Source organism: Lactuca saligna, chromosome 8 (assembly GCF_052625555.1).
Source record: "Lactuca saligna cultivar CGN05327 chromosome 8, ASM5262555v1, whole genome shotgun sequence".
Taxonomy (NCBI): Eukaryota; Viridiplantae; Streptophyta; class Magnoliopsida; order Asterales; family Asteraceae; genus Lactuca; species Lactuca saligna.
Genome location: NC_136424.1, coordinates 161,614,494 through 161,686,582, shown reverse-complemented (window position 1 = coordinate 161,686,582; position 72,089 = coordinate 161,614,494). Strand labels below are relative to the sequence as shown.

Here is a 72,089-nt window from a genome sequence, read left to right as displayed (position 1 = left end):
CCAGCGTACCTTAGCGATAACGCGTTCTTTTTAAGCGCTTGAGTACGCGCAGCGTACCCCTATGGTACGCCCAGCATACTCACTTGCTAAACAAAAGTTCACTCAAGGGATAAACATGGCCAAATACAAAGAACAAGGATGAAAGAAGTATACCTAAATCTCGGGGTGTTACAAGAGCGGTGCTTAACCTGCAGGAAGGACAAGGCCGAGCACCAGAGGCCACACGACATGATGCAGCCGCTAGATATTCCCATGTGGAAATGGGAAGATATTACCATGGATTTCATCACCAAACATCCCAGGACCGCGCGGGGAATGGATTCCATATGGGTCATCATTGATCGATTGACCAAGAGTGTCCATTTCAAACCGATCCAGGGGAGTATATCGGACGAGAAGCTGGCTGACATCTACATTCGAGAGGTGGTGGCTCGGCATGGAGTGCCAGTCTCCGTGATTTCCGACAGAGATGTGCGGTTCACTTCCAGATTTTGGAAGAAATTCCACGACGATTTGGGTTTACATCTACACTTTAGCACCGCTTTTCTCCAGCAGACTGATGGACAAAGCGAGCGGACCATCCAGACTCTGGAGGATATGATGTGGGCATGTGTGCTAGACTTTGGTGGTAGTTGGGATACCTATCTCCCATTAGTTGAGTTCTCCTACAACAACAACTACCACGCGAGTATCGATCGTCCTCCCTTTGAGATGTTATACGAGAGGAAGTGTAGGACCCTGATATGTTGGGGTGAAGTGGGCCAAAGGGTCATGGGGAGCACTGAAGTGGTGCTCAAGACGATAGAAAGGATTCAGAAGGTCAGGAGCAAGCTTCAGACTTCTCCGAGTCAGTAGAAAAGTTATGTCGACAAGAGCCGCTCGGACCTGGAGTTCCAGGTTGGGGATATGGTCCTCCTGAAGGTGTCTCCATGGAAGTGCATCATCCGATTCAGGAAACGGGGCAAGCTGGGCCCCAGTTATATTGGACCCTTCAGGGTTATAGCCCAGGTGGGCAAGGTGGCGTATAGGCTGGATCTGCCAGCGGAACTCAGTCAGATCCATAGCACTTTCCATGTCTCCCAGCTGCGGAAGTGCTTGGTGGATGACTAGGCAGTGGTACCTCTGGAAAATATTCAGGTGGATGATAGTCTGAACTACATTGAGCGGCTCGTGGTGATCCTCGACTGGAAGTCGAAGGATCTGAGGAACAAGAGGTTCATGTTGGTGAAGGTGCAATGGCAGCACCGAAAGGGTTCAGAATGGATGTGGGAGCCGGAGGACGAGATGATGGAGCACTACCCAGAGCTTTTTTAGGATCGAGCAGCAGACTTCGAGGACGAAGTCTAAAATAAGTGGGGGAAGATTTGTAGCACCCGGTTCCCGGTACGTATTTTCATTCAAGTAATTATAACATTTTGGCTTAGGACTCGGCAAGTTGAAGGTCCAACTCGTCGAGTACAATCGACTTTGGACACGGTAGTTTAGTGACCTACTCGACGACTCAGCAAACCGACTCAACGAGTAGGTGTTGTTTGGACAAAACCCTAAATCTGAGGGATTGCACCCTATTTAAACGTCTTAATGCAACCTCCATCGTCCCTTATGCTCCCAGAACACCTCATACTGAAACCCTAATCGTTTTGTGAAGATCTAAGGCCCTTTTTGGTGATTTCAGTAGTTTATGATTAGAAGAAAGAAGTAAAAGCTTGAGAAGCCAAGAGGAAACCAGGAGATTTCGAGTTTGTGCAACATCTATAGTTCCTTAGAGGTATAAAGCTTATACCTTGTTCATTCATGTTCTATATCACTTTTTGGAGTGAATTAGGGCTTTTAGGAACCATTTTTGGTGACCAATCATGAGTGCAAGCATGGTTGGGGGTTAAGATTCCAGATCCAAGGTCCTTAGGGGACTACATGGCCTAAAGTGGCCAACTTTGTAGCCTTTGAGAGCCACATGCACCTTTAGACCTTGTTTTTAGGTCCATTAAGCTTATACTCCCATGCATGCACGTAAAGTTCATAACTTTACGTGCTAGATCGATCTTAGAAGCCTAGATCTGTCTTTTGAATGACTGTTGTACATCTGAAATCGAGATATAACACTTGGATAGCGCCGACTCGTCGAGTTGTTCTTGGAACTCGGCGAGTCTAGGGCTTGAGTCCCCTGTCTGTTGAGGTTCAAAGGAACCCAGTTGAGTGTTAGAAGGGTCTTGGAAGGGTCCAGGGGAGTTACTCAACATATTAGACTTAGCATTAGACCTGGGAATCATAGGACTCGGCGAGTGTATAAACAGTCTCAGCGAGTCCAAGGCAATCTCCCAACCCTTTGAAGATGGACTCGACGTGTTGTTCGTACAACTTGGCGAGTCGGATGAAGGTTCATTCGATGATATATTATAGAGGAGAACTCGTCGAGTCTTTGCTAAACTCGACGGGTGGAGTCGGGAGGGGGTCAGATGAAAGAATAGGGAGTCGGCGAGTTGGCGGCCCAACTCGGCAAGTCAGGTCAATTGGAAGTTGACTTTGACCAGGATTTGACTTTGGCTAAGGGTTAAAATAGTCATTTTACCCTAAGATTAGTTATCAGCTTCTGAAAAGTGTCTTTATGGGAATTATAGTCGGAGAATCGTCGGAGCAGCAGACAGAGACTTCTCACTCGGATTGACGACATTCATTCATACTAGGTGAGTTACCTTCTGGTAGCGGTGGGTCTATTGCCACAATGTCGGTCCACCAGTAGAAGTTGTATGTTAGGTGATTGTCTTTGTGATATTCATCTAGGTTTGCTACTACCTGATATGTTATATGTTGGCACGATATGTTATATGCGATAGTGGTAGTAGGAGGGGAATAGTCCCCAAGTTGGTTGTTAGGACCGAAGGGTAGGTCAACACCCCAAAACGGCTTGACACGGGTAGGTCAGCACTCTAGAATGGCTTGACACGGGTAGGTCGGCGCCCCATAATGGTCATACTGGGTAGGACGGCACCCCATAATGGTCGTACCGGGTGGGTCGGGTACCTCATAGGTAGTATGTATGCTATGTAATTGTATGGTATGTGGTACAATGGGGGAACTCACTAAGCTTTGTGCTTATAGTTTTCAATTTTGTTTCAGGTACCTCTTTAGCGAAGGGGAAGGAGTCGGCGTTGTAGCTGCACATCATACACACACATTGGATTTCCGCATTACGAGATTTCTTGGGATTGTACTCTGACAATGTTACTACTTTTATGATATGATTTTCTGACACGAGATTATGGTTACAAAAGATATGAATTAATGATGTTTCCTGTTAAATGTTTTCCAAACCATTATATTAAAAATTTAAATTTTTGGACTTGAAATTTGATTCGTTACATTTGGACTTCCAATTTAACGGTTGGTGTTGTGTGGTTGTTCTTTGGCTTTCGATCAATTGATTTATTACTCTCTTTATCTACTAATCAATACAATAACACTAGTATAAAAATGACCTACAGTCACACTTTTGAAAAACAGTTTGTCACACTTTTTATTAAAAGTGTGGCTATATGTCACTAAAACATTTAGAGTCTATTTTTGGATACATTTAAATTAGTTTGTGTGGTCATTGTATTGATAATCAAAACTTTAACCACACTTAATTATGCTAAATTTGACAATTACTAGCCACAATCGAAGAATGTGGCCATCTGTCACCATCAGTAACAATTACTGATTAACATTATGATACTTTTTTATATGAGACAATAGATGAATATATGGTGACATGAAGCAATGATATATGTTTCTGTATTATGGTGCCTTTTTAGACATGAAATCCTATGTAGCTAGCAGGGGATACGCATGGCCAGATTAAATATTCGTGTATCCATAGGGTGGTGGTTACTACTGACTTAGTAAAAGCAAGAAAACAAGTTACTTTTAGTGGTTTATGGTTACGTGCCTTTTAATATGTGCGTCAAAATATGATGAATTGGCTTTGAATAGAAGCAAATATTATGAGTGTATGTAACATTTGGTTATGGTTACAATTATTATGTGTGTCTACATGTAAATCTAGGTATAGAAGAAATATAATGTCTGACAAGTACAATTATAGTATGGTCATTGAAGGTGTGTCCATGATTATATAATGGACTTTCTTTTTTGAACTAGTTTATGTCTAAAGTTAAAGAATACACTTCATAAAACAAAAGTATGTTGCTGTAAGTATTTACTAGTGACTTATTAATATATTTTGTGCTTCATTTTTTTAATTTTTTTAGGAGAGACATGTTGGAATCCTAAGTCGAGTAGGACTTGGAGACCAACCTAGTTTTTAGGAAATCATAAACAAGTCGGTTTCTAGTTTCTTAATTGTAATCTAATTACAAGTCGGTAGTTAGGATTATATATACATTGTTTTAGGTCGAGCTATCATCATTGGAAAAACATTGTAAACGCCGTGAGTTTTGAGTGATATTCTCACAATAATCAAAGAGCTATTTTGATTAATATAACCGTGTTTACATATCCTGATCTTTAATTGGTATTAGAGCTCAGAAACAAGAAGCTGTGAGATCGATTTTACTAGTTGACGAGTCAGGTCAACATGGTTGATGCAGGGGAAGACGAAGGACCTACTCAGGTGAGGACCAAGGAGGTCGGAGCAACCTCCGTTGTCTATCCGATGCTCACACCAACAAATTACATTGTATGGGCCCTGCGTATGAAGGCGGTGCTTAGAATTCATAAGGCTTGGACAGTGGTCGATCCAGGAACAGAGAAGAACAAGGAAAAAGATTACCTTGCTATGGGGTTGCTTTATCAGGCAATTCCAGAAAGCTTGGTAATGCAAATTGTCAATGTCGATTCTTCAAAGGTTCTGTGGGAATCGATCAAGGCTCGTATGTAAGGGTTGATAGGGTGAAGGAGGCCCGTCTTCAAACCCTACGTGTCGAGTTCGATCGACTCAGGATGAACGATTCAGAAACAATCGATAGTTTCGCCGGAAAACTGTCCGGAATCTCGTCACAATCGGTAGCACTAGGTGAAACGATTGAAGAATCAAAGATGGTGAAGAAATTTCTCAAGTCGTTGCCAAGAAAATACATCCACATCGTGGCCTCCCTTGAGCAAGTTCTTGATCTAAAGACGATGGGTTTCAAGAGTGTGGTTGGATGATTGAAGGCCTACGAGGAAAGAGTAAGGGAAGAAGACATCAGTGAGGCAGATCAGTCGAGGGTGCTATTTGTGAAATCGATGACTGAAGGAGGTGGCTCGTCGGCAGGTGGGGGTAACTCGTCGGGAACGAAGGGAAAATGGAAAGGATCAAATGGGTCATCTGGGTTAAGTCAAGCTAATGGGTCATACGGGTTAAGTCAAGCTAATGGGCCACACGAGTTGAACAAAACCAAGTCAGCCCAAGAACAAAAACCTAATAACAATTCAAATTTATCTCAACCCAATTCCAACAATTGCAAAGAATGTAATTGTTGTTGTGACAAGAATCGGAAAAATAGGGAAAAAGACTGATCTAAAGTGATTTGTTTTCGGTGTGACAAACCGGGTCACTTTGCGTCTGAATGTCCGAAACGACTCCAAAAATTACGAGAAGGTGATTTTTCAGAGCGTGACGACAGCGACAAGTTCGTGTTCTAAAAACTGGATCGGAGTTGAAGAATTCTCTAGAAGAACTTAGATATTCGGGTGATTGTTGGAATCCTAGATCGAGTAGGACTGGGAGACCAACCTAGTTTTTAGGAAATCATAAACAAGTCGATTTCTAGTTTCTTAATTGTAATCTAATTACAAGCCGGTAGTTAGGATTATATATACATTGTTTTAGGTCAAGCTATGATCATTGGAAAAACATTGTAACCACCGTGAGTTTTGAGTGATATTCTCACAATAATCAAAGAGCTATTTTGATTATATAACCGTGTTTACATATTCTGATCTTTAAGACAGACCCCTGTATTTTATGACTAAATATTAGTCTCGGATACATTGTTATTCAATCCTAACCTTTTAGGTTTTAGTGACACTTTTTTATGTTACAATAGCATTTTTTTATGCCACTATATAATTGAAAAACCAAAAATATATTTTATTTTTATTGTTTTTAGCAACACGTTAACCATAAACCATTTAAATTCAAAAACTAGGTCCATTTTTTTATAAACTTAAATGGATTATAAAAGAATAAAAATCAATTAAGATAATCAATTCAAAACACAAAAGCATTACTTATATTAAAACTAACCTTGTCTTTAACAATATTTACAATATTCTTAAAAACAAAAAAAAAAAAAAAAAAAAAAAAAAAAATTCTCAAAAGGCTTAATGAGAACATTGTGCTGGTAATTACTCAAAACACTAAACTATCAAACTAATTACTAGTTTGGGATGAAACACGAAAGTTGACTTGAGGATTTTCCTTGCATTGCTCTTGTTTATCCAACTTACAGACAATTGCCAATAATATAACAATAATATAAAAATATGTAAGATTATCACTAATAATCACGACACATTAAAGAACAATGAAAAAAAATATAATTCTGCACAATTTTCAAACTAATAATACAAAAAATTAATGTAAAATATATAAAATATTGAAGTAGATAGATATATTACCTTCCAAAATGATAACGAGATCTCCATGTTTGCTCAAACTTAGAGTTCCTCTTTCAAACCTACAACATAATCAACTAATGATAAACATGTGTAATAACACTAAGCAACCCTACATAAAAGCAACATTCCTTACTTTATTGCAATAAACTCGTGATAAAGGAGCAAATAGTATATAGTATCTAAATGAATCAATCAATTATAGCATCCGTGCATTTAAAAATAAAATAAGCACAATGGTCAAAGAAACAGCTTGTGAAACCTTAGAATGAAAATACTTATCAAAATACTATGAAATAAAACGAGAATGCTCATGTTCCTATTCAAGGAAATTGAAGTATTGTTCATTTGAGAGATTTTTTAACCCTTAGACAATAAGAGAAATTTATGGAGTAAAAAGTTCTTCTACAATTCTAATTCCATCCATTATGGAAAGTGGTTATCATTATAGTAAAATTAAGTGGACAAATTTCCCATATACAGTCAAGTTGACATGCAACATTGGTGATAAGGTGTCCTGGTCAAAATGCTTCACCCCATATCACTATTTCACCCTTAATTATTGTTTCTTGTTATTAAAATTGAATAGATTAAATTACATATGAAAATCAAAAAGAATTTACATATGGATGTGCTACGGGCACAATGATTAAGTTGAACCAGTTTCTCCTCTGCATTCATTACCAAGGACTCCATAATAGAAGAATATCGAGATACCAAGCGTTACAAACAAGTGTTCATAAAATTTTGGTGTGATGACTGGAAATTTCAACAAAGGAAACATTTTTGATCGTGTTAACAAACCCCAAAAATATAAATTTCTTCATGTGACTACTACAGTAAAAAAATCAATATAATACATAACGACAGAGACAAAGCGAAACTTACAGTTACATGGAGGCGAGATGGATTAGTGAGGGTTTCCAGTAAGGTGAAGCTTTGGTGGAGCAGTGGTGCGGCGTTAGACTTGTGGCGGTGCAGAGAATTATGGGCAGGTTGCAGAGGACTCAGAAATGCAACATAGAAGACGCGGAGCATCCAGTGAGATTTGGTTTGACCGGAACTGAGATCGATTGGTGGGTGGGGATAGAAATTTTAGGGGAAATTTGAAATCTAAAATGAAGCCAAAATTTTTGGGGAGCGGTGTATGTTGGAAATATTTCCAACACAATAAAAATAAGAAGAAATTGCAAAAATGTAAGGTATGTATTTTTTTGGGGTTTTAGTTCAACCCTTGATTTTTTTGGATTGGTGGTCCTTTTGAGATAGTTTCGTTGCGTTTTTAGTCCCTCGGTAAACTGAAATGACTGTAATGCCCTTATGATATTTTTTATATTTTTTCTATTTAATTTAAATGAAAAAAGAAAATAAATAATTAAATTAGACTCACGTATCTCTCTCTCTCTCTCTCTCTCTCTCTCTCTCTCTCTATATATATATATATATATATATATATATATATATATATATATATATATATATATATATATATATATATATATATACAAACACATACACACGATCCCACACCCTTTCTTCCCCAGTCGGACCATTCACCTTCATCACTCATTGCTTCATCTTACACCTGCGTCTTCTTCTCTCGCACATCTGTTTGAGTTCACCCCTAATCTTCACTTCTCATCTCATCCACCCCTCTCTGCCCCTCTTTAATCTCTTCCTCCCTCTCACAACAATCTGCATATTTGGAAGAATTCTTAGCTCATCATCGCTTTAGGAAGGATTCACACACACTTTTTGAAATCGATCGAGAAGTTGAAGACATACCAGGATACAAAATAGATTTCAAATATGTCAAGATTCAACCGCTTTAAACCCAGTAAACCGTAATGGATCGATTAATAGGTGTGTGTGTGTGTGTATTTTCAGTTGCAGCTCTCAAGGATCCGATTTAAGGGTGGTGGTTGGTGGTTTGGGAAAGGGGTGAATGAAGGTGTTCGATTGTGGGTGATTAAGGTGACTCAGTAGATGGTTTATCAAGAGGATTAAGGGTAGTGTTAAGTTTCAAGGTTGATAATTGATGATGATTCTTGAAATTGATTGAGATGGTAGGGATGTTGGTATGCTGAACCCGATTTTGAAAATTGTTGAATGGGTATCACGTTATTTTTTTTATCAATTATAGTTCGCTTTACAATTTGTAAATTGACTCTACCATATTTGATGTCGATTCATTCTTGTTTCTGTTATAATCTCGAAGGTGACTCTTGAATGATTGAGATTTGTGAAATTTTCTTTTGATAATGGATGGAGGTGATGATAGTGAGACTGAATTTCTCAGGCTGTGGCGGTGGGTAGATGGTGGTTGATATGATAAGAAAACGGAGTGGTGCAAGTTATTATGGAGAGGGGGAGATGATGATGGGTGATTCATAAAGAAGACAATGAACATGCCCTCATTTCTTCTGTTGGTAAATCATGTAGAGAGAGAGAGCCTTCTTAATTTATTAATTATTAAAATAAATAAAGTAGTATTAAATTTAAAAATAAATGAAAGAAAAATGAAAATTAAAATATCCCAAGGGTATTATAGTCATTTCAATTTTCGGAGGGACTATTTTCACATACAAAATAATCCAAAAAAGTCATGGTTTGGTCTAAAACCTCAAAAAAATGCATACCACAAGGATCATTTTTGCATTTTTGTCTAAAAATAAATGTCAAAATTTTCATTTTTATAGTTCTAATTATTATTTTAATTATATATATATATATATATATATATATATATATATATATATATATATATATATATATATATATATATATATAAGAGGAAAAAAACGACGTTCAGTGCTCGAAAAAATGAAAATAAGAAAAACTCCTAGTAGCAGGAACTCTTGTGTGTTCGAGATGTTTCGTGTTTTTAAGCAAAAATAGCATAGTGCAGGGAAGACTCAAACTTTTGTGATATAAATATGTTATTGAAAAATAACGAAAATATACTATTTTTCGCATATAATCTATAAACTAAAAAGCCATATTTCTAATAATTGCGACTAATAATTAAAAACATTATTAGAAGGTGTAAGTCTAGGTGTGGATGGATATAGGGATATATGTGGGAGTATGGTGAGGTAGGTATATGTATAGCTGGGTCATAATGGATATAAGGGATGTTGGCAGGGATAGGATTATGGGGGTGATATGGGTGGATATGGGGATTTGGGATAGGGTAAGTTGGGGTAGGTGTTGGTGTAGGTTTGTAGTTAGGGGTTTCTGGTTATGGTTTTAGGGGTGGAACTTAGCATTTAGGGCTGGATGTTAGGTGTAGGTGTAGGTTGGGTTACTTAGGTGGGTATGGGAAGATGATGTAGGGGTATGTGTATGTGTGGGCTAACGGCTAAGTGCTTAAGGCTTATGTATTTTGATGAATGACTTAAGGATTAAGGAATATGACATAGGGCGTATCTTAGGACACATGTTTGATGGCTTATGGATTAGGCATAAGGGTTTGGGGCTTTAGTTTATGGTTTAGGGCTTAAATCTTATGACTTATGGCTTAGTGATTATAGCTTATTTCATAAGCCATAAGCCATAAGCCATAAGCCAAAAGTTATAACTGTTAAGCACTAAACTATAAGACACAAGACATAAGCCTTAAACCCCAAGCCATTAGACATAAGCAATAAGACTTAAACCATAATCCATAAGCCTTATTTATCATGGTTTAAGGCTTACGTCAATTTTTTAAGACCTAAGCAAGAATCCCCAAACCTTAAGTCTTAAGAGCAAAGCCTTAAGGAATATGACATAAGTTATAATCCATAAACCCTAAGCCTTAAGCTTTAAGCCATAATATCTTATCCATAATCCCTAATCCCTAAGTGATTAGCCAAAAGCTATAAGAGTTAAGCCTCTAGCCTTAACCCCAAGCCATAGGTTATGTGGCATAATCCATAAGTCATAAGCCTTAAGCCCTAATCCATAAACCCTAAGACCTAATGTATAAACCTTAAGTTGTAAAGCTTATGGTTAATGCCTTATGGCTTATGTCTTAAGGCTTATAGCTCAGGGCTCATGACATAAGGCATGTGGCCTATGGCTTGGGGTTTATTTATTATGGTTTAGGGCTTATACTTAGGTTTTTTTGGCTTATGGGATATTGTTTAGATTCTAGGGATTAAGGATTGAGGCATCGGGATTACAATTTAAAGATGATGGCTTACGTCTTACAATTTAGGGATTAAGGCTGATGTGTGTAAAATGCACTTGTTTTATCCCTACTTTCTATTAATAAATTTAGCACACAAAGGCAGTGAACCTGTCTTTTAGTGGTATAGATTAGTAAGTAAGGTGTCGAACTCAGGGAACGGAAAATTAAACTAATAACTAATTTTAACTAAAACAATTAATAAAAGTAAATGGGGTTTCTTCTAGTTTTGCAAGACTAGAAACTTAGGCACACTAAATTAACTAAATAACTAAAGCAAACAACTAGTTCACCAAATTTGATAAAGATGTTTCTATTTAGGTTCAACCAATTCACTCCTATGGTTATTTGTATTTATGATAGATTAATTGTTATTGGCTACCAATTATAATGGTTAGGTTAATGATTTGGATTAAATAAGATTTGTAGTGGTCAATTAAGTTACTAATTCAATTAACCTCTTGTTTGATGGTTTCTCAAACAAGCTCACACATTAATCTTCCTATTGTCTTATTAATCTTAGTTTCATAATCATTACTCCTAAGCATATGGTTTAGTGTTCACATAGACATATGAGGTTAACAACTAAGAGATGTTCATGCAGCCTAATTGTCTTCCAATTAACAGAAAATAGTAGTGATTAATGCATAAGGTTCGTTAACAAACTTAATTTAATATATCACCAATAAACAATCAAGCAAAAACTAATAATTAAACCATATGAGTTCCTTGGTATTCCCTAAACAGAAACAAAAACGTATTTAGTTCATAGTTGCAGTAGAAACAAACACAAAAACAAGTTTAACTAGATCAAACATATTCAATTCCTAAATCTAAGTGGTAGGATTAACCTAGTTGCTTGAATTCTTCAAAAGATTGAAGCTTAGGGTTCCTCAGCGTCTTCTAGGGCTCTTAATCGCATCTTGACCTTCAAAAATCGCCAGGAATGTTGCCCTATTGGATAAAGACTCGGTTTTTATAGATATCTCAAAACAGGGTGTACTCGGCGAGTAGCAGGACCAACTCGCCGAGTAGGTGCATAGTTATCCGTCTTGAATCAGGAATCGTAGCTATCTTCTGGAATATCCTCGTGTACTCGCCGAGTAGAGTCGTGTACTCGCCGAGTAGATGGTCTTTTGTCCCTTATTTTCATTCTTTGGTCTTCAACTGCTTTCCCTTGCTCCCTTTTACTCCCAAGCATGTCTTCTGGACTGAAAACAAAATTCAAACCATTTTAAGTACCTTTTGTCCACATTATTCACATAATTAATTAAAAATGATTAAAAATATGTACTAAATAATTAACTAATTATGCACATATCAAAATACCTCACACTTGACTTTTGCTTGCCCACAAGCAAAACTAAATTTTAAGCATATTAGAATCACATATAATAACTCCAATCTAACTCAACCATTATTCCAAGACCGCAACGCATGCATTTGTGTCTAAAATTTTTCCTAAGGACCCCCCATACTCCAAATAGTCACAATCCTCATAAACATTCGCCCACTCACCCCGAACTACGCTCATTTTATGCAACCCTCTGAATCCATCCTCAGAAAACCTCTTACCCTCAAGGTATTTTTAATTGAGCAACCCAAGCATAGATAATCTAGAATTACAACTTTTCGATACCACTATGGAGCTCTTTTGAATTCTTCACTTCCTTGATGATTTGATCTTTGATCTCTTTGAATTCACCACCTTGTATTGATTGATTTTTGGTATCTTCAACTTTTTGGATTTCTTGGAATTTTGATCTTTAGATCTTCACTTTATTTGCTCCAAAATTCTTACAACTTTCCTTGTAATTCTCTCTTTTTTTTACATGTATTCCTCACTTTTTCCACTCAAATCCCTACATGCTTAAGCAGGGGCGCTCAATCTCAACCTTTATTGGCTAACGATAACAATTTTCTTGGATACATTTCAGGTTTAGGCTGCTAAACGTATTGCATCCCTCAGGCTGAGCAAGGTTGGGTTTTTGTCTCATGATTTCACTGAAATAAGGAAACCACAAATGCACTAGAACGTGTATAGGCTCAACTAAACATTTGGGTTTTCATGCAATTATCAACATAATTCTAACATGGAATCCTAATTGCTTTTACCAAAATTTTCTAAATTAAATCCCTAAGTCATATTTTTGGTATGCAACAATTTTTAAAATTAGCCTAAAATAAGATTCTAAATTTTCTAAAATGTGACTAACCCCCTACCCCACACTTATTTTATGCAATGCCCTCATTGTATGCTATGCAAAAATAAAAATGCAAATATAGAGAGAATTGGAACAAACTCCCCTAGGGTAGCAGTCGATAGGTTGACACTCTCTTCTTCAGCTCCTTCTTTGCTCGACTTTAGCCATGGAAACAGCTCATCCATGGCACGGGTGTCATGCGTCTCGTGTGGTTGACAGCTTGAAAATTCCATGGAACAAGGTCGTCAAAAAGTCTCCAGTAGCAATCCCTCACAAATAGTGTATGAATGTTGCAGTGAAAGTGCTCAAAGCAATTCTGGAAATCAAAAATTAGCATGCTCCTCGGCGAGTAGTATCGTGGACTCGGCGAGTAGACCTTGATACAAAATGATATCGTGTAACATCGCATGTACTCGCCGAGTAGAGTTTGTGCACTCGGCGAGTAGTGGGTGTTTTTCCAAAATTGATCTAATTGCTGCTTCTTTCGACTTTGGTGTTGAAATTGGAAATGTACACTGACCCTCACTCTAATTCCTTCAGCAAATAGTATATAGTATCTAAATGAATCAATCAATTATAGCTCCTCGGGGACTGCCGGCTCGTCTTCATGTGGAATAGTGAAGGAGTCGCCAAACTTCTCAACTATCCATGCCCTCCTATAAAGTGCAGTGTTGAATGGTGGAGGGTGGATAACCGTGAGTGCTTGAGCTTGTGGCAAATGCAAGACCCTAAATGACTTGGCCAGTTGGGTAATAAACATGCCTCCATTTATTTTTGAATTAATTTTCTCCTTGACCGCCCCTTCAGCAAGGAATTTTGCAATGCAGTAAGCAAGGTTGCAAAAAGCGTCAGGAGTGATGATGCTCCACAAGTAGAAGATGTCAAGGGTTGGGACTTTGTCCCCATCCTTCCTCATGTTTATTGTACTAGCCACAAACCGGTGAATGAGTCGGTGGATCGGAGAGCGAATGTGGCCTTCTTGCACGGTGGAAAGAATATAGACTCGGTTGGCGATTGTGTTCCACCATGTAGACGCCACCACCTCCTCTGGAAGTTCTTTGTGACAATTCTCCATGAAAGCTTCAAAGTAGTCCGTCATCACCATGTCTTGATCATAAACACCTAACCTCCATGAGAACTCAACCATGCTGCATTGTCGCAACTCCCCGCCCAAAGAAAAAGAGATTGTGTTAGGATTATAAAACTCACTACCACCTCGAAATGCGATGGTAGCAAAAAATTCCCAGCACAACTCAGCATAAACCGGCTCTTGGATCTTAAATAACTGCAACCACCCATCACAAGTGATGGTGGCATATCCCAAATTGCAATCCTTTACCAAGTACGGGGTGAGTTCCTCTTCCAACCCAACATTTCCCAACCACCCCCAATCCACTGCATTTGGAAGGTGAATTTCCTTCTACCTGAGTGCCTCCAGTCTGTTTAGGGCCCTTGTTTTTGATGACTTGGAAGTAATTTGTTGAAAAGAAAGCCATGGCATATCACCATGGCTTCCCCCACGCGAAGACTGGCCCCTTCTTGCCATGATACCTGCATCCAAACATCAAGAACACACAAACAAACAACAACCAGTAATTAAAAACAAAGAATTGGGTCTGCATTGTTACCTACTCGCCGAGTACACAACCTACTCGGCGAGTAGGATGAACACCAAGATAGATCGAGTGTCGGATCTGTGTAGACTGTCCAAAAGTCCAAATTTTTCATAGGGTTTTGTTGTAATTACTTATCTAACCATAGATCTTGAAGTAAATCCTCCTAACATTATCTAATTTGTGACTAAATCAAAACCCTATAGTTTGAGGAAAACCCCCCAAATCCGAAATCACTTAAAATCTGGACAAATCTATGATAAAAATCAAACCTTTCATGAGTTTAAAGTGTAAATATGTTACCTTTTTGCTTGAATAGTGAGGATTGAGTAGAAAATTGAAGAAAGTTGAAAGAAACTTGTGGAATGCTTGAGAAGCTGCTGCACGACGTGTAATGGGTTGGAGTGGTGAAAACCCTCTTTTTTACAGATTTATATTTCACCCTTTTTAAATTGGCTACTCGCCGAGTAGAAAGGGTCTACTCGCCGAGTAGAAATGCTTTTAAACATTATATTATCCTAACCGGGCATCTACTCGCCGAGTAGACGTGCCTACTCAGCGAGTAAATGTCACAGATTGAAAAAATTGTGTGAATTTAGAAAAATTAATGTATTAATTCATGTTTTTAAACCATCCACCCCACACTCTAAGCATGGCTTGTCCTCAAGCAGTTATGTGCATAAAAGTAGATGAAGAAAAATAAAAATAAAAACAATGAAAATAAAGAAAAGGAAAGAAACTGCAAACTTGAGACTTGGGTTGCCTCCCGAGAAGCGCTTTCTTTTATGGAGTCATTAGCTGGACTCCTCCCCTTCTACGTAGTTGCAATCCCTTCCAGCAGCATCTCTTCCATTCCTTCATTCCGGGGGACTCCTTCTTCATACTTTTTGACTCTATGACCATTGACTTTGAAGGGCGCACCATCTCTTGATAACAACTCTAAAGCACCATGTGGAAACACCGTCTTCACCAGAAAAGGACCATCCCACCTTGATTTGAGTTTTCCCGAGAAAAGCTTTAATCGTGAATTGAAAAGCAACACTTTTTGGCCTTCATGGATTTCTTTATCTTTGATCATTTTATCATGCCATTTCATGGTCTTCTCTTTATAAATCCATGAACTAGAGTATGCATCATTCCTTAGCTCTTCAAGGGCATTCATTTGCATCAACCGGTTACTCTTTAGTTCTTCCATGTCAAAGTTACACCTCATTAAAGCCCAAAACGCCTTATGCTCTAGCTCGACCGGTAAATGGCATTGCTTTCCATAAACTAACCTATATGGTGTAGTATCAATAGGTGTTTTGAAAGCTGTACGAAAGGCCCATAACGCATCATCTAGCTTATCCGACCATTCCTTGTGGTTGCTTCCCACCAATTTCTCTAAAATTCGCTTTAAGGCTCGATTTGTCACTTCGGTTTGTCCACTAGTTTGTGGATGGTATGAGGTGGAAAACTTATGGGTAACCCCATATTTCTTTAACACCTTTTCCAATTGATCATTGGCAAAATGTGTGCCTCGGTCACTTATTAGGGCCGTCGGAACGCCAAAACGTGAAAATAGATTCTTCAAGGATCGCACCACTGCCCGTCCGTCATTTGTTGGTAACGCTTGTGCCTCCGCCCATTTTGATATATAATCAACCGCTACTAGTATGTATTTGTTTCCTTTTGACATGAGAAATGGTCCCATGAAGTCAATTCCCCATACATCAAACACCTCGCACACTTGGATATTATGTTGTGGCATTTCATTTCGAGATGAAATGTTTCCCACTCTTTGACAAGCATCACATTCTTTGACAAATTGGGCTGCATCTTTAAAGATTGTAGGCCAATAAAACCCAATGTCAAAGATCTTCTTTGCAGTGTAGTGTGCTCCATGATGTCCTCCCGTGGGCCCGCTATGGCAATGCTCTAGTATTCTCCGGCTTTCCTTCCCGAATACACATCTTCGTATGATACCATCCGCACAGCTCCGGAAGAGGTATGGGTCATCCAAAAAGTAATATTTTAATTCAGCAAAGAATTTCTTCTTTTGTTGACTGCTATAGTCCTTCGGGATGTATTTTGTAGCTAAATAATTAGCTATGTCTGCGAACCATGACTCTTCTCCCACTGACACCATAATGTATTCGTCCGGAAAGTCGTCTCCATCTTTATCTTCTTGCAATTGCGGGTTCTCCAGCCTTGACAAGTGGTCAGCTGCTACATTCTCCATTCCCTTCTTGTCTCGTATCTCTATGTCGAATTCTTGAAGAAGTAACACCCATCGTATCAGTCTTGGCTTAGCATCCTACTTGGAAAACAAATACTTGATAGCCGAGTGGTCAGTAAAAACAGTAGTTTTAGATAAAACCAAGTAAGGGCGGAATTTGTCAAAAGCATATACCACAGCTAACAACTCTTTTTCAGTGGTGGTATAGTTTTCTTGGGCTGGGTTAAAAGTCTTGCTAGCATAGTAGATGGGTTGAAAGTGCTTATCAACCCTTTGACCAAGGACAGCTCCTAATGCATAGTCACTAGCATCACACATAATCTCAAAGGGTAAGTTCCAATTTGGTGCAATAATGATCGGGGCATTAGTTAATTTTTCCTTTAAAAATTTAAATGCCTCTAAACGTTCTTTAGTAAAATTAAATGGTGCATCTTTTAGTAGTAATTGTGTTAGAGGTCTAGTTATTTTGGAAAAATCTTTTATGAAACGCTGGTAAAAACCTGCGTGTCCTAGAAAACTCCTAATTCCCTTCACATTAGTTGGTGGGGGTAATTTGGCAATGGTGTCAATCTTTTCCCGATCCACTTCAATTCCCTTTTTGGAAACTTTGTGGTCCAAAACTATACCCTCCTTGACCATGAAGTGACATTTTTCCCAATTGAGGACCAGGTCGGTTTTTTCACACCTAGCAAGCATTGAGTCAAGATTTGTGAGACAGTCATGGAAAGAAGATCCGAAAACGGAAAAGTCATCCATAAAAACTTCCATGAATTTTTCCACCGTATCGTGGAATATAGCTGTCATACACCTTTGAAAAGTCGCGGGTGCATTGCATAGCCCAAAAGGCATGCGTCTATAGGCAAAAGTCCCACTTGGGCAAGTGAATGTGGTCTTTTCTTGGTCCATTGGGTCTATGGGTATTTGAAAATAACCCAAGAATCCATCTAGAAAGCAATAATAGCTATGGCCCGATAGTCTTTCTAACATTTGATCAATAAAAGGTAAGGGAAAATGGTCTTTACGAGTGGCATCGTTTAGCTTTCGATAATCGATGTACACTCTCCAACCGGTTACCGTTCGTGTCGGGATTAGCTCGTTCTTTTCGTTGGTTATGACCGTCATCCCTCCTTTCTTGGGCACCACTTGGACCGGACTCACCCATGGACTATCGGAAATGGAGTAAATGATTCCTGCATCTAAGAGTTTGACCACTTCCTTCTTGACTACTTCTTTCATGTTCGGGTTCAACCTTCTTTGGTGTTGTACAACCAGCTTTCCTCCTTCTTCCAGATTGATCTTGTGGGAGCAATAGGATGGGCTTATTCCCTTGATGTCGGTGATGCTCCATGTTATGGCCCGTTTCCGCTTCTTCAACACTTGCACGAGCTCTTCTTTTTCAGACTTGGACAGATCAGAGGTTATGATTACTGGCTTTTGATTGCCTTCTTCCAGAAAAACATACTCCAAATGGTCTGGTAAAGTTTTGAGCTCCGTTCCTTTGTTCTGAGTGATGGAATCGCCGAGTGCAGGTAAGGTACTCGGTGAGTTGGTGGTTGCATTCACGAGTTCTGACTTTTCTTCAGAGGAACTCAGCGAGTAGATTGGTCCTACTCAGCGAGTAGGACTGTCAGATTGCTTCATTAACTCTTCACACTCAGCTTCTTCCAATAGTCTTTCAATTTCCATTAAATCTTTTTCTGGATCAAATGCTTCATCTAAGGTTGTAAACTTGCTGGAATCTTTAGTTATGTCTTCCTCCAATAATTCGTCAAGCATATCTATTGAGAATGCCGTGTCGTCACTGCTCCTAGAATACTTCATAGCTTGGTCCACCCCGAATGTCACTGAATCGTCTCCGACCCGCAAGGTGAACTTTGAGTCTCTCATGTCTACTATAGCGCTGGCCGTGTTGAGGAAGGGCCTTCCAAGGATGATTGGAACTTATGGATCCGCCTCCATGTCTAGAATGATGAAATCAGTAGGAAAGACAAATTTATCCACTTTCACTAGTAAGTCTTCGCATATGCCTCTTGGGAAGGTGACTGTCTTGTTTGCCAAATGTATTGCCATGCGAATTGGCCTTGGCTCCGGGAGGTCCAGCTTCTTAAAGAATGAGTATGGCATTAGGTTCACACTTGCTCCAGAATTAGCTAAGGCATGAATAACAGCCAAGTTGCCAAATTGGCAAGGTAAAGTCAAGCTCCCCGAATCACCCTTCTTCTTTGGTAGCTTATTTAGCATCGCAGCAGAGCAGTTTTCGTTGAGTACTACCTTCTTCACTTCTTCCATCTTTCTTCTATTGGTGAGAAGTTCCTTAAGGAACTTTGCATATTTGGGCATTTGCATGACAGCTTCAATGAAGGGTATGTTGATTTGAAGAGTCTTGATGTGGTCTAGAAACTTTTGATACTCTTCTTCCTGCTTCTCCTTCTTAGCTCGGGCTGGGTATGGCATTGGAGGCTGGTAAGGCTTTTCAGGAACCTGCTCATTGGTTTTTGATGGTGTACTCGCCGAGTCCATATGAGGTACTCGGCGAGTAGAACTATCAGATTGTAAATTTTGGTTTTCTGCTTGCTTTTCTGCCTCATCCTTCTATGAATCCTTGGGTGCTTCAGTCCGAATAGGTGCCAGGGGAGTGATTATCTTCCCACTTCTTATTGTGACAATGTTTTTGTGCGCGCCTCGTGGGTTATTTTCGGTTTTGCTAGGAAGTTCGCCCGGTGACCTTTGGTTAAGTTGTTGAGCAAGTTGCCCAAGCTGTGTTTCTATATTGTGGATAGATGTTTGCTGGTTCCTGAGCATGATTCTTGTTTCTTGAATTGCAGCATCATGATCACTATGCCTTTTTTCTGAAGCAGCTACAAATTTAGTGAGCATATCTTCCAAGCTCGGCTTCCTTTCTTGCACCGGCTCCTCCTTTTGGTAGAACCCTCTCCCTTTTTGTCTATACTTCTGTGACATCCCCATTTTCACGGCCAGAAAAGACCGATTTTTGTTTATGTTTTATAAAAATCAGAGTACTTCTTTTAATAAAAATGTTGCGGAATTTGTTCCCAGAAAAACATGATAAATACGTTTTTAAAACATTTCCGAAGAAACGTATTTTGTTCATTTTAAAACATTTGGGATGTCATCGTTCTTACAGAACCATAAGCATAAACAGAACTTACATTTATTTACACTAGTGATCTACATCTCTTTAAATCTCTCAGTGTAATGTGACTTCATATCAACACCTGTGATATAAATAAACTGAGTGGGTCAGGTTGGGAAACTTGGTGAGTACATAGGGTTTTCAACCCACAATAATATAATTATTATTTTCAAACAATCAAACAATCAACCCAATTACCCATCCCTATTATCTGCTTTATTCTTAAGGATCTACCCTAAGAATCAACTATTCCTCGTTCATACATTCCTAAGGATCATCCTAAGGAATCGGCACGAAGTCCATCGTCACCGGGGTTTAGGCACTAAGTCATAGTCGCCAGAATTTATACAATAGGCACTAAGTCTGCATAGTCGCCAAGGTTTTGGCACCAAGTCTGCATGATCGCCAGGGTCTAGGTATCAAGTCTGCATGATCACCAAGGTTTAGAGTACACCGGGTGAACACATCGTTCACAACACCTACAGGTTGCGAGCCTGATAGTGTTCCACTGGACTATCTAGGATAGTCCGTGGTTGTCATCCATACTCTGCTGAATGACGGGGACATCATTTGGGAAAAAGGCTTCTCACATCGTACACCTCTCACCCACACCTTATAGTCTATATCACCTCTCAACTCATCATCCAACTCATATTTCATCTATTATATCTACCCATGTTTTACCCCAACATTTTCGTAGATATAAAATACATATATAGTTTAAATCATTTAAAACATGTATAAAATCTTTCACTCAGCATAGACAGCAAGTATTCAGACAATATGCACACATAGCACGTAATTTATATTAAAATACTTCATATCTATGTGTAAGATGAAAGGGACTATGCACTCACCTGAGAAGGTGGTGACTCGGTACTCGGACAACGCTTTGTTTACTTTAAAATAATTTCGTTTGACGAAACCTAGTATTATCACCACTAGATTTTAGTCTAATATTACCGTGACTAATAATTAGTCTTATTATTATTATTATTATTATTATTATTATTATTATTATTATTATTATTATTATGATTATTATTATTATTATTATTATTATTATTATTATTATTATTATTATTATTATTATATAAGCGTCTAAACAATACTTTCCAACTACTATGTACAGACAGGAGCCAGACATAAAACACCGGAGGGCAGGACCATTTTGGCGTATAGTACTTCTGAAATCCAACAACCCTATGCGGCCCTTTAAACCAGATTTCCCGTACCGCGAGTAGTTAAAAGATATTATAACGACACTTATATAAGTCATAATAATAGCTCAAATATTTATTATAAATTTATAATAACAATACTAATTTTAAATATAAACTATATTTAAAATAGGGTAAGCATAACTTACTTTCAAGGGGATTTTAGCTAGGAGTCGGGCTCTGCAGGGGCAGAACTTCGTCGCTGAATCTTTCTAAGAAAGATTCGTGCAGCGCTTCAGCGCTCACCTTACTATACTAAAACTACAGAAAGAGAAGTCGAATCACGAGGGACCGAAATGCTCGGGGGATAAGGAGAGAAAGACTCTTGAATCAAGAGAACGGTGCAAGAAATATGAGAGCCCAAGGCTCTTATTTATACTAATTGAATTTTCAAAAACGACCCTCCATAATTACTTAATGACCTTTTAGTTATATAACCAACTAAACACCCCTCTATAATACTATTTTAAATGGATTTAATGATATTTGTACTAAACTAATGTCGAAAGAACTCAACATTAGTCTTATAATGACCGCATCGTCGATACCTTTCTAATGATATATACATATGTATATATATGTGTACGTATACATGATTTATACTTTATTTTAATAAGTAAATATGCTATTATAATTTGTAACTCGTTCATACGAACTCTGTTTTTGACATTCTTTATATCCACGCGTAGGTGGAGACGTACTCTACAACTTTTGTTTAGACTCCGTTGGCTAATTTTGACTTTATTTTTAAAGTTATATTTTTAACAGGCCGGGACAAGATTGGTCCGTTAAAATCTCATAACTTCTTTATCCGATGTCCATTTTCGTCTTTATTTTTATCGTTACGCTACTAATAACGAGATCTTCGATTCTTGTTTAGGTTGTGTCGGCTAAAAATCAATCGATCTAAAATTCCAATTTCGGGTTGTACACCGCTAATCCGAAACTTCGAAAAATCATAACTTCTTCATACGAAGTCAGATTTGGGCGTTCTTTTTAGCGATGTTCTTAGTTTAACATATTCTAAGACTTTAGTTTAGAGCTCTAAGGCTAAATCTCTCTCTATAATAAATTTACTATTTACGCTTCCCAGCGCCGTGCCGGTCGCGAAACTTCGACGGGTCATAACTTCTTCGTTATAACTCGGATTTCGGCGTTCTTTATATGTACGGAAACCTTGTGACATATTTTACAACTTGGTTAAGATTATTTATTCTAAATAATCTTTTTGTAGAAAAGTCGTTTTGCGACCCCTATTGCCTCTAAGTTGACTAGCCCGGATCTGCGGGCGTTACAACTTCTCCTCCTTGGCTTTCTTGTACTCGTCATAAGCGAGCCACTCTTTCTTTTGTTTGCGCCAATATTCATCATATCAGTCTCCACTTGATTAACACGCTTGCACCTTCTTGTTGCCATTCTCATCTAAATCGCAGTCTCTACTGAAGTGAGGCCCATTGCAGTTTTCACAACCCACCCGAATAGCATGGATCGTTTGATACATTTTATCCATTCTCCTATCCATGGTTTTTAGCATAGACATGACCGCGGATAAGTCTTCAGTAGCAGCATAAGCGGCTCCCCTAGTGACATCATGTCTAAGGTTATGGTATTCTCTAGAGTGTTTAGAGAATTCTTCAATTAATTCTTTAATCACCGGGGGCGGTTTCTTTGTAAGCGGGCCTTGCGAGTCTACTAACTGCCTGGTTGTGACATTGACTCCATCATAGAAGATGGAGACTTCTTGCTGGCTGTTTAGATCATGATGTGGGCAATTTCTTAGTAAGCTCTTGTACCTCTCCCATGCCTCATATAGCGACTCTCCAGCTTGTTGTTCAAAGTTTGCAAGGGCCTCCTTCAACTTGGCTATCTTAGAAGGTGGGCAAAAGTGATCAATGAATTCTTCCTTCATCTTGGCCCAAGTAGTGACTGATCCGGGGGGAAGTGACTTGAGCCAGTCTTTGGCAGCACCCTTGAATGTCATCGGAAGCATACGAAGTAGTTGAGTCTCGCGGGTTACATTTGGAATATTGAAGTAATCAGCTACATCATTGACTTCATCCAAATGCTTGTAGGCATCTTCATGATCTTTTCCATAAAAAGGTATTTCTTTGAGTGAAGCTAGGATATGACCCTTTAGCTCGAAGGTAGCAGTCGCGGGAATTGCGGGTTGCACAAGTCCCGGGCCATTGTCGTCGCGCATCCTCTTCTTCCATTCTCCCATGGGTATTTCATCAATGTTAGCCATTGTGAAAGCTAACTCTTCCTCGGACTCGGTTTCGTGCTCGTATGTAGGCTCCTCTTCTTCCTCGGTCTCGTACTCGATATCTTCTTGAATTGGATCTTCGATTATCAAAGAGGCACTGGATGCTCCTGATTTACTGCTCTTCTTTTTCCCAAAAATAGTCTTCAAATTGGACAAAGGCGACTTCTTTGGTGTACTTGAACTCTCCACGTCCTTTCCTTTGTTCCTTTTCAATGCGGATTCGGGATCTTCAAATGGGGGTACCAGTGGGGTGTCTGATCCTCTAGTCATGAAAGTCTTGAAATAAATAGAATAAAAGCGTAAAAAGAACAAAAAAAATGTACTAAAAAAATTTATAAATTAACTGCTAAATAAACTGGTACTCGCCGAGTAGGTGCGACTGCACTCGACGAGTATCAGTGACATTTTGAAAAATTCTAAACTTAATATTAAAACTAAAATAGATGCTAAAACCTAATTACTAAATACTAAATTGCAATAAATGAACTCTATGCAAGTAAACTCACACAAAGGATCAAAAAAATTAGGAATTAGATTAATTATTTAGAACCGTTCCCCGGCAACGGCGCCAAAAACTTGATGTGTGTAAAATGCACTTGTTTTATCCCTACTTTTTATTAATAAATTTAGCACACAAAGGCAGTGAACCTGTCTTTTAGTGGTATAGATTAGTAAGTAAGGTGTCGAACTCAGGGAACGGAAAATTAAACTAATAACTAATTTTAACTAAAACAATTAATAAAAGTAAATGGGGTTTCTTCTAGTTTTGCAAGACTAGAAACTTAGGCACACTAAATTAACTAAATAAATAAAGCAAACAACTAATTCACCAAATTTGATAATGATGTTTCTGTTTAGGTTCAACCAATTCACTCCTATGGTTATTTGTATTTATGATAGATTAATTGTTATTGGCTACCAATTATAATGGTTAGGTTAATGATTTGGATTAAATAAGATTTGTAGTGGTCAATTAAGTTACTAATTCAATTAACCTCTTGTTTGATGGTTTCTCAAACAAGCTCACACATTAATCTTCCTATTGTCTTATTAATCTTAGTTTCATAATCATTACTCCTAAGCATATGGTTTAGTGTTCACATAGACATATGAGGTTAACAACTAAGAGATGTTCATGCAGCCTAATTGTCTTCCAATTAACAGAAAATAGTAGTGATTAATGCATAAGGTTCGTTAACAAACTTAATTTAATATATCACCAATAAAAAATCAAGCAAAAACTAATAATTAAACCATAGGAGTTCCTTGGTATTCCCTAAACAGAAACAAAAACGTATTTAGTTCATAGTTGCAGTAGAAACAAACACAAAAACAAGTTTAACTAGATCAAACATATTCAATTCCTAAATCTAAGTGGTAGGATTAACCTAGTTGCTTGAATTCTTCAAAAGATTGAAGCTTAGGGTTCCTCAGCGTCTTCTAGGGCTCTTAATCGCATCTTGACCTTCAAAAATCGCCAGGAATGTTGCCCCATTGGATAGAGACTCAGTTTTTATAGATATCTCAAAACAGGGTGTACTCGGCGAGTAGCAGAACCAACTCGCCGAGTAGGTGCATAGTTATCCGTCTTGAATCAGGAATCGTAGCTATCTTCTGGAATATCCTCGTGTACTCGCCGAGTAGAGTCGTGTACTCGCCGAGTAGATGGTCTTTTGTCCCTTATTTTCATTCTTTGGTCTTTAACTGCTTTCCCTTGCTCCCTTTTACTCCCAAGCATGTCTTCTGGACTGAAAACAAAATTCAAACCATTTTAAGTACCTTTTGTCCACATTATTCACATAATTAATTAAAAATGATTAAAAATATGTACTAAATAATTAACTAATTATGCACATATCAAAATACCCCACACTTGACTTTTGCTTGCCCACAAGCAAAACTAAATTTTAAGCATATTAGAATCACATATAATAACTCCAATCTAACCCAACCATTATTCCAAGACCGCAACGCATGCATTTGTGTCTAAAAGTTTTCCTAAGGACCCCCCATACTCCAAATACTCACAATCCTCATAAGATTTGTAGTGGTCAATTAAGTTACTAATTCAATTAACCTCTTGTTTGATGGTTTCTCAAACAAGCTCACACATTAATCTTCCTATTGTCTTATTAATCTTAGTTTCATAATCATGACTCCTAAGCATATGGTTTAGTGTTCACATAGACATATGAGGTTAACAACTAAGAGATGTTCATGCAGCCTAATTGTCTTCCAATTAACAGAAAATAGTAGTGATTAATTGTGACAACCCCAAATATATTGCCGTTACAAACCCTATTTTCACTAATGGAATGCGTCACTACATGTTATTTTATGTAATGTTTGGAGTCGTCAATAAACAAATATCTAGTTATTTATATGTTCCGATATTATCATAAGTAATTATAACTTGTAAATGTTAACCCCGTTTAACTAAATAGAGTTATATTACTTTTCAACCACTTCACCCGGGTAAAAAGTTTTTACCCCGTTAAACTTTAGCATCGGGTAGCTGTGTATCGGGTGCAATACCCGAGACATATATATACAAATGGACACTACAATTGAACTCTTTTACCACACCTTCACTCTCTCTCACTACTTTCTCTCTCTAGACCCGAAACCGACCCCAAATCCGCAAATTCCGGCTTCCAAACATAAGGACTCATTCCCTATCTTATTCTAAACATACTTCATTGTATTTAGGGGCCAAAAATCATAGAAAACAAGGACCAAAAAGAGTTTACGGCCTAAGAAGCCCCTTAGGCCGTAAACACCTAAAAACTTGCCAAAAACCTCATTTTTCCTTCCTTTAAGTTTATGGACTTATTAAGACATATACCTAGGAGAGTTTGGACATTAAAACACAAGGATTTGAAGCTTAAAAAGGAGTTTACAGCCCAAGCTTATGCTTAGGCCGTAAACACCCCAAAAACCCCAAAAACCCTTGTTAAAAGCCCCAAAAACTCATCTAGGGTGTTTAGTAATTTAGTCTTGGCACTAGGAAATGTTTAAGTGCATTAAACAACATCATTTGAGGACAAAAAGAGGAGTTTACGGCCAAGTCAAAGCTTGGGCCGTAAACACCCAAATTTTTGTGTCAAACAAGTCCCAAAAATTATCTAATACATGTATGGAATTTAGCTAAGGCCCTAGGATGTGTGTTGTACCATTAAACTTCTCATTTTGATGCCAAAAGAAGAGTTTACGGCCAAGGATATTCTTGGGCCGTAAACTCCCCAATTCTTATGCCAAAATGTCCCAAAACTCCATCTAAGGCCTTCTAGAATTTATCTAAGGTGAATGGGAGTTTGTTGTACCATTTAAACATCCATTTTGAGGGATTAAATGGAGTTTATGGCCCAAGCACAAGTCTTGGCCGTAAACTCCCCAAAATGTCACAAAATGAGGGTTTAATCCCTCCATATTAGTTCAAGACACATACCATTAAATCAAGGAAGTGAAATAAGGCCTTAAACTTGCATTTTGGAAGACCACATGAGTTTACGGCCAAGACTAGGGGGCTTACAGCCGTAAACTCCCAAGGAGTGGCCTTTGGCCTGTAAACTCCAAGTGAGTGAGCTCATGGACCCTCCCGTAAATCTTTCTTGGCCTTATACCACTCCTGGGAACCCCTTCTAGGCCCTAAAACCCCGAATTGATGCTAGAATGCCTAATTACTTAAATGGAAAGCATAAAATGATTAATTTCTTTTAAAACACATATTTTCATATGACATTAGGGTCTTAAAATGTGCACAAGTCATTGTTTGGAACAAAACGCTCAACCGACACTTTTACCCGATTTACCCGATTCACCCGATTTACGCGATTTCATGTGAGTTCATACCCCTTTAATGAACCTTTCAAATGTTTTAATTGCTGTAGGGGGGAGATACAAGTTGAATACACATGTTTATGGAAATTTATACAAGGCAGTTAATCATATTACAGAATTAATCACATGTGATTCACTACCTGTAGTTCAAATCACATGTGATTTATCACTATGCCTTATAAATCAATCATTTGTTTTCAAAACTATTTTGGATAAACAAACAAGTTTTAAATGTTTCTTTTGTACAATACTTTTATTTAATAAATCTCCTTATAAAAATGTAACCACACTGATATATTTATATAAGTAAGACTTGGAGGACTTAGGACCGATAGCTCGCCTTATTTCCTGTTCTTGTTTGATTGTGGGCTTAGGGTAGTGGTTATCTATCCGACTGTCGTTGATTTCTTAGTTATATATTTCGTATATTAGTGCGGATTACGAGTACTTCTTATTTCATTAGATGCCTAAATCACTAACCTGACTAGAATCATACACACTAAGTTAACTATAATAGGTATAGTTAAGGTCTCTATCCCTCGTAACTACTACTCTACATTACTATAATTCTCTCTATTATGAAACTATACACTAATAAGAGAATACAATATGAGTTATACAAAAGACTACTCCACTATAATACAAGAGAAAGTACTAATCATGAGATAACTCATTAATCCACTACGAGGCACTCTATTCGCTACGCACTACGCCCGAAGTCTTCCGATAGGAAGACGACACTATATGTATAGATCTATACGAGGCAGACACTATTACATCCTGACTGATAATTTCAGTCCGAGCCGCACAGGTCCAGGGATGCCTTTACTCCACTACACTATACATGACCGGGAAGGTCATGGGGGTCCGCTATTACTCACACTATTGGCGACATACAAGAAATACACTATAACCACACTAAAACACTAAACAAAAGATAAAGTTAATATCCCGAAGTAAATAAGTATCTAATACTAAAGGAAGCTGCACCACTATTATTTACTTCAAGTATAACTTACTATATTGCTTTACTTATCGGTGAGTCACTATTATACCTCCACGATAAATGGTTTACAAAGATGGAAATATCATATTTCTTAAAGGTTTTCACTTACTATACATTTCTGGAAAATATAAGATTTTCTAGGTTTTACTACTACTTTTAACTATAAACTTCAGCTTTCATACTAACGATTCTAATGCTTTTTATATGAGAACTCACACTAAACTCTTATGAACTCACCAGCTTTATGCTGATATTCTTTTCAAAATAACTTGTATCTTCAGGTCGAAGATAGACAGGTACAACTGCAGCATTTTTGGAGAAGATGGAGCATGCAAGACCCATCTTTTATTTTTGTTTACTTTTGGTGTTTGTTGAACATTACAAAACACACTTGTAAATACACTCACTATGTAAATGAAATGGTTGTATGTTTCTTGCTTTTACTATTATGCAATTGTGATGATACCGTACACTACGTCATCCACCCCGAAATGTATTCTGCCGTTATCGGTTTTAGGGTGTGACATTAATGCATAAGGTTCTTTAACAAACTTAATTTAATATATCACCAATAAACAATCAAGCAAAAACTAATAATTAAACCATAGGAGTTCCTTGGTATTCCCAAACAGAAACAAAAACGTATTTAGTTCATAGTTGCAGTAGAAACAAACACAAAAACAAGTTTAACTAGATCAAACATATTCAATTCCTAAATCTAAGTGGTAGGATTAACCTAGTTGCTTGAATTCTTCAAAAGATTGAAGCTTAGGGTTCCTCAACGTCTTCTAGGGCTCTTAATCGCAGCGTGGCCTTCAAAAATCGCCAGGAATGTTGCCCCATTGGATAAAGACTCGGTTTTTATAGATATCTCAAAACAGGGTGTACTCGGCGAGTAGCAGGACCAACTCGACGAGTAGGTGCATAGTTATCCGTCTTGAATCAGGAATCGTTGCTATCTTCTGGAATATCCTCGTGTACTCGCCGAGTAGATGGTCTTTTGTCCCTTATTTTCATTCTTTGGTCTTCAATTGCTTTCCCTTTCTCCCTTTTACTCCCAAGCATGTCTTCTGGACTAAAAACAAAATTCAAACCATTTGAAGTACCTTTTGTCCATATTATTCACATAATTAATTAAAAATGATTAAAAATATGTACTAAATAATTAACTAATTATGCACATATCAAAAGCTTAGGGCTTATTGCTAACAACTTAAAGCTTAAGTCATACATATTATGGTTTAAGGCTTAATACTTAGGGTATATGACTTATAACTTATGGCTTAATGTTTAATGCTTAAAACCCCTTCCCACAAACCCATGTTGATACTGTGACATCCCCAAATTCACGATCATTTTAAAAAAATTTATTTATGCTTATTTTAAAATCAGAGTAACCTTTTAAAGAAAATTATTGTGGAATTTTTCCAAAAAAAACATTATAAATATGTTATCAAAGCATTTCTTAGGAAATGTATTTTATTCATTTTAAAACTTTCGGATGTCATCGTCAATACAGAAACATAAACATAAACAGACCTTAAATTCATTTACACTAGTTATCTACATCTCCTTAATCTCTCGATGTAATGTAGCTTCATATCGACATCTTTGATACAAATAAACTAAGTGGATCAGGTTGGGAAACATGGTGAGTACATAGGGTTTTCAACCCACAATAATATAGTTATTATGTTTCATCATCAAATAATTAACCCATTTAACCATCCCCATTATCTTCTTTATTCTTAAGTATCTTCTCTATGAATCATCTACTCCTTATTATTTATTCCTAAGGATTGACCTAAGGAATAGGCACGAAGTCCATCATCACCAGGGTTTATATAACAGACACTAAGTCCATAGTCACCAAGGTTTATCTCGTTTATTGACAATATTATTTTCGAGAGTCAGTTCACAATACATGTTAATGGGTTTTTAGAATACACCGGGTGAACGTCTCGTTCACAACACCTACAGGTTGCGAGCCTGGTAGTGTTCCACTGGACTATCTAGAATAGTCTGTGGTTGTCATCCATATTCTGCTAGATGACGGGGCCAACTCTTGGGTAAAGGCTTCTCTCGTTTTTCACATCTCACCCTCATCTAATGTTCTATTTCACCTTTCATTTCATCATCCAACTCATCTTTTATCTACCCATCTTTACCCCTTGTAATTTATAGGTATAAAATACATATACAGTTTAAATCATTTAAAACACGTATATTAGTGTTCATCCAACATAGATAACACGTATACAGATAATATGCACATATAGCATGTAATTTATATAAAATACATCATATCTATGTGTAAAATAAAAGTAACTATGCGCTCACTTGTTAAAATGATGATTCCAAACTCAGACAACGCTTCGCTTTTAACGATTCTATTTTCCTTCGACAAAACCTAGCATTATTATCACTAAGTTTTAGTTTAATCTTTATTGCGACTAATTATTAGTCTAGATCCATCATTAACTCAAAGTCTACTTCATGATCTATCAAGTAAGGAACAACCAGGTAGGATCATATCGAATGTAGGGTCCGTTGGGTATATGAAGTATACTGTTTGGAAATCTCACTTTAAACACGTCACTAAATCACAGCCTAGACATCATCCCCATAAGTAGATCAATCAGTATAACGACTTTGAATTACTAATAAATTTTATTTATAGGTTCATAATAACGATATTATAAGTCATATTTAAAGTAGGGTAACATAACTTACTTAGCTAGGAGCCGGGATCTACAGGGGCAGAACTTCGTCGCTGAATCTTTCTAAAAAAGATTCTTGCAGCGCTTCAATGCTCACCTTATTATACTAAAAACTGCAAAAATAGAAGTCGAATAATGAGGGACAGAAATGCTCAGGGGATAAGAAGAGAAAGAATCTTGAATCAAGAGAATGGTGCAAGAAATATGAGAGCCTAGAGACTCTTATTTATAGTAATTGAATTTTCAAAAACCACCTTCTATACTTATTAAATGACTAAACACCTCTTTATAATACTATTTTAAATAGATTTAATGATATTTGTACTAAACTAATGTTGAAAGTACTCAACACTAGTCTTATAACGACTGCATCATCGATACATTTCTAACAATATATATATATATATATATATATATATATATATATATATATATATATAAACACACACACACATATATATAATTTACATTTTATTTTAATACGTAAATGTGTTATAAAAGAAGTATAACTCGTTCATACAAACTCCGTTTTTTGATGTTCTTTATATCCATGCGTAGCTATCGACGAGATCTACAACTTTCGTTTACACTCCGTCGGCTAATTTGGAATTTATATTTTTGTCCATATTTATATAAAATTAAATAATTTTGCTAAAATCATAACTCTCTCATATGGATTTCATTTTTGGCATTCTTTTTCTCAAAGTTCATATTTTAAGGAGTACTACGATTTTCATTTTGGTCGCATTAGTTTAAAGTCAACCATTCTCTTTGTATCTTTTTACGTCATATATTCGTTGTGTGCGGCTGACTTTTATATCTTATAAAAATCGTATATTATTCATATGGATTCAGATTTTGACGGAATTTATATTTTCGGGATCGGGACGACGTATACTTCCTAATACATTATATATATATATATATATATATATATATATATATATATATATATATATGTTTTGGCACACTTATTTTTACGATATATGAACGATTTGACTGATTTTTCCTATTTTATTATATTATAATAATCATGAAACATATAATATTCAAAAAATTATTCTTTATTACACCAAATAGGTTATAATTGTTAACACTAACTATTACTTTGGTTAAGATTATTTATCCTAAATAATCTTCTATAAAAAAACATTTTTAACGTTTATTATATCTTAATTGATTACCTCGAATCTGCAGGTGTTATAGATACCTACCCTACCCCTGTTGGGTATCTTGTTTGGTGGTAGCCTTTGATGCGATCAAGTTCATTCCATGCTGCTATTTGGTGTTTGCTGTCATATGATAGTTTTGACTGCTTTCCCATGTCGACTGATTGTTTTGCTCTTGGTTGCCTTATTTGTGCTAGCTTTGATGGTTTTGGGCATGGTGGTGCTTATTGATGTTGTAAGCTTAGTTGTGCTCATTGCCGGAAAAATGGTGTTTGGGTATATTCACTTTTAAACTTTTTACTTTTTACCCCCAAAGTTGTGGTTGGTGTAAATTGTAACTATATATTTGATTCTACAACTTTTAGTTGCTGCACAAATCAGAATTGTGGGTGTCATAAGGCCTGTTGATGCCGACATTTATGAGCCAGGTAATTGTCATTCACTTTGGGTAAACTTTATTCAATGAAAAAGCCTAATGTTGGGTTGCTTGCTTTTAACTTGTATTTTTGTAGCACTTGAAATGTTGCATGCTTATGGATTTAACATAATGGAGAAAGTTGATTAACTTTAGTCTTTTTGATTAACAACATTTGATTTTTGTTAACCTGCATCTTATTTTTATGCAAGTAAGGTGTTTGATTAATCAACTCAAAGAACCTGACTTACATGTATATGTGTTTGTATTGATATATCTTGTTGTGAAATACCTTGAGTTCTATAAATTTTATTTCTTTAGCTGAATTGGAGGATTACCGTAAATTTTGTTGTGTAGCTTGATTTTGGTCACATCTTTCTTACCCTAACTTTGTTTATATTTTTTAGGCCCTGAAGAACCTTAGCTACAACAGGTTCAACCATCCAAGAACTGATGTGAATTGCAATTATTGTTTGTGTGATGATTTAAGAATTATTGATCAACAAAATTAGTAGATTTAAATCTCAAAGCAATATAAATGGATCGATCATGATTCATTTGTTCTAAATAGATGTATTATAAGCTAATTATTTTAAATAAATGGACCATGACTCCACTTGACCAATTTATTATTAAAATTTTACCTATAATTAAGAGTTTTTTATTATAAAATATATAAAGTGTGCTATTTATCTATTTTTAATTGATCCAACCTAGATGGTTCGAGGATCTACCTAAGCCTGGAATAGGTGGATTTGTTGATCAATGTGTGCATTATAACTTATGTATCCCAAAAGAAGTACAACATACTTTGACAAGCACACCGAGCATGCTTTTTAATACCCTAACCTTTTGTTTGTTGCATGAATCAAAGGCATAAACAACAAAAGTTAATGGCAATATCCGTTTTATACTTATTAAACTTGGCTCACATGATAAACATGTTGGGATGGAGAATGTCACTTTCAATACTAAACCGTAACATGTAAACAAAAGGAATTTGGAAGGTTATGTAGGTTTTGGATGGTTTTAAACAAATGCATTGTAGATTTTTAAGAAAGTACATTGGCTTTTCCATACTACTGGGTGATAAAAAATGAAAAGTATGTTTCTTTTTCATGTACAAAAATACCAAAAAAATGAAAAGTTTGTTGCCAAAATTTTCATTTTTAAGTTGTTTTCTATATGTTTGGCAAAGCAAGTTTTAAATACTAAATTACTAATTGAGTTAACTTGTATTTTTCAATGCTTTCCCGTTATGAGTTTATTCTCAGTTTGTAGAGAACTTCGCATTATTGGTTTTAACACCTAATTTTCTTGGTACAGGAACCACAAGTAACTTTAGATTAAGACAACCAAGTCTAAGAAGGGGAAAAAGTTCAACAAGACTACATGGGATAATAAAGGAAACAAGGAGCAATGTTATTGAGAAAACAACGTAGAAGTTCTCATTCTCGGTTTAATATTTTCTTAAACTTTTTCCCTTTTGATGTTATCTGGATTTTATCTTGGTTATTATTTTTTTTGGTCAACTTTTAACAGGAAAAATTATGTATGAATATTATATTCTTATTAATAAAATTTTCTTTTTGTTACATTTTATTGTATATTTCTATCTTTTGCATTTGATAATAATAGGTGGTTATTAGATGTATCTATATTTGTGCCTAAATATATAAAAACCATGCAATTGTAAAAAGTTAATGGGCCTAAAACGAAACAAATGACATGGCCAAAATAAATAAATGTGACAAAAGCCTAAACATAGTGACATTTTATATTAATTGACGTGCTTCGATAGTAGTCACAATAAAAAACAATTGTGTCTAGAAAATAATGCGACAATATGGAAGATAATAGTCATGTTCATTTAAATTATGTGTGTTGATAGGATACTAATGAATACATTTTAAATACTTGTCTATGGGTATAGTACAAACAATAGTCACACTCCATAATATTTGCATGTCTAAATGATAAAATAGGTTATACTAATAATCAATTTTGTCTCACAATTACAAATACTATTATGTCTATAAATGTAACGCCCCGTTCTAAGAATAATGATTCATGGATCCTCGGGATCAAGAGTAAGGGCGTGTTGGTCCTTTAAGGGTAGTGGGTTGTACTCGAGAAGGTTTTGGAACGGTGAATGTTGATAGAAGCATAAGGCTTCTCGCCACCTTCGTGTGGACATAAAGTTCATCGGAAATGGGCTTAAAATAAAGAAGTTATGACATTTTGAAAATATTGTCATTTATGACCTTAATGTCAAAAGTTGATGAGGAAAGCCATGCATGAGAATGGGTCACGCTGGGTACGCCCAACGTAGGCTGGGTTACGCCCAGCGTAATCAGGTAAATGAATGCAGGTCTGTGTGTGTGTGTGGGGGGGGGGGGTACGCCCAACATACGTCCAGAGTCTTTAAACCCTAATTTGAGGGTGAGCCACTATATATAGAACATTATGGCTTCGACCCTAGCTCCCATATCAGCCTCCCTAGCCTCAGAAGAAACCCTAGAATGTTCCAACCTTCAATTATAGAGATCTTGGCCTTGGAAAGCTCATCTTGGTGGTTTAAGCTTGAAAGAGGAAAATAGGGAGTTGTCAAAGAGAAGTTGAGTGGCTGGAGATTGTAGATCTGGAAAGGAATCATCTTCTAGAGCCCTTTTGAGGTAAAAAGTCTCTAGCTTGACAATCATATTGTGTAGATCTATGTGTTGTGAAGTTTTGACACCATTCTTGTCCCAAAAACCTCATCTTGATGCATGATTCAAGTTGGTCGAGATTAGCTGTCCTTTCAGACCTTAGGAGAGGTCTTGAGTAAGAAAAATGAGGTCCCAAGGGCTTTGGTTGTCTCATATGTGATATAAGTAGGTCTTAATGGATTAAGACCTTGGATTAAGAGCTTTATGGATGTCCCAAGTAATAAAGTTTGAGACTTTATGAATCCTAGACACATTTGGCCTATGGATCTAAAGTTTGGGCTTAAAAGCTTAAGCCATTAAGAACTTATGTGGATTTGTTGATCAGCGAGGTTACTCCCCGCGTATATGATAGTACGACCTGCGTAGTGGGTATGTGTCCTGATTCCTGTCCGCGAGCATGGATGTACGCCCAACGTACCAAGAGGGGTACGCCTAGCATACTCCCTCTGTTGGGATTTCAATTTTGGGCCTTACTTGATTGGGCTGTCTATGGACTAATAAAGCTTGGGCCTTGACTGAATAGTATGGATGGAGTTTGGGCCCAGTAATTATTATGGACCTTGGATCTAGGCCCGTTTGTAGATGCAAGCCCAATTTAGTAAATTGGGCTTTGTATGAGAATTTGACTTTGGGCCTTAGCCCAATAAGAGGATGATGGACTTGATGAGTGTTGTGGGCCTTAGTCAATTTACCCTTGGAAGGATATTGCGATTGATCTAATGATTGTTTTGCTGCTTTGAATAGTTCGGGATTTTCGGTGAGTCGGTGATTCGGGAATCTTCTTCTTCAGTTCATAGTTTCGGCAGTTGCGAGGTGAGTTATCCTCACTATATCGATAGGGTCTAAGGCACCAAGGCCAGCCCTTTATCGGATTGTAATCTGGGTATCATTATTATGTTATTGCGTTGCTATGTTTGCATCATGGTAGTTAGGGTGGTATATGTTAGAGACCCGGTTAGGTCGGTATCCTGGTTGGATGATAATATGTTATGTGATCTGCTCGATCGGTTTGTTTGGATGTGAATTGTTATATGATTGTATGTTTATGTGCACATGGTTGTTGGACTGGGGTTGGGTTGAGGCGGGTCCTTCTTTGTGCTGTAGGCCAACATACCCAGGGCGGACCGGTTATCCCGAAGGCCCAGCGAGCGATCCGGATAGGCTGTAGGCCCCGGGAGGGCGGACTAGACGTGCCGAGGCTCGAAGAGTGGACCAGGCCGACTAAAGGCCCGGTGCGGGCGGACCAGTTATACTGTAGACTCATAGAGTGGACCAGGTGGGTTGAAGGCCCGGTGCAGGCGGACCAACCACACTACAGACTCGATGGATATGGCTAAACTCGGAGGGTGGACCAGGTGGACTGAAGGCCCGGTGCGGCAGACCAGTCTATGTTATGTTATGATATGGCTTGTTATGTGTATGACATGTGTGGTTGGTATTTTGGGGTATCTCACTAAGCTTTTGGGCTTACAGTTGTGGTTTAAATGTTTCAGGTACTTCAGGAGACCGTGGCAAGGCAAAGGCATGATCGTACCGCTCCTCATGTTTATGTTTTATGATATGGTTCTGGGAAGACTCTGATAATAATTGTATTGAAAACCTTTTTGTAATAACTTTATGAAATTGGGTTGTTTTTGAAAAATTAAATTGGTTGGAATTTTTATGGTCGTTACAACAAATCAATTATAGTTATTTTTAATTGATTTTCTATGTCGAAATGATATAAAATAGTCATATGTACGACTTTTTATATGTCTTAACGATAGCATTGGTCATGATTAGTAGTATAAATAGGGCTATAAGCTAATACTAAATCCATAATATTAATAATATGTGTCTTTATAATACTTGTGATCATGTTTCACTTAATCGTGTGTCTCTATAAGATAGACAGTAGTCACCAAAAATGATTGTTTCTATAACTAATTATTAGCAAAATTGCCACTTATGAAATTAATTACATGTGATCATTTAGCGAACATGGTCATGTTCACCATAATTAGATGTCTTCAAAAAAACATCCAATAGCCTTAATAAACTTTACACCGTGTGACAATTTGTAGAGTCTAGTTTTTGCAAAAGTCGAAGTGTCTGTTTTGAGTTTCGCATGTTAGTTATTTTACTAAGTCTTCATTTGTGCGAAGCTTATAGTTCAGGACTTAGTATATTTTTTGTACACTCATGTTTCCTATAAATAGGGACTGAGGTTAGAAGTAGAGATAAGTTTTTCTTTAATTCTGTAATCAGTTTCTTCATCAATATAAGATCTGATTAATATTTACTCTTTGTGTTCTTACTTTTTATTCATATAATCATGATTGCTTTATAAATCTCGATTACAATTCTCATCAATTGGTATCAGAGCAGGATTCAAACTGCATTGATCTGATTTTTGTTTTAGAATCATTTGCTTTTTGAGTAGTGTTTTTATTCAAAAAATTTCCGTGCATTTTGGTTCTGAAAATCACTCTTGATCTTCAGATTTGAATCGATTCTGCATTTGATTTGTTTAGTCAAGTGATCGATTAGCAATTAATGATCAATTCACAAAATCATCAAGTTTTTCAAGTTTTTCTGAAAAAATTCTCGTGTTCATCAATGGCGAACTTCAACATGAATACCATGACTTCTTTCTCTCACTTGCTTGGTTCTTCAACCAAAATTCTAATGTTAATCCCTGAGTACTATGATCAGTGGGCTGATAGGATGGAGGATTACTTAAATGGAATTGATGAAGAACTCTGGAATTGTATCAGTGGAAAAGTTCTACCTCCTGAAAATGTTCAAACAATCGGATCATCTGCTTCTTCAATTGACATTGTTGAACAACAAAATCGCATGAAAAAGAATGAGAAAAGATGTATGAGGGAGCTAAGAGGTGCTTTGCCTCCTTTGGTTTACAATTACATTCGTAGTTGTAAAACAGCCAATGATATTTGGATCACACTGAAAGAGAAATATCAAGGAAGTGAGAAGACAAAGATCAATTCCGCTAAGCAATGTCTTGTTGAACTTAAGGAATTCAAACAAAAGGATGTTGAAACAATTGAAAACTACTATGATCGTCTAAATGAGCTTGTTTATCGTTGCAACAGGTATGGAATCTCAAGATCTCTTATAGAATTCAATCTGATATTCATCATGGGTCTTCGCAAAGAATGGCGTAGTGTGAGTATGATGATAAAGAACCAGCAAAGTTTTGATACAACCACCGTGAAGGATCTCTACAACCAGCTGAAAACTCATGAAAATGAAGTTACAGAAATGCTTGAAGAATCGAAACAGAGTCTAGGAGGACCTTTGGCTTTAGTTTCAAAGGTTACTGAAACTGATGCTGGTGAGAAAGAAGAATCAGACAATGAAGGTTTCTTAATGAATTCTGATGATGAAGCGGTTTCCTTTTATTCAAATAACAGAGTTAAGAATTTTTTCAATAAGCTTTAAATCCAAAAGGGAAGCAAACTGATGCGAAGAGTGGTTTCATAAAAGCTAGAGGTGAGGAAAAGAAGAAATTTGAGAAAGATGAAGAAAAGCAGAAAGATGCGAAAGCTAAGAAGAAACTAAAAGGATATATAGGAATTAGTTGTCATTACTGCAATGGTGCGAATCACTTCGCAGCTGATTGCATGTTGCGAAAGAAAGAGGAGAAGAAGAGCAAAATTAAAGATGGAGCCTATTACTCAGAGAAGCTTGAGGAGGTGCGTGCGAAGGTGAAAGGCTTGTCTTTGGTTGCGAAAGGAGAGTCTGATGAAGAAGAAAGTGGAACTTATCAGATCTGGTCTTCAGGATTTGATGATGAAGAGATGAGGCACCCAACTCATGGTGCCATGTTCGCAAGTTACGAAGATAATTGCGAAAAGAATGTTTCTGGACGATGCTTTGTGTCCACGTCCACTGATAAATCTCCAATGACCACTAAGGTATGTGCTATTCTTGAATCTTTTAATATTCCTTTATCTGCTTATGATGCTGAAATAACTTCATTTGATGATACTGTTGCTTATTTTGATGTTGTTATTGTCTCTGCTAGTACTGAAGCACAAAATCTAAATTCGCAATTAGTTGAGACAAGAAGACAATTAGAAATAAAACGAAGCAGAGTAGATACACTAGAATTACAAATGAAAAATGTAAATTGTGATAGGGACAAACTTGATAAAGAAGTTAGGTTGTTACTAGCACAAAGAAACATTTATTGTAACTCTGCTAAACGTTTGTATGCGAAGTTAACTGCTTTACATCATTCATCTGAGATAAGCAAAGAAGAACATAGGAAACTACTACCTTTTCTTGAATTTGAATGCGAAAAAGTTCATGTTGTTTCTTATGACTGTGAGAATACTATTGCTCAGTTTGACAAAATACCTGATGATAGGTTTGCCTATGGTATTGTCAAAATTGATGAATTTTTGAATGCGAATGAATTGGTTAATATTGTTAATGAAAGCTTAACAATGAATGAACAAGTGAAAATACTAATTAGTAAAACGCCACAATGAAACACCATGCATGTCGCAAGTTGGTGATATATATACAGTCACTACAATTACTAAATAAGTGTGTCTACTGACGGTTTAATGTCACAATATTGAATAAAATGATTGATTTTAGCAACAAAATTCTCTAACCAATAGCCACACTTTTATAATAAAGCCACATTTTTTCATATCATATAAACACTGCATTTTAAAGTGACGATAAGACACATACCATGGAGTCACCTTCCGTCACACTTTCAGTGAAAAAATAAAATGTCACTATACGCATATGGTCACACTTTTATGGTGTGTCCATAGGTCATTTTTGTACTGGTGTAAAAATTTGTTCTCAAGAACAACATGATTTCTTTGAGTAATAATAATATATTAACAACTACATTGTACAAAAGGAACTATTTATAAAACGGCCATACATGGGCCAAATCATAGGATTGTAAATACACATAACATAAATACACGAAATTTATTTTCTTTTTATTATAAATTCATAAATATTAATAGTTTTCTTAAAAATAACATGTGTGGTTTCATAGCTACTTCCATCTAGCCAATAAATTACATAGTTCTCAAAGCAACTTCATCACTACTTCCATATGTAGCTTAGCACCAAAAAAAAGTTTCAAGGGGTTCTCAAGGAAAGTTGGTGTTTTGATCGACACCACTTGGATTTGACTCCGGTCTCACATCTATGCGGCCCGCAGATTCTCATTCCCTGATTTGTGATGTCCTTCATTGTGGGTGCTATTCAGTATTGTCAAATCATTTAGAGACTTTGGATTATTTGGAATTTTGCACTTGAATCTGCTTCCATCTGACGATTTCAAAACTTGCATATTTTGAGTTAAGGACAGAGAATGAATTTGTAATTTAGTATTTTTCTTATTCTATTACATACAAAGACAATGCAAGTTTAAATTTTGCATTTAGACTTGTTGATGTTTTTCTCGTAGACCAACCAAAAAAATACAAGTCAAAAGAAGTCAACCCATCAAATTAAATCTAATTTGGCGTAGATTGATTAAACATGAAATCTTTTTAAGTCGTAACACATCAATTTTGAAACTTTCTTTACAAGATTTTTTTTTTCAATTCAAAGTTCTACACTTAGTTTTTTCTTTCTTTTCTAGCATCACGTTCACAAATTTGAAATCTTTTTCCACGTTGCTTTGTTTTTCTTCTGATTAAAGATTTTCAACACTTAAAAATGTATTTTTTTTCAGACACTTTTATAGAGTTGTTTTGTTTTCTCTTTTGAATTACAATGTAGCATATAATGAGCCTAATAGTATTCCCCTTCAAGACATCTTCGATGATGTATAACCGAGTTTTTGATTAGGCCTAACAATCATGTCGTGTTCGGGTTGGCGTGTCGCGGGTCAAAATATGCCAACCCAAACAGACTCGTTTAAATATATAGGTCACGGGTTGGCAGGTTTGAAACATAAACCTATATATCACCCGCCAACCCATTTATTTATACGGGTTAACAAGTTGGTGGATTCGTGGGTCAGATTTGGGTTTGTGGATCAAATTCCATAAATAAAAATGACAATTAAACATGAATAAATTCTTGATGGTTAATGCAAACATATCTGAATTTTAGACGTTTAAATCTTAAACATCCAAATGAAAATTAAAAACATTCATAGAAACATGTTCAAACAAAACATTAATACAAACATAGATAATTCAAGTGCTAAAGTAATAGCCACAATTCTCATTTTTTCTCCCAAAAAATAAATTTAATTTTCCAACACCATTTCGATACTTGATTTCGGTCACAAAGTAACAGAGGGGAGATTGGGATTGTGGGAGACTGGAAGTCTGGAAGAGGGAGATACGCTCATACGCAATTTGATTTTGAGATTATTATTTAAGGCAAACAGGCAAAATGGTTACAGATTTAGCCTTACAGGTTATGACATATGACCTTAGGTCATCCACCACGAGTCAAAATGTCAAAAGTGTCAAATGGTCTATGAATCAATTGTATATATTATATAATACTTATTAAATATTAATACTTGATACATAAATACATTTAAAAATAAAATAATTTTTTTATTAAAAAGGTAAACGGGTTGGCGGGTCAACCCGTTTATTTTTTGAGAAACCCATATATGACCCGTTTAATAAACAAGTTGGCGGGTTGAAACTCAACCCAAACCCATTTATTTCGTGTCGTGTCGCGGGTCGTGTTGATAATTGTTAGCCCTATTTTTGATGCATTTATTTATTTTAGTTTTTCATTTTCAATGTTTATCTTATATTTCTATTATTCTAGTTTATTTTGAAATTGGTACTTTAAAGGATGTCACATTTGACTTTCAAGTGCATGATTATAGCTTATGATATTCATGCTTACTACACATCTAAAGAATCAGCACCAGAAAAATAGGAAAATTAGGAGTCTAAGGCTTCAAAAGGGGGTACATGAGGAACCTTCAGGCTTACTTAGAAAAGCATATGAACTTTAGGTCTATTGTTTACAAGAAAAAAATTTAGTTAACAACTATGATGATAGTTATGGACTTATGATGATACATGTAATTAAGCTATCTCTCTCTCTCTCTCTCTCCCTCTCTTGAAATGTTAATTGTGCATTGAACATAAATAAACTAGGATTGTTGTGATATTTTTTTCTGTTTATTTGCTTTCCTGTCATGGCAGGTGATGAACATGTTTAAAGGTGGATCAATATTATCTACATGTGTCATGATGATGATGATGATGACTGAGAGGAAAAGTAACTAAACTATATATTAGTGATATTAACTCTCTTGTTTCTGGCAAAATCGTTGAAATCAATGAACAACTCAACATCTATTAAATTATTAAGTTGACTGACATTTTACAATCAAACAATGGAATGGAGCAAAAATGGCATGTTCATGGATTAGGGTATCATTCTAGAACCAAACAGGAAGTATTGAGGATGCAACAATTGTACACTACGATGGAGTAATGAAACCATGATTAGTATTGGCATTAAAAAATATAAAATCTTTTGGATGAAACATTTCAAATATGATCACCCCTACAACCGTGTAACATAGAATAGCTTCATATATTTCATATTGTAATTCACTTGTGATTCACATATGAATTACATGTGATTTACATGTAAATCACATATGAATTACATGTGATTCACATGTATATCACATATGCATTTTGTGAGTCTTTTTGCGTCAATCAATTTCTTTTTAATTTTCTTGTAGTTTTGGAAGAAATTGTGTTGAATATTGAAGAGGTGAAAAGTGATAAATTCGAGAAAATATGAAAATATTGACATGAAGACATGAAAACGATTTGGAATTTTGTAGCAATTTTTTGTTTTTTATATTTTATATTGTATCGAATAAAGTACTTATTGTATTGTGTTTATAGATTAGTAAATAAAATGAGTTTTCTTATGATTTTCTTACAAATATTATAGTATATGAAATATGCATATATGCATTTGTAAAAATATGCATAAATGTACCAAAAATATTGAGTTTTTTGGTTAAAAGATTATAGTATTTTTTAAATATTCTAGTTTTTATTTTATTTTATTGATTTTTAATTAAAAAAAAACTACAGTTTTTTCAAAAAACATATTTTTTTCAATTTTTTTTTCAAAAATTCATGTTTTCTATAAAAAAATTTGCACTTTTTAAAAAAAATGAAAAATATTATTTTTAAAAAATCTAAAATTTTGAATTATTATTTAATTTTTAGACATTTCTATTAATATTTACAATAACACAAAAAATTAAACACTAAATGAGATTGATAAGATTACGATCATGACCTGAATGAATTAGTTTTGATCTTACGCTCCACTTTTAGTTCTCGGGTTCTCGGGAAACTATGAGTGTTCAACCGATCTCGCCCATATATATATATATATATATATATATATATATATATATATATATATATATATATATATATATATATATATAATTGCATCCTTACAAATATTTAATTTTTGGGATACATTTTGTAATTTACATGTTTCCTTGTAATAACATAACTATAAATACACTTAATTTACGATAATTACTCTTGATGTTCCACAATTATGCAGTCGAGTAGGAAGCCATTATGGCAATGCCACAAAGGCCTTCTTGCGTATCAATATCTCTTTGTATCATTATGTACCCCTCTTGACCCCAACCTGTTCCCCAAGAGTTCTTCACGAGCCAATATTTAGTTCCGTCAGCACTCGCTCCATAACTAACCGCAGTAACACCATTGTCTATTTCAATACCACATTCTCTTGTAAACACCCCGCTAGAGTAGAATAGGAAGTCGGACCCACTAGCATCAATGGCCACAGAAATAAGCAGACTAGCTATAGCTTTCAAAGGTGCACTTTCACTATTAGCAGGAACGTCTTCATGACCCGTAATCACTGCAGCATGGTTAGATTCCTCGTTGTTGTTGCAGGTGCCATCGACTCCTTTGTACGGGTAGTTGCTCTCTATAGTAAGGCCTTTATTTTTTAGGATGAAATCAAAGGTGTCTTCCATATGACCGCCCTCACATCCATGATCCTGACCACTGGTGTCACAATCCACAAGCTCTTGTTCAGATAGAGAGACCAATTTACCTGTTTTCAATTGTGTAACACCGTAAATTTTCAAACCAAAATTGACATTTTCAAACACAAATAAACACATGTCACATTTTCTCAAAAATTTCAAGCATCACTCATGAACACATATTTCAAAAATTGTTTATCACAAATCCATGATCCTCCAAACAACATATCTCCATTGAGGGTGTGTACAATCAAACCGAGGCCTTCCCGTGATCTTGAGAAGTACCTGAAACACATAACACATATCACATTAAGCATGAAACTTAGTGAATTCCCTAAAATACCTCACACACAACTCATTAGCCACTTGAGGCTATAAATCAATAAGACCTTCTGGTTAATGTGTCTCAGTGGGACCCTCCAGTCCCACAACTCGGGTGGACCCTCCGGTCCTAACTTAGATGGACCCTCCGGTCCTAACTTTGTAAGATTAGAATAATACACAACATAAATCACATAGACAAATGTGGAATATCAAAATACTCAATATAAGCACATAAGACCCTCCAATCACACACTCAGATTACTAATCTAGGTATGTATAGTGAGAAGACTCACCTTGTAAGAATCGGATAACTCGAACTCGAATCACCGGTCTAGCCTCCGCCTAACACAATATGATAATTATCCCTAACCAATAACGACTCTTAATGAAGCTAAACCAACCATTTTACAAACTCACAGAAGGGTAAAAGACCATTTTACCCCTCTATGGCCTTAATGGTCCACAAATTGACCAAACCCGAAAAGTCAACCAAAAGTCAATGTCAGTGCGTATGCTACGCGTACCAACTCTCTACGCTGGGCGTACTCTGCTGCCATGCAGGCATCAGGGATGCTCTACCCCTACGCTGCACGTACTGGGATTATGCCTAGCGTACGTCCCAGTTTCACTCTTTCTACTCGTTTGGTCTTAATCAGTTAAGACCTTGGTTCATATCATAGATTTGGACTCCCTAATAGCTCTTACTCCATAAAGTTAGTGACTTTAAGCCTTTGGATGGCTGATAAGGTCACAAACACACAAAAATCTCATTCTCTTAACTCAAAATGCTCATATCTTATGCATGGCTTGATTCCAACGTCCAAGTCTTGATTTTTATGACACTACACCACTGAATACACTCAAAGGGGTTGATCATAGTCTCTAGAGATCAATATCTCATAAAGTCTCTAACTTTTGGAACAAAACCCTAAAATACTCTACTATGATGCATAAATCAAAAGAGTGAGAAAGCTTGAAGCTTTATACCTCTATATGAAGCTCCTAACTCAGATATGCTCAGATCCAAGGGCTTAGACTCTCACTCCTTTTTCTCCAATGCTTCTTCTTCACTCCAAGAACATACAAAATAACTTAAAGGCTCTCAAATGTACTCACAATATATATGAATGAAGGTTTAGGATTTAAGAGGTTTTGTTGTCTGAGAATGGTGGCCAGGAATGAGTCCATCATATAGTTTATATAGGAGACTCACCCTAAATTAGGGTTTTCACTCTAGGCTTAGTACGCCCAGCATACCCTCTGGTACACCCAGCGTACTAGGTGGCTTCCGCATCAGAAGCACGCATATGAGTACGTTGAACGTACACTCACATACACCCCGCGTACTAATTCACCACCTTTTCTCAATAAGGGGCTAAAATAGACAAGTACTCAAAAGATCAAGTGTTACAAGGTATACCTAGACTTGGGATGTTATAAGTTGGGTTATTCCTTCCATAGCTTCCATAACTGAAGACGCCCAGTAACACCCTAGAAACATATATGATGCGATATCGAGTTTAAATATGGTCTTGTTAACAAAAATAACTTAATTAGTTCTTAGACTGCATCTCAAGTTTGAAATTCCCGTAGTAGTTTTTACTTACCACATTGGCCTTGGTATTTAACAGGCGTTACTGTGCCTGTCTTTCTATAGTCCATTGATGATGGAACTGCTGTCGCATTTTCGTACCTGAACGCAGAGGTCGATGAGGAACATTCGTGTGCCTTGAATGGGTTCCTTGTGCTTGTGAACTCTTGGTTTGTAAGGTCTGCAAGCTCATTGCCTGCTAGTTTGTAAGCTGTAACGCCTTGTTCCTGGTATGTATTCAATTAAAGATTTATTCATTTTTGTATAGAAACTCGACGAGTTGGAGGCTCCAAACTCTTTGAGTAGGAATGGAAATTGGACGCGGGTTGTAAAGTCCAATCAATGAGTTGAGAGACTCAACTCGACGAGTAGGCTAGCAGGAGTGAAACCCTAATTTTGGGGTTTTGCATCCTATTTAAGCATCTTAATCCCTTCATGCTAACCTCATTTCCAGACTCCAAGTCTGAAACCCTAAATCTAGAAACCCTATGCATTTGTGAGCTTGTGAGCTATTTTTTAGTGATGTTTTGTGTGTGTTGAAGCTTGTGAAGGAAGGAGAGGCTTGGGGATTCAAGAAGAAGTTAGTTGATCCAGAGACTCTATTTCATTCTCATCATTTTTTGCTAATCAAGTCTTAACCTTGCTTAGTAACTTCTTAGATCTTCTTATTATCATTTTATTGGGTTTTTGGTCCAAGAAGCATGATCTTTGGGAAATGGACGTCCCAAGTGAATATACCTTCAGATCTAGGTGCAAATTGAAGGGCTCTCATGGCATAAAGGTGCAAATTGTATGGCCATTGAAGCCCCATGTAAGCTTTAGGATGTCATTTTGTCCTTTTAAGCTCCAAAAGGCCATTCATGGAGAGAAAGATGGAAGATTTATGTGTTCTTGTAGTGTCTAGGGTCTAGATCTCAGTTTATATGCCTTGGTTTAGAGTATTGATGGTGTTTGGACCAAGATCTAGGTCTTAAAGAATTAGGGTTTGAACTAAACCAATTATGTAAGGCTATTAATGGGTAAAGTTGGAAACTTTACCCTTAAAAGGACATTTTCAGTGTATATGAGAAGTATGAAGCTCAGATATGAAGATTAGGGGATTAATCCATTAAGATGAAGCAACATACTAAGGAACTCGGCGAGTCCATAGAGGGACTCGACGAGTTAGAACGATTTGCCCCGATTCTGTAGAGGGCAGAACTCAACGAGTCTAAGGAGGGACTCGATGAGTTGACTCATTTTATCATGATTCTGCTGAGCATGGAAACTTGGCGAGTTAGAGAGATGACTCGACGAATTAAGTTAAATCATGGTGTTGACTTTGACTTTGACTAGATGTTGACCATGACCTTGACCTTGATTTTGACCAAGGTTAACCCGTGAAGGGGTCTTGAGTATAGAATGATATCTAAGGGGTTGTTTCTATATAGGGCGTGAGTAGAGCCGGTTGCAGGAGCAGAGACATTTCAACTATTTCACCTGACATTTGAGGTGATTTCCCTCCTGTATGAACGGGTAGAAGGCACCAATGTCAGCCCATATATGTATGCTAGTATGTTCCGGGATTAGGTTTGATGTCGGGGTAGCCTGAAGTAGGTTTATATGATTTCAGACTTCGGTCCGATGCCGAGGAAAAGCCCAAGGAATGTTTGTATGCTTGATGTCTTCATGATTCTTGCATGTGCTTGTTTATATGTTTCAGACTTCGGTCCGATGGCATGGTAAGCCCAAGGAATGCTTATATGTTATGTTATGTGTTTTCGGATTGTGGTCCAATGTCGGGCGGGGCCTGAGGAACGTTTATATGTTTATGTTATATGCATTGTTGATATGTTTATATGTATACCGAATTTCGGTCCGATGCCGGGTAGGGACCGATGCTGAACTCGTCTGATGTCGAGCGGGGCCCAATGTAGTGGGCAATGCCCAATTTTATGTTACTATTTGATTATGTGATTATGTGTATGGTATGTGGTAGTTTGGGGAGAGTCACTAAGCTTTGTGCTTACAATTTTTATTTTTGGTTTCAGGTACTACCGGTAGCAAGGGGAAGAGCTCAGGATGATTGTAGTGCACGCACCATTTATTTAGCCTAGGATGTTTATGCTATGATATATTTAACATATGTTTATGATATTTTGAGATACCTGACTTATGATTTTTATATGATGTTTGATAACTAAGGTTTTCTTAATGATTAAAAATGAAATTTTTTGACCGTATTTTTGGGATGTTTTATAAGCTTTATTCATGACACTGTTGGATGACTCTATGTGCTGAACATTCTCTTGAAAAATATTTGAATGTTGTTCTTTCTCATCGACATCCTTATACAAGCGTCCATCACTAGCCATCTATTGTACATGGCTCTCATAGCTTGATATTTAAGGAAGCAACCTAGATGTGGTGTGTGAAAGCAAAGTAGCAGAAAAGAAGATTAATACCAATAAAGTCAGGGTTGTCTAGTTTGTTCATGTCATAATTTTGGTAGATATAAGAAAAAATGATTTGTTTGATCAACTTCAGGGTGAGACTTGGTTTTCCAAGATTGACCTTCGGTTTGGATATCATCAGTTGATGATTCAGGATGAGGATATACCGAAGACGACTTTCAGGACTCGGTATTGGCACTATGAGTTTGTGGTGATGCCGTTCAGGCTCACCAATTCCCAAGTGCGTTCATGGACCTCATGAACAGAGTGTGTAGGCCGATGTTGGATCAGTTGGTGATTGTTTTTATCGATGATATTCTGGTCTACTCTAAGACCAGGGAGCAGCACGAGAAACATTTGAGGGAGGTATTAGAGACCCTGAAGGCGGAGAAACTTTATGTGAAGTTCTCCAAGTGCGATTTCTGGCTGTGGGAAGTACAGTTTTTGGGGCATGTCATCAATCAGGAGGGTATTTCCGTTGATCCAGCCAAGGTTGAGGCTGTGATGCGGTGGGAAGTGCCGAGGAATGTATCAGAGATTCGTAGCTTCTTGGGCTTAGCAGGCTACTATTGGAGACTTATCCAGGATTTCTCCAAGATTCCTATGTTATTGACCTGCTTGACCAAGAAAAATGTGACTTTTCGGTGGGGTGCGGATCAGTAGATGGCTTATGAGACCCTGAGATGGAGATTATGCGAGGCTTCGATTCTAGTACTACCTGTGGGGTTAGATGATTTGGAGGTGTACTGATATGTGCATATTTAGCTATATTTTTAGTATAGATTTTTATTATTTATTAGCTAATTATTTGCAAATTATGGATAAAAGGTACTTAATAGTGTTTAAATTGTATTTCCAGTCCAAAAGATATGCTTGGAAGCAAAAAGAAGCAGGAGAGGCGATCAAAAGCTCGGGAACTGAAGAGAGAAGAAAAAGAGCCAAATACTGAAGCTACTCAACGAGTAGGAGCCTCTACTCAACGAGTACCCATGAAGGTTCGTGAAGCAATACGTAAAGTCCTTGCCGTACACGGATTCTACAAAGGGGACTCGGCGAGTCGGTTGTCTACTCGACGAGTAGACCCTGTTTTGTGAAAACTATAAATACAAGCCACATTCCCGAATTTAGGGTTTCACTGGAATCCTTATGGAATTACTTTGTGACCAAGAAGGCATCTGGAGCTTTGGAAATCGTGTGAGAACCCTAATCTTCAAGTCTAAGAGGATTCAAGGCAACATAAACTTACTTTTCTACTTTATTTTTGAATAGAACTATGTTGGGATTGTTAGAATTCGTTTTTAAGTTTTTCTCTGTTGTAATTATGAACTAATTCCTTTAGTTTCTGTTTAGGGTAGATAAGTTTGCTCCTATGGATTGATTTATATTTAGATTGATTGTTTATTGGTGAATCTTGGTAAATTAAGCTTGTTAAATAACCTTATGCATTAACCATAACTATTTTCTATTAATTGACAAGTAATTAAGCTGCATGAACATCTCTTAATTGCTTACCTCATATGATTTATGTGAAAACATTTTTATATGCCTAGGAATAGTGAATGTGAAACTAGGGTTAACTAGAGAATGCGTAAATTAATGTGTGAGCTTGTGTGATAAACCATCAACAAGAGGTTAATTGAATTATTAATTTTATTAACTAATTACAAGTCTTATTTAATCTGAATAAATAAACTAGGGAATTTATTAGTTTAATCACTTGATCACTACTTAAATTAATTTATTTTCTAAGGATTGGTAATAGTGTATGTGAATCTAATCACCTTAGTCGGTAACCAATAACAATTAATCCATTGCATTGCCATAAAATCAACCATAAGAGTAAATGAATCGAACCTAAACAGAAACCTTTTTATTACTAAATTTAGTTGATTTTTACTTGTTTTTATTGTTAGTTATTTAATTGTGTGTTAGTTAGTGTGTTAAAGTTTCTAGTCTTGCAAAACTAGAGAAAACTTTTTACTTTTATTACTTGCTTAGTTAATTCTTGTTATTAGTTTAATCTCCGTTCCTTGAGTTCAATACCCTACTTATTCAACTATATCACTAATAGACAAGTTCACTATCTTTGTGTGTTTAAATTTTGTCTTAAAAGTAGGACTACAACCCGTGCATTTTTATACACATCAAGTTTTTGGCACCGTTGTCGGGAAATGGTTCAAAAATTAATTGTAATTTCTTGTATTATTTATCCTTTGTGTGAGATATATCTTGCTCAAAGTTACTGCTTTAGTAGTTTAGTTATTAGGTTAAGTTTTAATTTTATCTATTTTTTATAATTTTTTGTTTAATTTTTTTCCTGTTTTAGCCTTGAACTCGACAAGTGCAATCAAAGTTACTCGGTGAGTCCACAACTGAAGTTCAGTTTCGTTTTTATTTTATTTTTGCTCTTTTTACGCGTGTTTCTTGTTTTGATTTCAGGTTTTACATGACCCGAGGATCCAACACAACCTAGTTCCTCCATACGAAGATCCGGAATCCACTCTTAGAAAAAACAAAGACAAGGCCGTTGAAGACACTAACTCATTAAGTAAATCACCTTTCAAAGACCTTAAGTCAGTATTTGGGTAGAAGAATAGCAAGAAAACAGGCGAAACCAATAGTCAAAAGAGCGAGAAAAGCAAGTTTGAACGTTTTGAAGGAATTCCAATTCCAAAAGAAACCGATATCGATTCCAAATCTGAAGAAGAAAGCGACTTTGAAGGCGAACCCACTAACACCATGGCTAACATCGATGAAGTTCCCATGGGTGAATGGAAGAAAAGGATATGTGAGGATACCGGTCCGGGACTCGTGCAACCCATGATTCCCGCGACTGCCACTTTTGAACTATAAGGCCACATAGTTGCTCAACTTAAGGAAATTCCCTTCTACAGGAAAGATCACGAAGACGCATACAAACATTTGGACGAGGTCAACGATGTACTCGACTACTTCAATGTTCCTAATGTACCTTGCGAAACCGTTTTGTTTTGTATGCTTCCAGTCACATTCAAGGGAGCTACGAAAGACTGGCTGAAATCACTCCCTCCAGGATCCATCACTACATGGGTTAAAATGAAAGAAGAATTTATAGACCAATTTTTCCCTCCTTCAAAGATAGCCAAGTTGAAGAAAGCCATAGCCAACTTTGAACAACAAGCTGGAGAGTCACTTTATGAGGTATGGGAGAGATACAAGGGCCTACTAAGGAACTGCCCACATCATGATCTAAATAGTCAACAAGAATTTTCCATCTTCTATGATGGAGTCAATGTAACAACAAGGTAGCTCCTTGATTCGCAAGGACCTCTCACGAAGAAGCCACCCCCGGTGATCAAAGAGATAATTGAAGAATTCTCCAAACACTCTAGAGAATATCATAACCCAAGATATGACTTAACTCGAGGGGCGGTGAACTCTATTAATTATGACATGGCAGCAATGATGGCAAAATTGGAAAGCATGGACCGAAGGATGACCAAGATGGACCAATCCATCCATGCCGTTAGAGTGGGATGCAAAAACTGCAAAGGGCCTCACCTTACTAAATATTGTGACCTTGACGAGAATGGGAACCGAAAAGTACAAGTGTGCTATTCAAGTTGAGATAGGTATGATGATAATTGGCGAAAACCCAAGAAAGAATGGCTACCATATGATGAGTACAAAAAGACAAAGGAGAAAAAATATAAGCAAAAAGATAGAGACTTTTATCAAAAGGAGGAACCAGAGCATGAAAAGAAATCAGATTTGGAAGACATGCTTACAAGATTCGTGGCCGCTTCTGAGAAAAGACATAGTGATACCGATGCTGCAATTAAATATCAACAAAACATGTTAAAAGAACACCAAATTATGATGAAATATCAACAAGATCTGCTTAGGAATCAGCAAGCATCCATTCTCAACATAAAAAAGCAGTTGGGTCAACTTGCACAACAAGTAAACGAGAGACGACCGAGTGGACTTCCTGGCAATACCGAAAGTAACCCAAAAGGTGAACATATAAATATCGCGAAGACTAGGAGTGGGAAGATTATAACTCCTCTGGCACCTATTCAGCAAGAAGATCTGAAGATGGTGCAAAAGGAAGAAGAAAAACATGGAGAATCACAACTTCCCGACCTGAATCGTCAAGTCGAGGTTATGGACTCGACGAGTCCCCCACCTGAACAGAAAAAAGCCTCCTGTTAAGCCATATTAGCCACCACTGCCATTTACAGCTCGATCCAGACAAGAAAAGAACGATGTTGACTACCAGAAGTTTCTAGAACACATAAAGGTTGTTCAAATTAATTTGCCATTCATAGAGGCGGTTGCACAAATGCCTAAACATGCCAAATTCCTCAAGGAGCTTCTAACTAATAGAAAGAAGATGGAAGAGGTGAAGAAAGTGGTCCTAAATGAGAACTGTTCAGCTACCATGTTAAACAAACTACCTAAGAAAAACGGTGATCCGGGAAGCTTACCATTGTCTTGTCAATTCGGAAACTTAGCTACCATTTATGCATTGGCTGATTCGGGGGAAAGTGTAAATCTCATGTCGTACTCATTCTTCAAGAAACTAGATCTTCCGGAGCTAATTCCAATTCGAATGGAAATTCACCTAGCAAATAAAACGGTCACATTCCCAAGGGGAATATGCGAAGATCTATTGGTGAAAGTTGATAAGTTCGTATTCCCCACGGACTTCATAGTATTAGACATGGAAGCGGATCCTCAAGTCCCAATCATACTTGGAAGACCTTTCCTAAACACCATGAGTGCTATAGTTGACATGTGAGATTCTAAACTTGCTCTTCGGGTGGGAGATGCATCAGTTACTTTTAGGGTTGAGCAAGCTATGAAGCATCCATGTAATAATGATGACATGACATTATCAGTTGATATGTTGGAATAGTTAATGGAGGAATGGAATGAAGATGAGCCCAACAAGTCCACCGTCACCCTTGAAGAAGAATTTGATGCTGAAAGAGACCTGCTGGAAATAGAGAGACTGCTCGAGGAAGCTGAATATAATGATCTGATCAGAAGTGCAGAACACTCGACTCACCGAGTAGCCACGGCTGACTCAACGAGTCCATTCGAAGAAACTCGATTTGTCACGAATTTTACCCAGGACTCGACGAGTCCCCTCACTGGACTCGACGTGTTCAACATTCAAGACACAAAAACTAAACTTAAAGCACTACCAGATCACTTGGAGTATGCATTTCTTGAAGATGGCCAACAAAAACCAGTAATTATAACTGTTGATTTGGCCAAACATGAAAAAGAAAGTCTTGTGGGTGTACTACGGAAGAGGCAATGTGCTATAGTGTGGAAGATAACCGATATCAAGGGAATTAGCCTGGTTTATTATTCTCATAAGATTAACTTAGAAGAGGGAGCTAAACCTGTAGTTCAACGTCAAAGAAGACTTAACCCTAATATGCAAGAAGTTGTGAAAAAGGAGGTGGTTAAACTATTAGATGCTAGAACCATTTAATCAATCTACGATAGCCCATGGGTAAGTCTGGTGCAAGTGGTACCGAAAAAAGGAGGAATGACTGTGGTGATCAATGAAAATAACGAGTTAATTCCAACAAGAACAGTAACCGGGTGGCGCGTTTGCATCGACTACAAAAAACTAAATGATGCCACATGCAAGGATCACTTCCCGTTGCCATTTATCGATCAAATGCTCAAAAGGCTCTCTGGTCATTTATATTATTGTTTCCTTGATGGTTTTTCGGGGTATTTTCAAATTCCAATCGACCCACAAGACCAAGAGAAGACCACTTTTACATGCCCAAGTGGAACATTCGCATATAGACGCATGCCTTTTGGGTTATGCAATGCACCAGCTACTTTCCAAAGGTGCATGATGGCCATTTTTCATGATATGATTGAGAAATTTATGGAGGTCTTTATGGATGACTTCTTAGTGTTCGAGTCATCCTTTGAAGATTGTTTATCCAACTTGGATTTGATGCTACCTAGATGTGAGAAAACCAACCTTGTCCTTAATTGTGAAAAATGCTACTTCATGGTAAAAGAAAGAATTGTGTTGGGACACAAAGTTTCAAGAAAGGGGATAGAAGTGGATAGAGCAAAAGTAGACACTATAGCTAAGTTACCCCGTCTAACAAATGTAAAAGGGGTAAGGAGTTTTCTTGGACATGCGCGATTTTATCGTCGCTTCATTAAAGACTTCTTGAAGATCACTAGGCCTTTGACTCAACTAATCTTGAAGGATGCTCCATTCGATTTCTCTAAAGAATGTCATGAGGAATTTCATTATTAATGTAAAGATTGACCACTACTCCTATCTTGATAGCACCAAATTGGAATTTTCCTTTCGAGCTAATATGTGATGCTAGTGATTATGTTGTGGGTGTTGTTTTAAGGCAAAGGGTTGATAAACATTTTCAACCTATTTATTATGCAAGCAAAACTTTGAACTCAACTCAATAGAACTACACTACTACCGAGAAGGAGCTGCTAGCAGTGGTATACGCTTTTGATAGGTTTCGACCTTATTTGGTATTATCCAAGACCATAGTTTTTACCGACCATTCTGCCCTAAAGTATCTTTTTGCTAAACAAGATTCTAAGCCCCGATTGATACATTGGGTCTTACTTTTACAAGAATTTTATATTGAAATAAAAGATAAGAAGGGAATGGAAAATGTAGCTGCCAACCATTTGTCAAGATTAGAAAACCCGCATTTGGAGGAGTTAGAAGAAGACAAGATTGGAGATGATTTTCCCGATGAATATCTTTTAGTGTGGGGTATTTTGATATTAGTAATAAAGGGTTAAGTTTAGATTTGCTTGAGGGGAAGCAAAGCCTAAGTGTGCGGTATTTTGATATTGCCATATTTATACCTATTTTTAGGCAATATCTAAGTACATTTTCATTAATAAGTTGATAATATGTTTAGAATAATGATACTTATGACCTTAAATTATTATTTTCAGTCGATTAGAAGTATTTTTCGAAGAGAGGGACCAAAAGCGACAATTTATAGAACATGGGAGATCTGGAATACAAGAGATGAATAAATCTACGAAAATTACTAAACCCACGACGTGGCATGGATGCCCACGACGTGGCATGAGTATTCTAGAAGATAAAGATCGCGTAAAGAAAGAGTCCTTGCCCGATACGGATTGCTTGGGGATCACGACGTGGCCAAGCTAGCCACGACGTGGCGCGATATTTTTGAGGATATTTAAGCAATCTCAGTTATTACGAATATAGGCTTTTGGTGGATAGAGAAAGGGATTCCAGAAGGCGATTTTGAGCGGAAGAAAAGGCCTGGGAAGAAGCTTTCAACACCAAAAGAGTGAAGGTCTATAATTTAGGTTACTTATTTGCTACTTAGGAACATGTTTCAATATACTTTGATTTGTGTTAGTGTGTTAGTTGCTATTATGAGCAGCTGAATCTAGCTACTCTTGTTTAGCTAGATGAAGCTTCCAACTTATGAATAGCTTAATTTTTATGGATTTATTTAGCTGGTGAATTGCTTGTGTTGGATTTATAGTTACCTAGCATGCTTGTGTTTGTTTCTTTAGTTGCTTGAATCCATGTTCTGTGTAGATTAGTGACCATTAACTGCATGAACTTGTTTACCTAATGATTTAGTGAACATTAAATTATTACAGCTAGGATTGACCAATCTTAGTTAGTAATTAGAGTAAATAAACTTAGTTGTGTTAGAGAACGTGGATTGTGACTATAATTGCGTTTGCATAATAATTCTTACATAGCATATTCATATTCATAATTATCTCTGTGTTTAATTGTGTGTGACCATACATAATTTGACATGAATTAATTAATTATTGGTAAAGTTAGACTTGAATTACTAATACAATTACAACCAACTTGATAATTCATAATTATTAGCTAGCCATAAGGACAAAGTGGATTCGAACTAGACAAGAGTGTTTTTACTTAATTAACTGAATTTGAGTTAAGTTCGTCTGATCTTGTAAAATCAGATAAAACCCCTTTCTAAACTCGTTAATAATTAGGTTAATTTGATAGCAACTATATTAATTAGTAACACCGTTCCCTGTGATCGACACCCGACTTACCCAAGCTATACTGTAATCTGACTAGGTACACTGCCTATAAGTGCATAGTTAGTTTAAGTTTGTTAGGTTATAAATATTAAAATTAGTGGGTACTTTCGTGCACATCAAGTTTTTGGCGTCGTTGCCAGGGAACGGCTTAGTTTATTAGCTTATTTATTCGCATTAAATTAATCGATCCTTCTTGTGGGGTAAACCCCACAAAAGTTAATTTTTCAGCAAAGTTTAATTTTTTTTATTTTATTTTAGTCATAGAGTCCACATCGTGGCCAGATAAGTGCCACGACATGGACACCTAGAATTTTAGATTTTTTTTTTAGTTTTTAGTTAATTTTTCTATTTTGGTTCAGTTTTAGGTTTTGTTTATTTAGTTAATCTGCAGGAGTTCATGACCAGAGGCTCAAACACACCCTTGGCGCCACCACTTGAAGATACCGAGTTTGCAATTCACAAGAAAAAGACGCCCATACAAGAATTCAAATCAGTGTTTTCAAAGAAATCAGGGAAGAAGATTGGGGAGTCAAGTTCATCCTCGAAGAGCAAAAGCAAGCTTGAACACTTGGATCAAATACCCTTCCAAACCGAATCCGAGTACGATACCGAGCCCGAATTTGAAGAACATACGAGCGAACCCGAGAACGAGCCAAGGCACGAGATGGAAAATATTGAGGAAATGTCCATGTGAGCTTACAGAAATAGAATTCGAGAAGATGTTGGTCCAGGCTTAGTACAACCCGCAATCCATGCCACTGCCACATTCGAGCTAAAGGGACATATCCTTTCCGCACTAAAGGATATTGTAACGTCCGTAGATCCGGGCTAGTCAAATTAAAGGCAATAGGAGTCGAAAATGACTTTTTGACAAAAGATTATTTAGAATAAATAATCTTAACCAAGTTGTAGAGTATGTTACAAGGTTTTCGTACATATAAAGAAGCCGAAATCCGAGTTATAACGAAGAAGTTATGACCCGTCAAAGTTTCGCGTCAGAACCGGCACGATACCGAAAAGCGTAAATAATGAATTTACGATAAAGCGAGATTTAGCCTTAGGAATCTAAACGAAAGTCATAGAATATGTTAAACTAAGAACATCGATAAAAAGAACGCCCAAATCTGACTTCGAATGAAGAAGTTATGATTTTTCGAAGTTTCGGATTAGCAGTGTACACCCCGAAATTTGAATATTAGATTGAGCGGTTTTAGCCGACATGACCTGAACGAGAATCGAAGATCTCGTTAAGAGTAGCGTAACGAGAAAAAGATGGGCAAAAACGGACATCGGATGAAGAAGTTATGAGAATTTAACAGACCAATCCTGTCCCGGCCTGTTAATAATATAAAATTTAAAATCGAGCCAAAATTAGCCGACGGAGTCTAGACAAAAGTTGTAGAGTACGTTCCCACCTTCACGTGGATATAAAGAACGTCAAAAACGGAGCTCGTATGCGAAATTTACGAATTTTTAAAGTTAGAAAGTGAAATTGCGAGACCTGGTGCGAAGTAGTTGACGTGGCAGCACCACAGCCGTCCGATGCCAATGACAAGGCTCGCTTCTGATCAACGCCACATCGCCCCTCGCTACACCCAGCGTTCGGTCTCATACGCGCCGTGTTCGCTTAGCCATTCTCGGTCCAGCTTCGCCCACGTCGCCCCAGCACATCATCGACACGTCGGTACGGCATCGGAAGTACGCGTTGCGTACTTCGGATCTACGCCCCGCGTAGTGAAGGCCTCACGACTATAAAAGGAGGCCGAGGCTGCCTCCATTTTCGCACCAAAATCTCCTTCTCTCCCTATATTCTTTCTCTCTCTCTAGCTCCCCAAACCCCCCTAAACCCTAGGAAAACCCCCTAGCTCCCGAGGGAAGCCCCGAGGCTCCCGGAGTCCCGAGAAAAGAGTTTTTCGGTTTCGAAACGCTGCTCCAATTAAGTTCCGGTTTTCGATAAAATTCGTTGTAAGTGTGCTACGCTTACGCAATTTTTAATATACCTTTCAAATAATTATAGGAATGTTATTAGGTCCTTAAAATATTTATTTGGGCTATTATTATGAGTTATATTCAGTGTTATTAACACTTATATAATAATAATAATAGTCAGACTAATTAATTTGTCGCAGTTATCGTTAGACTAAACCCTAGTGGTATTGGTACTAGGTTTTATCGAAGGAATATCGTTTTAGGAGTATCGAAGCGCTGTCCGAATGCTGAGTCACCACCTAATCAAGTGAGTGCATAGTTACTTTCAGCTTACACATAGATATGAAGTATTTTATATAAATTACGTGCTATGTGTGCATATTATCCGAATACTTGCTATCTATGTTGGGTGAGCGATTTTATACATGTTTTAAATGATTTAAAATGTATGTGTATTTTATATCTACAAATATGTTGGGATAAAACATGGGTAGATGAAATAGTTTATGTGTGACAAAAATAAAATGAGGAAGAGGTAATATAGACCATGAGGTAAGGGTAAGAGGTGAACCATGAGAGAAGCCTTTTTCCCAATTGATGGCCCTGTCATCCAGTAGAGTATGGATGACAAGCACGGACTATTCTAGACAGTCCAGTGGACACTAGCAGGCTCGCAACCTGTAGGTGTTTTGAACTGTGTATTCACCAGGTGTACTCTAAAAACCCATCGACATGTATTGCGAGTAGAGTCTCGAAAACGATACCGTCGATAAACGAGATAAAACCCATTGACCTGTATTGCGAGAGGAGTCTCGGAAACGATACTGTCAATAAACGATATAAACCTTGGGAACTATGGATTTAGTGCCCGTTGAGTAAACCTTGGCAACGATGGATTTCGTGCCTATTCCTTAGGATAACCTTTAGGAATAAATAAATGAGGAATAGTTGAATTCTTAAAGTAGAATAAAGAATAGAATGGGGATGGGTAATTGGATTGATTGCTTAAATATTTAAACATAATAATTTATATTATTGTGGGCTGAAAACCCTATGTACTCACCAGGTTTCCCAACCTGACCCACTCAGTTTATTTACATCACACATATTGATATGAAGTCACATTACACTGAGAGATTAAAGAGATGTAGATCACTAGTGTAAATAAATGTAAGTTCCGTTTATGCTTATGTTCCTGTATTGACGATGACATCCCAAACATTTTAACATAAATAAAAATACATTTCTTCGAAAATGTTTTGATAACGTGTTTATCGTATTTTTCTGGGAACAAATTCCGCAACATTTTTATGAAAAGAAGTACTCTGATTTTTATAAAGCATAAACAAAATCGGTCTTTTCTGGCCGTGAAAATGGGGATGTCACAGATATCCCATTCTATGGAAAGGATCACAAGGATGCTTTCAAACACTTAGATGAAGTAAATGACATTGCCGATTTCTTCAATGTCCCAAATATTAACAGAGACACCATTTTGCTAAGGATGCTCCCCGTTACCTTTAAAGGACCTGCTAAGGATTGGTTAAAAGCACTTTCACCCGGTACCGTAACTACTTGGGCTCAAATGCTTGAGCAGTTTTTAGATTAATACTGTCCACCATCCAAGATTGCTAAACTCAAAAAGGCAATAGCCAAATTTGAGCAAAACCCGAGAGAGTCACTTTACGAAGCTTGGGACCGTTACAAAGGGTTGTTAAGGAATTGTCCTCAACATAACCTTAACATTCAACAGGAGGTATCAATATTTTATGATGGGGTAAACGTGATGACAAGACAACTCCTTGATTCTTAACGACCACTTACAAGGAAAAATCCGGGCGAAGTCAAGGAATTAATTAAAGAATTCGCGAAACACTCTCGCGAATACCACAACCCTAGGCAGGAAGGAATTAAAGGCGGAGGAGGAGCCAAACTAAAGAAATAGCAGCCATGATGGTTATGCTAAATAATGTGGACCGGAGGTTGACACAAATGGATCACTCAATTCATGCCATAAGAGTGGGTTGTGAGAGGTGTAGTGGTCCGCACTTAAAAAAGGACTGCAATTTAGATGAGTTTGGGAACAGAAAAGCTCAAGTGTGCTACTCGAGTGGGGATAAGTTTGATGAAGACCGGAGGAAACCAAAGAAGGAGTGGCTGCCATATGAAGAGTATAAGAAACAAAAAGAAGAGAAGTACAGGCATACAAGTCGAGCTTCTATCAAAAGGAGCAGCCACCAGTCGAGAAGAAACCCGATCTAGAGACCATGTTGATGAAGTTTATGGAATCCTCGGAAAAGAGACACGATGCTACTTATTATGCTATTAATGAACAACAAGCTTTACTAAAGAATCAAAAAGCCTCCCTCAATAACCATGAAGCACAACTTGGCCAACTAGCTACTCTGGTTCATGAGAAGTTGTCCCTGAAAAATCCCGAAATGAAGACCCAATCTCATGTAATGGCCATAGATACTGAAGAAGAGGCCATCTCTGAGTTCTTAGAGGCACTAGAAGAAGAACAACAGTAGCCCGATCCAAAGTTGAAGAAGCCCAAGCTCGAAAATCAAGATGCTGCTGAATATCAGAATTCACGACGTGAACCATATCAGTTCACGATGTGGGCCCGTCAGGAACAGAAAATTTTTGAAGTTGGTTCGGTTTATTAGGCGCCCTTGCTATTTCCTTCCCGAGCTGACCTTAGTCCAATAGAAAGAGATCATATGGAGTTTGTTAAGCACGTGAAGGGTATCCCGATTAATACTCCCTTTGTCGAGTCCTTATCCAAAATTCCCGAGTATCAAAAATTACTACAAGATCTGATAGACACTCGTAACCAATTAAAGAAATATTCTAAAGTGATTTTAAGTAAGAAAAGCACAAAAGCTGTGTTGGGAGAGATACCAGAGAAGATGGGGGATCCTGGACGCCTCACTCTTCCGTGTGAATTTGGTAACAAAATGAAGGTTAATGCTTTAGCCGATTCTAGGGCTAGCATTAATTTGATTCCTTATTCATTTTATCAGAAGTTAGAAGTTCAGAAGATGAAGGCTACAAGAATGATTATTCACATGGTGAACCATTCAGTGACACAACCCCGGGGCTTCGTGGAGTATATTTTAGTAAAAATTGGAAATTTTATTTTTCCGATAGATTTTGTAGTATTGGATATGAAGGAAGACCCTGATGTTGCAATTATCCTTGGTCGTCCATTGCTTAACACTGTTGGAGCTCTTTTTGATATTTGAGAGTCTAAGCTCACCTTGAGGGTTGGAGATGAAAAAGAAGTTTTTGGGATAGAAGATGGCTTCCAAAGGAATCATGTTAAATAAGAGGTGTTCACAATCAATGAAGATAATGAACTAGAAGAACTGGAAAAGCTTATGGAAGAAGAAATCAAGGCAGTTCATCAAGTCAAAAGAACAAAACCAAGAGCATTTATTCCATATTTGGTTGAAGTCATTGCTTACAAGAGTCCACCTTCTTGGGTAAGCGAGGAAGATGAGATGGCAAGTGATGAAGAGGAGGTTACTTCAATGGTGAAAAAGACATTAGTGAAAGAGGAGAATGATGCTACGGAGTGCAGGGAGGAAATAAAAGGGACCAAACGCAAGCTTGATGAAGAAGAGGTCAAAGTTAAAAAGGAGAATTCAAAGAAGGCGTACAAAAGACGAGTCCAAGCTTACAAGAGGCGTTTAAAGGAACAAAAGGTCCAACTAGGGATGAACTCTTCAGAAGATTCAACGTAGGAGGCACGGAGTCCAGCTCAAGACTCCAAGAAAAAGAAGCGCTTCTCGGGAGGCAACCCGAGCTTGGTTTGCATTTTCTTTTCTTTTAATTTTTGAGTTTTAATTAGGAAAGATATCAACTCATCATCTAATAACTGATACTTAGTAAGAATTAGTTGTGGGGAGCTTTAATTAATAAATAAAATACAAAGTAATTAATTAATTTTTTTTTTTTGTTATTTAACTCATTTTTTTTGAGATCAGACGTAATCCACGTCGTGGCTTGTCAATGCCACGTCGTGGTTAAAGAGCAATTACGGGGATAAGATTTTTTTTAACAGATTAAAATCTTTCATAGTCCACGACGTGGCCTTTAAAAAGTCACCCGAGGGGGGGGGGGAGGGGACCATTTATTAAACCCTTTGACCGCACATTCCCATTTGCTTGCTGCCTCATGAACGGAAACAAGGTCCCCACAACCGATTTCTTAATTTGTCTTCCAAATCCTTCGCATTTTCTTGTCTTCTAACTCCATTTGGTATGTATTCGATCTATTAATTGTAGTTATTACTTACAATTTTTACATTTTCAAGGTTAGGGTTTATGTGAATAATGAGATTCACGAAATTGGTGGAAATTAGTTGTTGATTTTAGGTTGCATGTCCTTTGAATAGCAATAGGAACAAACCCCAAGTATTGTTTTTGGTTAAAATCGTATATAGAGTGATTGATCCAGACCCATGTCCCGATTGCGGTCCACGACGTGGCGTGCTTGGCCACGTCGTGACTCCTGGGCAAACAGGTTAATTTTTTTTTTAATACTTTGGGTGTTTGCTGCTTTGGTTTAATTTTATTTGCAGAAATGGGACCTCGAAGGGCTGTTCCACAGGAGGAAAATCCGATTGATGTGGCGAGTATTCATCCCTTATATTGGTTTCCACAAAACATTCCCCGACCATTATTGACTACATATGAAAATCGGTTGGGATGGTTGTACAACAGAGAATTTGCGATAGCTCCGGTTGTCGATTGGGGATGGCTCGGTGGTGTCGGAATGGTTGCTGAGCTAGAACGATATTGGACAAAAATATACGAAGGGGATCATTTTTCTTTCACTTGTCACGGGTGGAGGAATTTGTTCGCAATTCAAGAACCCGTGTACCAGGAGTTATCGGTGGAGTTTTTCTCTACTATATGCTTCGAGGAACGCACCATTAACTTTACTTACAACCAGGCACTTGTGTTCCGGTTGGGCGGTGTTTATAGGGAGTGTAGTTTTCAAGATTTTGCTTGGCGAATGGGACTTTATACGGAGGTGGAGACTCAATCTCCGTTCTTCATACCGTTTCTACATGGGTGTGTTCGGGATTTTAATCCCGCTATTATGGATGTCCAGTTCTGGCGGAGTATTTCCAACCATGAGTATAATACTCGTGACTCTAGTGAGTCACAAATTCGAAATCCTGTTTTCCAATTTCTACATCGCCTTATCACTTTTTCTATAAATCACAAGCATCGTGGCGATAAAGTTCCTATTCAGAATTTCTTCTATCTGTGAAGTCTTATTACCCGTGGGTTTGCTGTGATTTACCATATATGTTGGCGAGGTTCATGGGGAAGAAAACGGCCAATTCTAGGCCCGGGAGTCCGATTACGGGAGGACATCTGGTTACTCGCCTTGCTCGGTCATATCATATTTTGACTCACGACTTTGTGAGGAATCTTACCCGATTCCTGGACACTGATTTAACCATTCAAGTTTTGGGAGTTATGCGGGTAGTGGTGAATGTCGGGGGCGGTTTTGTTATACCGCCAGTAGATGACGAGCAGGAGGAGGTGCAACCGGAGCAACCACTAGCCAGACCGAGGCGAAGAAATGTTCGATCTAGAGGAGAGACAGAGAGAGAGAGAGAGCGTGCTGCTCCACAACAATTACAAGGAGTACCCACCGACCCTTTTCAGAGTCGGGTGGGAACTTATTTGGATAACCTCTGGGGGCATGCTATTTATAATACCCAGCTTACTGAGGGTATTTATTCGCATTTTGGTGTGACACGGCCACCTTCTATGCCACCACATTATCCTTATTTTCCAACATGGGAGGAGCTTTGGAATCCGCAGAATGATGGGGCAGGACCGAGTGGAACACATAGACAAGGAGATGATGATTGATTTTCTTTTCTATTTAGTGTCTTTTCTTTTGGTTTTATGTAGTTTTTTTTATGTTGGACTTTGGTTCGTGATGTAAGACTTTGTTAATCTATGATGTTACTCTTTTATTTCTTTTGGGTTGTTTCGCTTTTCATATTAGCATTGGAATTTTCAGAAGCACATAAGGCTAAGTCAAGAGCTGTGTTTGTCTAGTCGAGTCAAGGAAGGTTAAAGTCATGAGTCGGAACCACAATTCAAGATAAGTGTGGGGTACGTTAGAGGGAGAGAGGTTACAGTTGGGAAGTATATTTACATAGAAGAGTCTTAACCCATTTAGACACTGGTCAAGCTGCTAGGATGAATAAAGCAATGAGGCATTTTTTTTTCTGACGGTCAGTTTCCACGACGTGGGCTTCTTACACCACGTCGTGGCTTTCATCCAATTTGAAGAATTGAAAGAGCCTTCTGTTCGCGTTTTGATCTAAGGTCACGACGTGGTATTTTCTGCCATGACGTGAATCATTTCAGACTTTCCCACATTTTTCTACATATTTGCACCCACTTTGAAGAATTGAAGTTTCGAGTCATGTTCATGGTTTATCTACATATTCATCCAGTTCTACACCAACTTTATATTTTCGAGAGGTCTGTGTTCGAGAAGAACGTTTTCCACGCTTTTGGAGATGCTCACACCACTATCCCATGGGAGTTTGTTCCTTTTTCTCCGTTTTTCTTAATTTTGATTTATTCTATGCATACAATGAGGGCATTGTATGAAATAAGTGTGGGATAGGGGTAGAAAAAGTAAATTACTAGGGAATTTGAAAATTGAAATCTTTTCATAATTAAATCTAGTAATAATAATTTGAACTGTAGTTGCTGGTGTTATATGGGATGATCCGATAAAAGATCAAATGTTTAGTTGAGCCAATACACGTTATAGTGCATTTGTGACCTCCTTATTTGAGTGAAATTATGGAACAAAAACATAATCCCGTTTGGTTTGAGGGATGCAATATGTTTATCATCGTGTACCAGAAATGTATCCAGGAAAATTATTATCTTTAACCAATAAAGGTTGGATTTGAGCGCCCCTGCTTAAGCATGTAGGATTTGAGTGAAAAAAAGTGAGGTACATGTAAAAAAGAGAGAGAATTGCAAGAAAAGTTTGAAGAATTTTGGAGCAACTAAATTGAAGATCAAAAGATCAAAATTCCGAAGAAATTCAAAAAGTTGAAGATACCAGAAATCAAATCAAACAACGTGGTGAAATCAAAGATTAAATTATTCAGGAAGTGAAGAATTCAAAAGAGCTCCATAGTGGTATCATAAATTGTAATTCTAGATTATGTATGCTTAGGTTGCTCAACCAAAAATACCTTAAGGTTAGGAGGTTTTTTGGGGGTGGATTCGGAGGGATGCATAAAATGAGCATTGTTCGGAAGAAGTGGGCGAGTGTTTATGAAGATTGTGAGTATTTAAAGTATGGGGGGGTACTTTAGGAAAATTTTAGACACGAATGCATGCATTGAAGACTTGGCATAATGGCTGAGCTGGAATCGGATTGTCCTATGTGATGTTAGTAATAAAGGGTTAAGTTTAGATTTGCATGAGGGCAAGCAAAGCCTAAGTGTGGGGTATTTTGATATTGCCATATTTATACCTATTTTTAGGCAATATCTAAGTACATTTTTATTAATAAGTTGATAATATGTTTAGAATAATGATACTTATGACCTTAAATTGTTATTTTCAGTCAATTAGAAGTATTTTTGAAGAGAGGGACCAAAAGCGACAATTTATAGAACATGGGAGATCTGGAATACAAGAGATGAATAAATCCACGAAAATTACTAAACCCACGATGTGGCATGAGTATTCTAGAAGATAAAGATCACGTAAAGAAAGAGTCCTTGCCCGATATGGAATGCTTGGGGATCACGACGTGGCGCGGTATTTTTGAGGATATTTAAGCAATCTCGGGTATTACGAATAGAGACTTTTGGTGGCCAGAGAAAGGGATTCCAGAAGGCGATTTTGAGTAGAAGAAAAATCCTAGGAAGAAGCTTTCAACGCCAAAAGATTGAAGGTCTATAATTTAGGTTACTTATTTGTTACTTAGGAACATGTTTCAATATACTTTGATTTGTGTTAGTGTGTTAGTTGCTATTATGAGCAACTGAATCTAGCTACTCTTGTTTAGCTAGATGAAGCTTCCAACTTATGAATAGCTTAATTTTTATGGATATATTTAGTTGGTGAATTGCTTGTGTTGGATTTATAGTTACCTAGCATGCTTGTGTTTGTTTCCATTTACGACCGTAAACCCATTTAAAGGCCCATGTTTCCCGTGTGTGTGTGTGTGTGTGTGTGTGTGTATATATATATATATATATATATATATATATATATATATATATATATATATATAGGGGTGAGGGCTGTGAGGAATAGATTGATGAACACTAGAGGAGCTTAAGTGTGTGCATTTGAAGGTGTTCTAGAGAGAGAAACTAGAGAGAAGTTTTTTGTGTGTGAATCTTTTGTATCTGGATCTTCATTCTAATCAATTCATACATAGATTCATCATATTCTTCTTCTTCTTCTCTTTTACTTTATCTGACATCATCCGTTTGATTGGGATTCCGAACCATCAAAAGGACCTGATTGATACACAGACATTTTTAGGGACTTACAATTGGTATTAGAGTTTGGTTTGTATCACTCATCTTTGTTAGATCTGGAGCCGATTTGATCTTATTTTGGAAAGATTCTTGCATTTTTGGATAGATCTCGGAAAATTAGGGGGGGGGGTTGTTCTTCGCGTTTTTCCTAAAAACGAGTTTTTGATCGAGTTTTGGAGCAAAAAAGGTGAAAAAACGTTGTTTTTCGTCAAGAACAACGATTTCTGAAGAGCTTACGGCCGGAAACGTGTTCACGGTAGCCGGAGTTTGCAGTCTTTTCTCGGTCAGCAGCATCCTCGCACCTCGTCCTCGCCTACGTGCCTCAGATCATTAGTCTCGCTTGATCCTCGCATTGCAGAAGCCTTGCATCAGCGCTTCAATAAAAAAAGGAAAGCGAAGCTGTCGTTGGCGGGGTTCGAATCCGAGAAATCTACTACATAAGTCAGCGCGCTTTGCCAACTCCACCAAATGATCCTTTGTGAGTTAACTCCGAAATTTTAAACTTAACCATTCCTTGCCGCTTCCAAGTTTCGCGAATTTTACACTTTTTGCCCAAAAATCAATTTCTTTTATTTTTAAGCTCCATTTTCATCCAAAAATTTTAATTTTTAATTTTTGGCTTTTTACTTAAAATTTTGACTTTGACTTTAAAGTTTGACCTTTGAATTTAAACTTTGACTTTCTCGTTTGACTTTTAAGTTTTCAAATTTAGCTTTTCGGTTTGACTTTTAAGTTTGATTTTTCAAGTTTGACTTTTTAAATTTGACTTTTGAGGTTGACTTTTGAGTTTATAGTCAAAGGGCATTTTTAAATTTAAGTTTGACTTCTAGTTGTGCTTTTAATAGTTTTTGAAGTTTACGAGGGAATTAAAGACATGAAAGAGAGTCATCAGGAGATGTTAAGAGAAAATTTCAACATTTTCGATTATATCCCTGGAGAAACCCTCGAAACTCAGTTGCAGTGATTTACTATACTTACTACTGAGATGAATATAGATGGGATCTTCTTGCCTAAGTTTGAGATAAACAAAAAGCTACTGAATTCACTTCTGAAATCGTGGGATATGAACGTGGCTATCATCAAGAAGACAAAAGATCTCAATCATCTTAGTCTTGCTGATGTAATTGAAGAACTTGATGCTTTGAAGTGTGGAAATACAATGAGTTCTGCAAACATCTTGGTCAATGAAGTTTCATGTTCTCAATCATGTGAAGTTTCATGTACACTATCTAGTGAAGATACGATTAAATTTCTTCGGGAACAAATTGATTTATTAAAAAGAGAAGTTGGGGACCTAAGATGTGAAGGATATCAACTCAGGAAAGGACATAAACCCCTAAAGGCTGAATTAGAAGCAAAAACCAAAGACTTTAGGAAGTTTCAGGAAGAGTATAGTAACAAGTGTGAAAATTATGACTATATTAAGAGACAACTTGCTGCTATAACTGAAGAACTTGACACTTTGAAAATTAAGTGTGGAAAAACAGATGTTAGTTTTAAAAATTATACTGCGTCAAGTCAGACAGTCGATTCCTTATTTGAAACCCAATTAAAATTCAAAGATAATCAAAACAAGGGTCTAGGGTATGATAGTGTTCCTCCACCTTTCAATCATAACTACACATCCATCCCTATGACACAGGAAGAAATTGCCAAGGAGGCACATCTTCATTATGTCAAACCATTTGGATTTGTGTCAGGAGGTATTCAGGTTGAAAATACTAATGTGTCTACTTCATGTGCAAGTAAAGCAGCAGAAGATGAGAACAAGGAGAAAAACATTGAACAAACCAACATCTCTTTGAACTATGAGTCTGTTGTTTCGAACTCAGCTGCTTCTGATCAACCTACTGTTGAGAAATACATGCCACCAATTCCAACGCAATAGAGTGCTTGTTGCAAGTGTGCATGTGGGAAAAATCAGAGACAAGGCAAGGATGCGCCACCAGGGGCAGGAAGAAACAACTTCCCAGTGACGAAAAAGACTTGTTTTCACTGTGGAACGCCTGGACACATTGCCAGAAATTGTCCTAATCGTGCATAGGTTCCCTACTATGCTTAAGGCTGGCAGAACACGCCAAGAGGGAGATTTTTCAAAAGAAACCCCTCAAGGTCACGTTCAGACAATGCCGACTGGAATGCCATGAAGGCTAATAATTCAACTCCCAAGGCTAAGCATCCAACTCCCAAGAACAAGAAGGGAATGTTGACCCAGAAGTCTAGTTCAAGAGATGCTCTGGTGAAACAAAGACCGGTTAGGTCAAGGTCATCTCAGAAGCCAACTACAAGTTCAAAAGCAAGTACTGAGCCACCCATCCGATCGAACAAGAAATGGGTTAAACCCAAATATAGATGGGTACCAAAGGTGAAAACTCCCAAATCTTCTACTGACTCTAATATTTCATTGTTTTCTGTTTGTGATAAGCAGGATATGTCATGAGAGAGAGTACCCTGCATTGATGACAAAGGTCGACCCAGTTTCAAAATGGATTGGGTTCCAAATACCAATTGATCCCGTTTTGTGTTGGAGTAGCTATGGAGGCATATCATCAGACTTCGGTTTGCTGGTAGTGGTTGTTCCTAGCACATGATAGGAGGCATCTCTTAACTATACAACATTCAGACATTTGTTTGAGAGTATGTGTCCTTTGCGGGAAAGGAAGAAAAGAAGAGATCACTCATGGGGTTAGTGCTTAACGACATGAAGAATTTTCGGATCTGTTCTGAGATTACGCGTGCTGTTCTCAGACCTTCTGGATGCAAATTCAATCGGTGACTTACGGTTTGACTTTTCTTCTCTATACTCTTGAGTTTTTCTTAAGCTGATTCGCTTTAAAGACTAATTTTTTGTTGTAGGATAGTTTAAATTTGTGCATTTACTTTCGTTTCTCTCATAAGCTCAAATTTAGGGGGAGAAATAAAGACAAAACAAAAATTAGAAAATTTTAAAAAATCCAAAAACATTAGAAAATCAGAAAATTAATATATATATATATATATATATATATATATATATATATATATATGTGTGTGTGTGTGTGTGTGTTGGTTATGAAATGTGCTTGAGGGAGATGTTTTGGGAAATGAAATTAGCAAGTGATAAAGGGCAACCTGAATCTGCGTAATGTACCTAAATTGAATCGTCTAGGCTTTGTGTTCGATGTGTTGGTAGGCATGAAAGATTTAAAATGGACTTGACTAGGCATAGATAAACTTAAGGAATCTAGAGACTTGAAAAATCTTGATCTAGATAGATCCATTTAGCCTGAAAATACGACGCTCAGATAGGTTAAGTAGGGAAATATACATGAGAATCTACCGATCACATTTAATAACCCGTATCTAGAACTGTGGATTCACTTTTCCTCGATGTATGGATTTTGTCCTTAATTCCTGTTGGATGAGGTGACTGGGGAATTCCGATAAACTAGGTCTGTAGAAGGTTATTTTCTTTTCTTTCTGTCTGTTAGTCATATGTTGCCTCCTTTGCGTGATCGAAGGATCCGACCTGGACTGTAACATATGCAACTCTATCTCTCTGCATCTTCTCTCTATGCAATTCTTCCCATCTGTTAGCCATATACTGTCTCCTCTGCGTGATTAAAAATCCGACCTGGTACACAGTATATGCATCATTCTCTTTTCAATCCCTCTAAAAACCTCAGTTAGTCATATGTTTTATCCTTTGCGTGATTGGAAAAGATCTGACCTGGATGTACAACATATGTATTCTAAATCTATCATCTCTCTTAATAATTGTCTGCTCACCCGATGTAAGGAGTATTCTAGAAGTCCTTGATGGATGGAGCATATTAGGAAGCAGGAAACACGTTTTAGTTCAATTAAACTTGAACACTCAAAGATTGTCTATAGATCTCGCTGCTCAATTTAGGTGGACAACAATATCCCTGGTCGTCGTCAGCTGAATGGTCCTTAAGATATAGTATCTAGGAACTTGGGATCACTTTGTCTTACAATTATTAGTATGTCCTAATTTTGTCACAATTTTTCGTATTTAAGTGGACAACAATACCAGCGATCGACCAGACAAACATGTGAAGATAGAAGGTACCGACAAGTGGATAAAGGTGTAGGGTTTTAAAGCACTCCATGGATGATGGCAATGGGCCCCTTTGATGAATTCTAGGTTAAAATCCCAAGACTTGTCTTTTCCCTATAAATAGTCATGTATTATTCATTATTAGGGTTAAGAGTGAGGCAAAATGTAGCCGCCACGTGAGGTTTCTTATGTAGTGTTAGATTCTTTAGTCTATGCTGAAAGTGTAATTTATTCCTCATGTTTTAAATAAATCGAGTGATCATTCGACATATCTTCTTTATTTGTGTTTGTTCTTATTTTCCGCATCTTGTTCATCAAATCTCAATTAGGGTTTTAATCCCAACAAGTGGTATCAAAGCGGTCTTTGATGATCTATTGATTTTTGAAGTATCGATTCTTGATTTGATGATTTTCTGCACAAGTTATTGAATGTATCTGATACAGAGGCTAGTGACTGAACCACCAGTTATCAACATACCTCCTTCACCAACCCCATCCTCCAATTCTGGTGCTACTCTTGGGGGAGATGATGAGGATTTTGACTCCATTTACTACAATCCTTATAGACTTCCAACCAAAGATGAAGCTGATGCTCCTGTCACAAGTCAACAAATACAGGATATTCATGAGAAGTTGGATCGATTGCTTGCAGACAGTAAATCCTATGGTGGTGTGGTTCTCAAAGCATTTTTGGAGACGGCCATTAAACAATACACTGACGCAATTGATAAATCTACTGAGGCAGTTAATGAGTCTACGTCTACATGTAAGAAGGCTACCAA

The 72,089-nt window shown here is 37.2% G+C and overlaps 3 protein-coding genes and 4 non-coding genes across 7 annotated transcripts; 4 read left to right on the top strand and 3 right to left on the bottom strand.

The window, feature by feature from the left end:
- Positions 1–22,934: 22,934 nt before the first annotated feature.
- Positions 22,935–23,041, top strand: LOC145013583 (small nucleolar RNA R71). Its single transcript, XR_013665133.1, has one exon. It is a non-coding gene; the product is annotated as a small nucleolar RNA R71 (small nucleolar RNA).
- An 18,023-nt stretch (positions 23,042–41,064) lies between these two features.
- Positions 41,065–41,139, top strand: LOC145013681 (small nucleolar RNA snoR60). Its single transcript, XR_013665228.1, has one exon. It is a non-coding gene; the product is annotated as a small nucleolar RNA snoR60 (small nucleolar RNA).
- A 2,728-nt stretch (positions 41,140–43,867) lies between these two features.
- LOC145010244 (senescence-specific cysteine protease SAG12-like) lies at positions 43,868–48,601 on the bottom strand. Its single transcript, XM_078968809.1, has 4 exons — positions 48,503–48,601; positions 46,264–46,474; positions 46,090–46,147; positions 43,868–44,402 (listed from the first exon to the last, which is right to left on the bottom strand). Exons 1-4 carry the CDS (start codon positions 48,599–48,601, stop codon positions 43,868–43,870), a joined length of 903 nt encoding a protein of 300 aa, XP_078824935.1.
- Positions 48,602–49,548: 947 nt separating this feature from the next.
- LOC145010243 (uncharacterized) lies at positions 49,549–53,462 on the top strand. Its single transcript, XM_078968808.1, has 7 exons — positions 49,549–49,690; positions 51,006–51,031; positions 51,119–51,227; positions 51,339–51,467; positions 51,684–51,963; positions 52,291–52,822; positions 52,884–53,462. Exons 1-7 carry the CDS (start codon positions 49,549–49,551, stop codon positions 53,460–53,462), a joined length of 1,797 nt encoding a protein of 598 aa, XP_078824934.1.
- LOC145013585 (small nucleolar RNA R71) lies at positions 51,803–51,909 on the bottom strand. The gene has a single exon (XR_013665135.1). It is a non-coding gene; the product is annotated as a small nucleolar RNA R71 (small nucleolar RNA).
- Positions 53,463–60,317: 6,855 nt separating the features above from the next.
- Positions 60,318–60,424, bottom strand: LOC145013570 (small nucleolar RNA R71). The gene has a single exon (XR_013665120.1). It is a non-coding gene; the product is annotated as a small nucleolar RNA R71 (small nucleolar RNA).
- Positions 60,425–61,407: 983 nt separating this feature from the next.
- On the top strand, positions 61,408–61,932 carry LOC145010242 (uncharacterized). The gene has a single exon (XM_078968807.1). The coding sequence runs from the start codon at positions 61,408–61,410 to the stop codon at positions 61,930–61,932; it is 525 nt and encodes a 174-aa protein (XP_078824933.1).
- The last annotated feature ends 10,157 nt before the right edge of the window (positions 61,933–72,089 follow it).

Bases quoted from the DNA above. Each gene is read 5' to 3' on its own strand.
- LOC145010242 (XM_078968807.1), top strand. From the start codon at position 61,408: ATGGAGTTTGTTAAGCACGTGAAGGGTATCCCGATTAATACTCCCTTT.
- LOC145010243 (XM_078968808.1), top strand. From the start codon at position 49,549: ATGCTTGGAAGCAAAAAGAAGCAGGAGAGGCGATCAAAAGCTCGGGAA. The intron at 49,691-51,005 runs GTAAAGTCCTTG...TTCCTGTTTTAG, and splicing joins GAAGGTTCGTGAAGCAATAC to CCTTGAACTCGACAAGTGCA. The intron at 51,228-51,338 runs GTAAATCACCTT...AACGTTTTGAAG, and splicing joins TGAAGACACTAACTCATTAA to GAATTCCAATTCCAAAAGAA.
- LOC145010244 (XM_078968809.1), bottom strand. From the start codon at position 48,601: ATGGCTAGTGATGGACGCTTGTATAAGGATGTCGATGAGAAAGAACAA. The intron at 46,475-48,502 runs GTCATGAATAAA...AATACATACCAG, and splicing joins ACATAGAGTCATCCAACAGT to GAACAAGGCGTTACAGCTTA. The intron at 44,403-46,089 runs ATCCCAAGTCTA...ACAATTGAAAAC, and splicing joins GGAATAACCCAACTTATAAC to AGGTAAATTGGTCTCTCTAT.